The sequence below is a fragment of the Miscanthus floridulus genome, chromosome 16, assembly GCF_019320115.1.
Source record: "Miscanthus floridulus cultivar M001 chromosome 16, ASM1932011v1, whole genome shotgun sequence".
NCBI lineage: Eukaryota > Viridiplantae > Streptophyta > Magnoliopsida > Poales > Poaceae > Miscanthus > Miscanthus floridulus.
The window spans coordinates 76036659-76108747 of record NC_089595.1 but is presented as its reverse complement, the minus strand read 5'-3'; positions in this window follow the sequence as shown (position 1 = coordinate 76108747).

Below are 72089 nucleotides of genomic sequence, written 5' to 3'. Positions count from 1 at the left end.
CAAAAGTATGTTAGCCTATAGATGGGTCCAAGTGTATCCACAACATACACCATGGTATATATCAGTTGTTGGTGTTTTGAGTGCCACCGACTAGTAAATTTCTAATATTACGTGTCTAACTCTGATGATGTGCTAAGAGGACACAAGGTTTATACTGGTTCACACAGAATGTCCCTACGTCCAGTTGCTGCTGCTCGTGTTACTAGCACTAAAAGTTCATAGTAGGGGTTACAAACGACCGAGAGAGGAACAGGTCCTAAGTCTCTGGTGAGAGGAGTGAATGGGTGCCAAGAGCTCGGTCGCTTCCTGACTATGTGCTTGTGTGTTCTGATCGGTTCAGGGTTCGATGGGTTCAAGTCCTAATTGATGCGATGTGTTGCGATGCCCCTTATGGGACGCCTTGCTTTTTCTTTTATAGGCCTTAGGAAAGCACGCGTTACAGTGGAGGGAAAAGAGGAGAATGAAAAGGAGAAGTCCTACAAGATTGTCTAGTCCTTCTTTTCCTTCATGCGGGTCCTGTCGACCCTGTAGACATCAACAAGGATAGCTCCACATCACAGCCCTATCCGTCACTAGCGCAATGTGCAGGCATAGTCTCCCGGTCATGGCGCTCCACTCTATTCTAGCGGACATCATGGTGGACTGACGCGCCTGTTAGTGCTCGTATAAGCGTTAGGCAGAACAACATAGGTACACCCGACACTGTTCCTGATGTGAATCCCCAGGTATGGCCCGTCATAGCCACATGTTATATTAGGGCATCTCGGTCACCTCCCTAGTGTCAGAGCTTTGACCTAGGCCCATTTGCTTGGACCTGGAGTGGTTGGTGACGGTATGGGTCTCTGTCGGGCTAGACAGATCCCACGGCCTTGGGGTCGGTCATGGTAGAGTCCCCCCTAGAGGTTAGATGAGGCAGAGCATAAACCCAAGAGTTGGGCGAGGCAAAGCCTGCCCTTAGAGGCCCAAAGAGGTGGAGCTAGCTCTTAGAGGTTGGGTGAGATGGAACCAGCCCTCAGAGGTCAGATGAGGTGGAGCCCGTGGCCTCGGTTTCGAGCAAGGCGGAGCCCACCCTTAGAGGTTAGGCGAGGTGGAGCACATCCCCAATGGTGGGGCGAGGCAGAGCCTATGGCCTCGGTGTCCGGCGAGGCAGAGCCACCCTCAAAGGTCGGGCAAGGCGGAGCTTGCGCACCTGTGGGTTAGTTGGAGCTGTAGTCATGCTCTTGACTGCTCGGGTGAATCAATGTTGATGGTTATTAGCTCCTCCTCTTCGGGTACCCTAGTATTGGTCCCCGACAGTAGTCCCTAAGCCTGTAGAAGAGTAGAATATTCCTTAGGAGGCTTTTTTGAATGGGAGGACTCTGAAGGCCTTGGCTTTCTTTTGTTTCCCATAGCGTGACCTGGGGATGGTGATTCCCTTTCCTCGAGGCCCCTCCCGTAGCAGGGGCCGATCGAGGATCGATTTGTCTTTGCGATTGTCTTTCCCCAAGCATTTTTTTTGATTAGAATGGAGGGGCCGAGCCATGCCATGATTTTCCTCTAAGGATGAATCATGGCACCCGGTGAGTTGTTAATGGGCTAGTCTAAGTGGGGCCCCGGCATCCTATTTGTGGGGATCCGGCTTGGTTCAGCTTGGTGACTGACTCTAGATTCTCAAAGGTCAATCCATATAGTTCTCAGTTCCATTTGACCGGTCCTAAGGGCTAAGTACCTTTCTTCAAAAAAGAAACCATGGATCATAACCACCTAAGACTCAAGCATGGGCAGGGATGCCCGCGACGCTCGTGCGCTCGGGTACTAGCCACTAGCGAGGCCATCCTATTCCACCTCTCACCCTAAAGTTGCCTAGAGCAGTTGTTGAACCCATCAATGGGCCGACCTATGAACTCCTAGGCCTAGTCAGGCCATAGGGGCGCTTTTAGATCTGTATTCCTCTTACTTGTGACGAGTCGTGGCCTATCTGGAGAGGCAAAATGTCTAGTGAGTTTTCTGTGGGAATGGACAGAGATTGTGTGTGCATGTCTCGTGGTGGGATGGTGTGGCAGATCATGGTAGGCGTGGAGATATAGGCGGGCGATTGGTTTTCTCACATCCGTCGCCCCTATAAAACCAAAGGGTTCACCCCTTAGATTCCATACCTTGTATCCTTGCCTCCGCAGCCATGACTATCGCCGCCAATCACTCAGGTTTCCTGTCTCCGCATCCCTGCCGCCATCGAGCTCGCATCCACCTGCCCCCCACTTCCAATGGATCCGTGGTGCCACTCTGACATCACCTTCCAGCGCATGGAGGGCCTCGTCCATTGTGGTCTTCTCCGCACATGAACCACGACCGAGGTGCGGCTATTGCCCGATAAGGAGGATGTGCCATCGCGGCCTGACGGCTATGTAGTGTCATTCACCCACTTCCACGAGTGTGGGTTTGTGACCCCCACCCATAGATTTCTTCAGGGGCTGCTGCACTATTACAAGATCGAAGTGCAACATTTCAATCCCAACAGGATCCAGCACATGATGGCGCTCATTACCCTATGCAAGGGGTTCCTAGGGATCAGCCCCTACTTCGATTTGTGGAGGTACTTCTTTGCCATCATCCTCCAGAAGAAGAGGGAGAAGAGCAGCAGGCAGGAGCTACACATGCTGATGGGGTGCGTCGGCATCCAGCTCCAGAAGAATTGGATCGGCGAGTACCTATCGATGCGACTATCAACATCTAACAAGGGGTTGCACTTGCAATGGTTCTATCTCCAAAATGACACCACCACCCCTCTACTGGAGTTCACCAGGCGCCTAATCAAAGAGGCCCTAGAGTCATGGAGGAAGTGGGGCGTCCTGAAGATGGATAAGAATAAGATCTAGGACCACATTGCCGCCATCCACATCCTTAAGGAGAATGGCTTGAAGGGTCAGGCATCATCGGGGCCTACCATGCAAGGAGGGTGGCACAATTGATGATGCGTGCGCTCCCATTATGGGCGATGGTGCCCAAGGCCTCGTTTGATGGAACGGTGCTCAACGAGGGGGCGCTTCCCAACTCCAAGATCGCGCAACACATCAAGGAGGCAATGGTGCTCTCATGGGTCGATGTGGGTGCCCCCTCGATTTTGTCTACCAGGTGCCAGGACATCCTTCGATGTAGCCAGAACTAGGCCATGTTGTCTTCATAAGTTTTACCCTTCTCATACCTTCTCTTCAATAGATTTCTTAACCTCTTGATACTAACTTTGAGAGGGGTAGGACTAGCCGAGGGACCTTATCTTCATGGGTCCCTAGCGCCATTGCCAAGGGATTCGTCCGTGAGGGCAGTGAATCACGTCAAGGGTGAGCGGCTAAGGAAGGTGAAGGAGGACAAGAATAGGAAGACGTAGCAGAAGCTATAGGCGTAGGAACAGGGGGAGGACACTGACAATGATGACGATGATGAGGTAGTCAACAATGTCGAGTGGGACATCCTAGAGAATGAGGATGTGCTGACAGGTATTGGTTCATCCTAATAGGAGTTGGGTCCCTTTCCGTTCCACGGATGGGAGGGTACGTCCGGGAAGCCGGTGGAGATGGGACATACCGTCGGCCTCCCTCAAGAGTCAATAGGAGTGGGTGGCTCTAGTGCCACACCTGAGGTGCCAACGGAGATGGGTGGCTTCGTTGTCATGCCCCAAGAGACAAGGGGAGCGAGCCCCTCTGCCTAGGAGCAGGGGGCGGGCTCGAAACGGCCTTGTTCTGAAGAGACGGAGCAAAGGTCAGGGGGTTCACCCCCCAAACGCATCTACCACCTGACAACACTAAGGTGAGTTGTTAGTTCCTCTGTTTTTTCCTATTTTAGTTAGATTTCATCGTGACTTATGCTTTTCATCCCTTGCAGCATCAGCAGGCAACGCAATCCTTTGGTGTTGGCGTCAAAGAAGAGCATCACCCTCTAATTAAGGTGACAACCATCGGCTGGTGTCACGCCCATTTCAGGCAGGAGGGGCACTAGTGTGACCGCGTCGTCATCTGGTCGAATGCCGCCCATGGTGGCGCCCGTGCCCTCGATGGGATGGGTAGATGCAGGGACTGAAAGGGTGTCTTCGGAGGTCATGGAGCAGCTAGCGATGGCCGTAATACCGCTATCGACGACGGGGCGGATGAGGTTCCCAACCATGCTCATGGCACCAACCATGGTAGGCATGACATAGCTGGTCATGACCCTACCAATATAGGTGGAGGTGGCAGTGGCTATGACTGATGGGTCACAACCGGGTGCAACCACAGCGGTGCCTGAGGCACCGACGTGACCCACGCCATCGGTGGCCAAAGCGATGGCACCTGGCATGGGCCGAACAGAGGTGGACATGGCTAAGGGGTCTCTAGGAGTCATGGTGGTGGTAGGGAGGTCGGTAGTGCTTGAGACTAGTGGGGAGTCATGCCTAGCGCTAACGTCGGTATGCAGCAACTCGCCCGTGCGGGGCAAGCCCCTACTCCGGTGGACGAATCTATAGGATTCGACGTCGATGCTCTTAACCCTCGATAATGCCACTAAGAGCACGGAGCGGAAGAGCCTCGACATGGGGATTGCGTCGGTGCTGGAAGCCCTAGACCATGCTAGGGGTGCCTTGCGCGATGTTGTCATTCCCTTCGGCCAGGTATTTACTTGATCTTGCCTCTTGCCCTTTTCTTTCTCTATATATTTTTTGTATCCTGACCATCGTCTCCCTTTAGTCCCTTATCGCTCATAGCCGGGGGAAGTCTCAGTTTCTTCATGAATAGAAGGAAACCTAGGACCACCTCGTCGAGGAGGCGGGGCTACGCGAGGAGGTGACTGCTCAGCTTGTTGCCGCCTAGCAAAGGGTGGTCGTCTGGACTCTCCTCGCTAAGGAAGCAGATAGTCTTCGGTCGTGGGTGGCCGAGGCCCATTGGGACACTAACAAGGCCGAGAAGGCATTCGAGGCCCTGCCGGTGAGGTCGTGGAGGGACAACGAGGAGGCCACCAGGGTCAGGAAGGAGCGGGACAAGCTGCTCTAGAAGGATGCTGAGACCCATTAGTGGATCCTTGACCTTCTGGCCATGGTTGAGAAGGAAAGGGAGCTAAAGCAAGGGGCTAAGGACAAGCTCGCGGCCCTGAAAAAGAGGGTGAACCTAGATGTCGCGGTGGTTGCCCGCCAATGCAAGGAGCGGGATGAGCTGCTCCAAACTGTGGAGAGGCTCAACTCGGAGTGTGGCGTGGCTCATGAGGAGCGCGACCAGGCTTTCCAAGAGCATGACCAGGCTTGCCAAGAGCGCGATGATGTGCAGCGAAAGGCTGGCTCCCTCTAGGCTGAGGTTGGAAACACGACGACCCAGAAGCTAGAGGCCAAAAGTGTTTCTACCAGGCTGGCTGTGGACCTCACCGAGGCGAGGAGGAATCTTTAGGCAAAGAGCGATGAGCTTGATATCCAGAGCGTCACCCTCGAAGTGGTCTACGATGACCTTGAGGTGGTGTGATCAGAGGGAACCAGTTCGCTCACGGCCCATGCCGTCGAGATCACGGCACAGGTGCACCAGCTCGAGAGGAATGCCCTTAGCGCCAGGGTCAATCAATCCTTCACGATTTCTCATTCTCACTATGGGGACAACATCGACTTGGAGACGATGAGTCATGGCTTCACACCTGGCTATGAAGTCCATGAGCTGGAGGAGATGGAAGTGGTACTGGCTCCCCTTTCATAGGACCTGGCGGACAGGATTGAAGGCATAGTTCTCCCTTGGAGGGGTTAGTTAGTTCAATAGGTCAATCGATCATTCTTGTAATCAATGGACAAGTGCTGACCCTTGTGTATCATTTAAACAAACTTGTTGTTTTGTTTCGTTTGACCAAGTTTGTTCTTTTGTTTTGGTGCGAATGGATTTGTTTTTCCTCCCTTTTTATGTGTGGAAAGGGGTTCATGTGCTCTGACCCTTCCATTTGTTAAGACCATAGAGCTTGAGGTGTAGGAGGGAAACTCTGATCACGCTGGTAAACAAGAGTGCCATAGCCACTGGGGCATAGGTTTCTCGTAGTCCGACTAGCCTTGCTTAGTCATTTATTTCCATAGACCATGCTACTAGGTTTAACATGAGGAAGGGTGTCGAGCACGGTGACTATTTCAAAAAGGGTGTATGTATACCCTTATTAGCCCCCAAGTGAGACCCGACTCCTTACCGTTGCTGGGGTCGAGTGTCACTAAAGATCGAGGAGAGGATAGCAAAAATAGTAGGAGGAAGCGTGTCTTATTTTTGTGCGTACCCTTTCATAGGATCTAAGCCATCGTTCTATGATCGTGTGTTCAGTCTCCTTGCGAGTACAACTTTCCTCAAGCCCCCATGCATAGCAGGGCTTGGTCGAGGGTTGGCTCATCTTTGTGATTGTCACCCCATCTGCGGTTTCTGCAATTGGAGGGGTTGATCTAACATCACTTGCCTCGATGGCTCGAGTGACACGCTTAGTGAGCTCACTATCGGGCATGTTCGAGTAGAATCTAGGACCGTTGTTCATGATGGGGTTAGCATAGCCCTCATGTGGCGTTCCACTGCTCCTTAACTCACCTCCTGGCAGATGCCCATGTTGCTCCGAAGAGCGACTCCGTTGGCCCACGGACCTCTCCTCGATGGAGATTCTGCGGGCTCGGCTCAAGGTTATGATCGAACGAGAAGGTTGAGATGACCTTATCCACTTCTAAACAGGTCAGGCCAAGGCCGCTAGGGCTCATCTACATTTTCTCCCTTAGCTCTGTTCGACGTGAGGTGGGCTCGAGCTCTTCGTAGGCCGACCTTCGAACCTTGGTCAGGTGGATTCCCGAGTTCGGGTCGGGCGGCTCGAGCCCTCGAGCCCCATGGGGCTCGGTGGGGGTCAGCCATGTTGAAGGGTCGAGATGACGACTAGAGGGGGGGGTGAATAGTCTTTTCTAAAACTTAATTGCGTCGGCTAACCGATACAAATGCGGAATTAAAACTATCGGTCTAGCCAAGACTATACCCCACTATATATGTTCACTAGCACCTTGCAAAGATAACAATTATGCAACTAAGGTGCCGGGCTAGCTAGAGCTCTCCTAAACAATTCTAGGAGCAAGGTTACACAAACCTAGGCCACTAGTACTTTAAGCGACAAGGGAGCTCCTACACATGCTAGTAAGCAAAAGCACAAAGCTAACTAAGCTCACTAGCAATGCTCAATAACAAGGCAACCAATGCCTAATTAGAGAGCGCAAATACTTAGTTACACAAACTAAGCAATGTGACTAACAAGGTTACTAAAACCAAATTAGCCACGCAAGGGAGCTACTTCTATGCTACACAAGCAAGAAGATACTTAGCAAGCTACACAAGCTATCTAATTACAAGAGCAACTACACAAGCTTAATATGTATAAAAGTAATTGCAAGCTTGTGTAATGGGGATGCAAACCAACGGGAAGAACAAGGTTGACACGATGATTTTTCTCCCGAGGTTCACGTGTTTGCCAACACGCTAGTCCCCGTTGTGTCGACCGCTCACTTGGTGGTTCGGCGGCTAATTAGCATCACCCGCTAAGCCCGCACGTCGGGCGCCGCAAGAACCTACCCCTTGAGTGAGGGTAGCTCAATGACACGCTTTACTAGAGTTGCTCTTCGCGACTCCCGCGGGGCGAGCACAATGCCCCTCACAAGCACTTCTCCGGAGCGCCGCACAAGCTTCTTGCGCGCTTCGACGGAGACCACCACCAAGCCGTCTAGGAGGTGGCAACCTCCAAGAGTAACAAGCACCACCGGCTTGCAACTCGATCACCTAGTGCCACTCGATGCAACCTCACGATGCAATCGCACTAGAATCGCTCACTCACACAATCGAATGATCACTATCAAGTATATGTGTGATGGAGGGCTCCCAAGCACTCTCAAGCATGGACACAAAGTCCCCTAAGGTGCTCTGCACCAGCCATGGCCGAGGGCCACTTCTATTTATAGCCCCAAGGGCTAAACTAGCCGTTACCCCTTCACTGGGCAACGGTCGGGACGACCGGACGCTCCGGTCGTGTTGACCGGACGCTGGACCTCAGCGTCCGGTCGCCCACAGACGACCACGTGTCCCGGTTCCAACGGTCACTTGACCTGACCGGACGCTCCAGCTTCAACTGACCGGACGCTGAACCCCAGCGTCCGGTCGTTTCCAGTAAGCTCCCGAGCATGACCGGACGCGTCCGGTCGAACGCGATCGGACGCAGCCAGCGTCCGGTCACACTCCAGCGACTGCTACACTCTACGTCAGCGCGACCGGACGCAGCCTGCCAGCGTCCGGTGCATTTAGATCCAGCGTCCGGTCAGTTGACCGACGCCAGCATCTTCTCCATTTTCTTCACCCTTGCTCAAGTGTGCTAACCACAAGAATTTGCATTCGGCGCAATAGAAAATAGACATTCCATTTTCCCGAAAGCGCCGAATCCCGCCTCACAAGCTCGGCGGGAGGGAGAGAGGGACCCAAACCCATCTCACCCCTACAAACACCACCGCCTTTGTAAATGTGCCAACACCATCAAGTGTACACCACCATGTGTAAGTGTGTTAGCATTTTCACAATCATTTCCCAAAGGATGTTAGCCACTCAACTTGCCACGCCACTCGATCCTAGCGACAATGCAAAGTTAGATCACTCGAGTGGCACTAGATGACCAATATGCAAACAAGTTTGCCCCTCTTGATAGTACGGCCATCTATCCTAAACCCGGTCATAAACTTCTCTACACACCTATGACCGGTGAAATGAAATGCCCTAGGTTATACCTTTGCCTTGCGCATTCCATTCCATCTCCTCCAATGTCGATGCAACACATGCACCAACACGATCAACAATGATATGATCCACTCCATATCATCACATGATCATATTGGTTCATCGATCTTGACTCTACTCGCTCTTCACCGTTGCCATCGTCCATCGGCGCCAAGTCTTGCTCAAGCTTCACCGCCACGCGGTCCATCACTCCAAAGCCTTCGACTTGCCCTTCACGCTTGCAACCGGTCCATCAAGCCAAGTCTTGTCTTGATCTTCTCCACCTTGATCACATGACTCAATGTCATGTCTCATGTGTATTTAAGCTCCTTCATCATCACATGTGTGAGCTTGCAACATCTCCAAGCCATTTTCACCTTCATGGCATATGTTGCTCACACACATGTACCTGTGGACTAATCACCTGTGTATCTCACATAAACACAATTAGTCCACCTAGGTTGTCACTCAATTACCAAAACCAAACAAGGACCTTTCAATCTCCCCCTTTTTGGTAATTGATGACAACTCTACAAAGATATAAAAATTAAGCTCTTTTGGATTCATGTTGCTTGCCCAAGCAATTTTACCATGTCAAAATGATTTTGGACAAGTACCACAAACCCGAAATGATAGTATTAGCTCCCCCTACATATGTGCTAGAGTATTTAATTTGAAGCTTGCACATATGCATAGATGGAATTTGTGGGAGAGTAAATACTACAAAATGATGCTAAGGTGTATAGAATAAACCTTTGAAGCGTGTACCAATCGGAGTTGCACCTTTAAGTTCATCCTTAGCACCATGGTTAGCTAGATATCACTTGGAAATAAAAGCACTAGATACCTCATGAGATCAACATTAAAATCATGGTACTAGCATTACTTGAAAAGCATACCAAGTGTCTAGCTATCATCCTATGCATGCTAGTTATCAAATCATCATCCAAGTTCTATAACTAGCATACACCACACAAGCATGCATATTGAATTTGAAAACTTATGCATTGCATGCAAGCACATGAATATGCACATATCAAATGCAATCAATCAAAGTTCATGAGCTTGCTCCCCCTACTTGTGTGCTTCTCTTGTCCAAGACTTGTGATCCATTCTTTTCTCCAATGTTGCTCCCTCTTTGTCCATGTCCACCCTCTATTTTTTTTGTATCTCATCTCTTCCATTGTACATTCTCTCCCCCATTCAATCAAGCTTCATATCTTTGTACAATCTCTCCCCCTTTGTCATCAATTTCCATAAAAGGTGTGCTTCTCATTGATGCAAAGGTATGCTCTTTGGGGTAGATGGTTGAGACTTGCATTTTTGATGGACATTACTTGAATATTGGAATGACACCACAAGTAGATACCATTTAGGATTTGCAACTTGTACTACTTGTATCTTATCATTCTTATGCATGGGTCATCCATTTTACTTCACTTAAGCTCTTGTAGGTGAGGGATGCATTCTTCATTTGATGATCACTTAAAGTTGAGGATCACTTGTGGAACCATCATTTGTATGATAGATATCACTAGTAGGAAGTGAATACCATTTGAAAGAATCTTCTAGTATGGAACCACTTGTTTGATTTATCAATAAAGACCATTTCTTGAACATTTGCTATCTTCATGAGTACCACTTATAGGATATCACTTGTGAGTTAAAACATACAAACTAGATATCCATTTGCATTATTGTCTTGTGCTTGTACTCTTATCACTATCATGAGCTTCTATGATTGACTTGAACTAAATTGTTTTGCCTAAGCTTTCAAGTCCGGTTTGAACCAATGACAAGCTTCTTCACACCTCTTGTAAGGGTTATCTTGCCAATGTTGTACTTGTCACTTGTTGGCAATCCAAATTAAGTCAAGTACTTGGGTTCACTAGCTCATGAACAAATTCATGTACTAACCACTAGATCAAGTAATCATTCAAGCAATAGTGGTAGGATATGAATTTCAAAACATTTCATTTGTAATGCATGATCCTATGAAGCATGTACTATATGCGCTAACCGCATACTAGTAAGGGATGAAATGATCATGCATATTATAATGATACCTTTGCTATGTTGGAGTAGAGGATAGTCACATAGATTCCAATTCATTACTCCAATAGCAATGTGAAGTCCAATTATAAGCTTGGTGAAAACCAATAGATACCAATTTGAATCTCATTCTTCACCCATATGAAATGAATACCACTTATGATCAAGTGCACTTTCTTGTTGTGGTTGACTTGCTTCATCTTTTGATCTTAGCTTGCATGAGAGCATCAATATGAGAATACCACTTGAAAATATCATGACTAGCTCTCTTTTGGGTGTTGCTTGCTTTTCTTTGATCAATCCTTTTGATTGCTTCAACTAAGCATCTTAAATGTCCCTCGGATCACCACTTCCATGTTAGCCTTCCAAGTACCACACTTGGTTTACCTACACATAGGCGGCAAGCCCCTACACTAGGGAGAAGTGACCTCTCTCCAAGAACCATTCTTGATACTCATTTGAAATGATTTGATTTATTGATCCAAGTGATGGACTTATCTTGATGAGTAAACTTGATTCCTTCTTTAAGTCCTTTTCTTTCTACTTGTTTAAGTCCTTTTCTTTCTACCAGATGATCTCCAATCACAACTAGAACTTAAACTTTATTTTCATCTTGAGTTTGATCTTGATCTTTTAATTTGAGTACCAAAAGTGTGCAAAGTACACTTCTCAATCAAATGGCCTTGTACTCTTTGTTTAACATGTTTCTAGATCATCTCAAAACCAAACTTAGGTACCTCAATCACTTGTAAACATGTTTCCAACTTGAGGACCTTTCAATCAAAGTGACTCTAGATCAATCCAATACTTGTCACTTTTATGGCAGATTCTGTACTCTCCAAAGAACTAAGCATATTTCTCAAAGTACAAATCCAAATACCACGAAATTTGGTGGAGATGTTCTTTACTAAGTTATCTATCAGCCATAAAAATTTTAGCTTCATTTGATCTCATATGGACTGCCAAATTTTAATTCTTCCACCACTGCTACATGCTGAAAACTGCTGCACTATAGCTGACAAGAACCACTCCAAAACCGAAGCATTTCTTATCTAATTTCCATGAAATTTATACAGCATCTCATACCATAAATCTAGAGCATGTACACCAATTTTCATGCCAATCCAATAAGTTTTCAATACTCAAACATGGCTATGATCACAGCTAGCTCAGATTTTGAATATAGGACAGATTTCAAGCAATTGAGCTATTCTTGACCAAATATGAATCAAACTTGATACTAACTTGTTTGAATACTTCCATAAGACATATATCCATTCAAACCACTTACTAAATGTCATCTCATGAATTTATCCAACACAAATCAATTCAAACTTGATTACTAAGCAATTATCCATTCAAACATCTCATAGCAAGCAACATTGCATATTTATCCAATTCAATCAACTCATATGCACCCAAATGAAATGATCAACTAGAGATATACCTTGGTTAGCTCATGATCATCCAACTAGCAAGCTTTATCTCAATTATTTGCAAGCCATCAAATATATCCAAGGAATTACCAACAACTTGAAATTTACACTTGTATGTTATAGCACATTTGGACTTCATTCAATTTGTCATGGCATTGGGATAATGATCATCACTTAGAAATACTTGGCTCAACTACATGATCAACAAGATGAATATCATTTGAACCAAGCCTCCAATGCCGATGGTACCTACAATCAATCATCCACTTTTTGATGGTACCCAAACAAGTTTGGGTCCTCTCAAGTTAGGAGCAACATACTTAGGCATGGCCTTAGTATGAGTAGCGGGATGTTTTGCAATTGCAACCATAGAGGTACCATTACCATCCTTTCTAAGCATATCATGATCATTAATTGAAATAGGCTTAGAAATTTTACCTAGGGGACATGAATGTGCCATGTGTCCCCTTTCCCGGCATGAGTAGCACTTTCTCTTTGATTGAGTCTTCTCTTCCTTGCTCATGTGGTGCTTCTCATTGCCTTGCCTCTCATGGATTGCTTGATCCTTCTTCTCAAGCTTGTTGGGACACTTAGAGGCAAAGTGTCCCGTACTTCCACACTTGAAGCACTTGATGTGAGCATAGACTTTCTTCTCATTGTCATTCTTGCTCATCATCTTGGCATCTTGAATTTGCATTGGATGCCTTGCCTTTCCACCCCTTCTTGTTTTCTTCTTCTTGATTATCAAATCATCACCATCATGTTGGTTGATCTTGATTTGCTCTTGGGGTGTCTTCTTTTGCTCAACTTGTGGCTTTGGTTGAGGCTTTACTTGTTGCTTCACCAATTCCTTGGTTGGGCACATTGAGGTGAGATGACCCCAAGTGCCGCACTTGAAGCACTTGACATGCTTTAGCCTCTCTTCTTCTTTCTTCAACTTGAGCTTCTCGATGTTAGGGCAACTATTTGCAAAGTGTCCCGCTTCATGACACCGGAAGCACATGGTATGAGAGAGCTTTCTTTGTTGTAGCTTCTTCATCTTTCTTTCTCTCTTCATTTCGCCCTTTGTCATCTTCTTCTTGAAGCCAAGGCCACACTTGTCACCATAGTTTCTTTGAGTTTTCAACATATGCTCAAAGGTGACTTTTGAGTTGTAGCACCTCTCTAACTTGTTGCTCAATTTCTTCACTTCATTTTTGAGCTCATTGTTCTCCTTCAAAAGGTTAGTCTCACAAGACATAGAAGTAGAACAAGCATCTATATGTGAAGAGCATGGCATATCTAATAAATCATCGCAAGAGGTGGATACATGCTTCTTGCCTACATCACAAGGGTTAGCAATAGTATGTGATTGATCAATTGACCCATGTGATGAGCTCTCATTATTTTTAAGTTTCTTTGTAAATATTTTAATGAGAGAAGCTTGTTTTTCTAATAATTCATCATGAGATGCAAGTAGTGTCTCATGATTCAATTTAAGCTCATCAAGTGAAGATTTATAAGCATTATTTAATTTCTTATGTTCTTCACAAGAGTTCTTTAGAAATGAGTTTTCATTTTCTAATTTCAATGTTTTAGCTTTCTCATTTTCTAAAGACATGGTCATGCTAGCAAGTCTACTAACAAGCTCATCATATGAATCAACATGATCAACCACATTATCATTTGATACCTTAGTGTCACCTTGTGATGTGAAGCAATGTGGTGTAGTGGATGGGCTTGTAGTAGCATCATCATGGTTTGAGCATGAACCATCATCACCATCAAGTGTGCATGGGGTAGCATCATCACTTGCAACACTTGTGGCATCATCATCAACCTTGTCAAGTGAACTTGTAGCGGATTGATCATCATTATCCTCACTTGACAATGAGGTGGAGCAATCTTCCACAATCACCAAATTGTGGTTATGCTCAACACACTCATGTGTCTCCTTCTTGGGCTCATCCTCCTTCTTGAATTTTCCATCATCCCATGTGGAGGAATCACCGAAGGTGTCCTTGATGGAGTCCCATATCTCACGAGCGGTCCCCTTGTAGTTTACTTGCTTCATCAAATCAAAATGTAAAGCATCCAATAGAAAACAACAAGCATTTGCATCAAGTTCATAGAGGACTCTTTGAGCTTTGGTTAGAGTTCTATGATCCAAGACATGGGAGAGACCACTAGTGACAACCCACCAAAATTTAGGTCCCTTTGCACGAAAATGATCAAGCATATGATTTTTCCAAAGTGCAAAGTTGGTGCCTTTAAAAATGTGATTCTCACAATCATCTAGCCCATTAGACGCCATCCTCTCGGGTCGGTAAAGACCACAAATGAGAGACCGGGCTCTGATACCACTTGAAGGGTCGAGATGACGACTAGAGGGGGGGGTGAATAGTCTTTTCTAAAACTTAATTGCGTCGGCTAACCGATACAAATGCGGAATTAAAACTATCGGTCTAGCCAAGACTATACCCCACTATATATGTTCACTAGCACCTTGCAAAGATAACAATTATGCAACTAAGGTGCCGGGCTAGCTAGAGCTCTCCTAAACAATTCTAGGAGCAAGGTTACACAAACCTAGGCCACTAGTACTTTAAGCGACAAGGGAGCTCCTACACATGCTAGTAAGCAAAAGCACAAAGCTAACTAAGCTCACTAGCAATGCTCAATAACAAGGCAACCAATGCCTAATTAGAGAGCGCAAATACTTAGTTACACAAACTAAGCAATGTGACTAACAAGGTTACTAAAACCAAATTAGCCACGCAAGGGAGCTACTTCTATGCTACACAAGCAAGAAGATACTTAGCAAGCTACACAAGCTATCTAATTACAAGAGCAACTACACAAGCTTAATATGTATAAAAGTAATTGCAAGCTTGTGTAATGGGGATGCAAACCAACGGGAAGAACAAGGTTGACACGATGATTTTTCTCCCGAGGTTCACGTGTTTGCCAACACGCTAGTCCCCGTTGTGTCGACCGCTCACTTGGTGGTTCGGCGGCTAATTAGCATCACCCGCTAAGCCCGCACGTCGGGCGCCGCAAGAACCTACCCCTTGAGTGAGGGTAGCTCAATGACACGCTTTACTAGAGTTGCTCTTCGCGACTCCCGCGGGGCGAGCACAATGCCCCTCACAAGCACTTCTCCGGAGCGCCGCACAAGCTTCTTGCGCGCTTCGACGGAGACCACCACCAAGCCGTCTAGGAGGTGGCAACCTCCAAGAGTAACAAGCACCACCGGCTTGCAACTCGATCACCTAGTGCCACTCGATGCAACCTCACGATGCAATCGCACTAGAATCGCTCACTCACACAATCGAATGATCACTATCAAGTATATGTGTGATGGAGGGCTCCCAAGCACTCTCAAGCATGGACACAAAGTCCCCTAAGGTGCTCTGCACCAGCCATGGCCGAGGGCCACTTCTATTTATAGCCCCAAGGGCTAAACTAGCCGTTACCCCTTCACTGGGCAACGGTCGGGACGACCGGACGCTCCGGTCGTGTTGACCGGACGCTGGACCTCAGCGTCCGGTCGCCCACAGACGACCACGTGTCCCGGTTCCAACGGTCACTTGACCTGACCGGACGCTCCAGCTTCAACTGACCGGACGCTGAACCCCAGCGTCCGGTCGTTTCCAGTAAGCTCCCGAGCATGACCGGACGCGTCCGGTCGAACGCGATCGGACGCAGCCAGCGTCCGGTCACACTCCAGCGACTGCTACACTCTACGTCAGCGCGACCGGACGCAGCCTGCCAGCGTCCGGTGCATTTAGATCCAGCGTCCGGTCAGTTGACCGACGCCAGCATCTTCTCCATTTTCTTCACCCTTGCTCAAGTGTGCTAACCACAAGAATTTGCATTCGGCGCAATAGAAAATAGACATTCCATTTTCCCGAAAGCGCCGAATCCCGCCTCACAAGCTCGGCGGGAGGGAGAGAGGGACCCAAACCCATCTCACCCCTACAAACACCACCGCCTTTGTAAATGTGCCAACACCATCAAGTGTACACCACCATGTGTAAGTGTGTTAGCATTTTCACAATCATTTCCCAAAGGATGTTAGCCACTCAACTTGCCACGCCACTCGATCCTAGCGACAATGCAAAGTTAGATCACTCGAGTGGCACTAGATGACCAATATGCAAACAAGTTTGCCCCTCTTGATAGTACGGCCATCTATCCTAAACCCGGTCATAAACTTCTCTACACACCTATGACCGGTGAAATGAAATGCCCTAGGTTATACCTTTGCCTTGCGCATTCCATTCCATCTCCTCCAATGTCGATGCAACACATGCACCAACACGATCAACAATGATATGATCCACTCCATATCATCACATGATCATATTGGTTCATCGATCTTGACTCTACTCGCTCTTCACCGTTGCCATCGTCCATCGGCGCCAAGTCTTGCTCAAGCTTCACCGCCACGCGGTCCATCACTCCAAAGCCTTCGACTTGCCCTTCACGCTTGCAACCGGTCCATCAAGCCAAGTCTTGTCTTGATCTTCTCCACCTTGATCACATGACTCAATGTCATGTCTCATGTGTATTTAAGCTCCTTCATCATCACATGTGTGAGCTTGCAACATCTCCAAGCCATTTTCACCTTCATGGCATATGTTGCTCACACACATGTACCTGTGGACTAATCACCTGTGTATCTCACATAAACACAATTAGTCCACCTAGGTTGTCACTCAATTACCAAAACCAAACAAGGACCTTTCACATGTCTCATACATCACCTCGTCCATGGTTTTCGCAACTAGAGGGCTAAGCTAACGATACTTGCCTCGATGCCTCGAGTGTCGTGCTCATCGAGCTCGCTAACGGGCATGTCCGAGTGGAATCAGGGTTCGTCATTCGCTAACAGGGTCATCATAGCCCTTATGTAGCATTCCACTACTCCTTAACCTACCTCCTAGCAGATGCCCATGTCACTCGAGAGAGCGACTCAGGTGGCCCACGAGTCTCTCCTCAATGGAGATTCTGTCGGCTTGGCTTGAGTTTAGGATCGAACGAAAAAGGTCTAGATGTCCCTGTCCACTTCTGAGCGGGGTTGAGCAAGGTTGCTGGGGCTCATCTATGTTTTTCTCCCCTAGCTCTGGTTGACAAGAGGCAGCCTCGAGCCCTTCATGGGCCGGCCTTTGAACCTTAGTCGGTCGCCGCTCATGTCGAATGAGACGACTACCACTTCGTGACGCAACGCAAAGTGTTGTGATGCAGCAATTGCATATGAAATGCTCAGATGAATGGGATGAATGTATGGACGAATGCATGAATGCATGCATTAGCATGGATGAATGAATGATCCTGCACTGGAAAAGAAAGGTGGGGGTTGGTAAAGTTACCTCAATGGCTCGAGCGATGGGTTCGAGGAGCTCTTACAGGATATGTTCATGTGGGGTTTGGATCCATCATTCATGATAGAGTTGGTGTAACCTACATGGGATACCCCACTGCTCCTTACCCATCTCTTGGTTGTGACCCGAGCCGTCCGATCGACTTTGGGCTATCTGCTAGCCTCTCCACGATGGAGATTCTATGGATGGGCCTCTCCAAATCCTTCCTGGGAAGGCAGAGGCTAAATCTTGGAGTGCGAGCAACAAACTCTGATCATGCTGGTGAGCAAAAAATGCCACAACTGCCAGGGCATAGGTTTCTTGTAGTCCGACCAATTTGACCCAGCGTTTGTTTCCACATACCTTGCCTTTAGGTTTTAGCGCGAGAAAAGGGTCGAGCATCGAGGATGTCTATCGAATAGACATTCTTCCCAACCCCCGAGCAAGACCCGACCCCTTGCCGTTGCTAGGGTCAGAGGCTCGATAGCGAAATTAATGCATGTAAAGTAAGGGTGACCCATCTCTTGGTAGTGGCCCAAATCATTCGATCGACTTGGGTGACCCGCTGGCACACGACTTACCTCGATGGCATGAGTGACAGGTTCAGAGAGCTCTTACTAGATATGTTCGAGCGGAATCTGGGTCCGTCGTTCGTAACGAGATCAGCATAACTCACGTGGGGCATCCTGCTGCTCCCTACCCATCCCTCAGTAGTGTCTATGCCATCCGATCGACTTGTATTGCCCCGCTGGGACAAGACTTGTCTGTGGAGATAGAGAATGAGAACAACCCGCACAAGAATTTAGTTAGGTAGATAAGCTAGGCGACGAACTTGTAATAAATGAACAAGCTCTTAAATTTCATTATAGCCAAACAACTTTTTAGCCCTTCTCCCCTTTATGAATAAAAAGGTTAGTGCATTCTAACCCTTTTCATCATTAAGGTCGTAAATCTCGGGGTGTGGGTGAGCAAATTCTGATCACACTAGTGAGCAAAGGTGCCGTAGCCGCTGGAGCATAGATTTCTTATAGTCTAACCAGTTATACTTAGAGCTTGTTCCCAAAACCCTAGCTCCTAGGTCTTAACGTGATAGGGGGTCAAGCACAGAGAAAGTGGGCCAGGTGGACAAACTCTTAGACACGCACCGACACTTTTCGTGACTAAGGCAAAAAAGCCCGAGGTGGGAAAAAACTCTAATCTCGCTGGTGAGCAAAGGCGCCATAGCGACCAAGGCGTAGGTCTCTCGTAGTCCAACTAGTTTTACTCAGTGTTTGTTTCCGCAAACCTCGCTTCTAGGCCTTAATCATGAGAGCGGGTCAGGCATAGAGAATGTCTACCGATAGGTGGGCTCTTATTAGCCCCCGAGTGAGGCCCGACCCCCCGCCGTTGTTGGGGTTGGGTGTCACTAAAGGTTGGGGAGTTTGATAGTGAAACTGGTAAGAGAAAGTGTGCATTTATTAAGGGTAAAAGCGACGTAGCTGCTTGATATTCTAGGCATTGATGAAGACTCCAACGTCGATGGTCTTGAGCTTGTAGGCACCTGATCAGAGCACCTCCGTGATGACGTACGGTCCCTCCCACAATGGAGAGAGCTTGTGACGGTCCTTGCTGCTCTGGACGACGCAAAGGACTAGGTCTTCGATGTTGAAGGCTCAACCCCGCACTCGATGGCTGTGGTATCAGCGCAACACTTGCTAGTACTTAGCCAAGTGGAGAAGGGCAATGTCGTGCGCTTCATCTAGCTAGTCCATGGCGTCCTCGAGGGACGCCTCGACTCCATGTTCATCGTATGCCCTGATACTTGGCGCTCCATAGTCGAGGTTAGTCAAGAGGATAGCCTTGGAACCATAGACCATGAAGAATGGTGTCTAGCCAGTGGCCCAGCTAGGGGTCATCCTCATGCTCTAGAGCACCGTGGGAAGTTCTGCGACCCATCGTCCACCAAATTTATTCAACCGGTTGAAGATCCTAGGCTTGAGGCCAGTAGGACCATGCTGTTTGCGCGCTCGACCTTCTCGTTAGTGCGAGGGTGCACTACAATAGCCCAATTGATGCAGATGTGATATTCATCGTAGAATTGGAGGAACTTCTTTTTGATGAACTGCATGCCGTTGTCCATGATAATGGAGTTCAGTACTTCAAAGCGATGGACAATATCAAGGAAGAACAGCACGGCTTGCTTAGACTTGATCATGGAGATCAGTCAGGCCTCTATCCACTTTGTAAACTCATCTACGGTGACAAGCAAGTGGGTATAGCCCCTAGGCACTCTTTGGAGAGGTCCAACCAGATTGAGCCCCTAGACCATGAATGGTCATGTGATGGGGATTGTCTAGAGTGCTTGGACCGGCAGGTGGGTCTACCAAGTGTAGTACTGACACCCTTTGTAGGTGCGTAGAATCTATTTAGCATCGACTACTATGGTTGGCTAGTAGAAGCCTTGATGAAATATGTTTCTAACTAGGGTTCTAGACATGTCATGGTGACCGTAGATCCCACCGTGGATATCACTCAGCAACCACTTCCCTTGTTTGATTAGGATGCAGCGCTACAGGATCCTAGTGTGGCTTTGCTTGTAGAGTTCGCTCTCAATAAGGACAAAAGACTTGGTGGGATGCATGAGCTATCGAGCCTCCATCTTGTCCATCGGTAGCGCCTTGCAGAAAAGGTTGTCAAGGTAAGACGTCCTCCAGTCGGCCAGAGGGTCGGGCTCTGTCGCTGGATCCTCGTCAAGCTCCATGACCTTAGGGTCAGATGAAGCCAATGGCTGGTTAGCCCCTAAGCCCAAGGCAGGTGGCCCATCACCGGCTTGTTCTAGCTCCACATAGCAGACCGAGTGTTTGTGCTAATCACTGGCGAAGATGCATATCGGCACTGGCTCTTGGCCGGACACCGCCTACGACAGCGTGTCAGCCACCTCGTCGAGATGCCTTGGGATGTGATTGAGCTCGAGGCTATTGAACTTGTCCTCTAGCTGGTGAACTTCTCGGTAGTATGCAGCCATCTTGGCATCATGGCAGCTTGACTCCTTCATGACTTGGTCGATGACCAACTGAGAGTCACCCCAGACATTGAGGCATCGGATACCCAACTCGATGGTGATGCGTAGGCCGTTGATGAGCGCCTCATATTCGGTCACATTGTTGGAGGAGGGGAAATGGATGCGAACCATATACCTCATGCATACCCCAAGCAGCAAAACAAAGACTAGCCCTGCACCGGCGCCTTTTGTGATAGAACCGCCCAATTTATACAAGATCAAGTATGGCTATCCCCGCTAACACGTTGACACGCACATACTTTCACTTATATAAACTTGGTAGTCCACCGAGTGTCATGAAGGACCTTGGTAAATCAACATCACAACCAAGATCGTATAATTAAGAAAATACACATCACATACATAGAGTTGCAGCGGAAATAATATTTACAATGAGTTCACAAATAATAATACAAGTTTGGGTTTCAAAACCGATTAAGGGAAGACAACATAGCTTTCAAATGATTACATTAATATAAGTTTCAAATACATTGCTAGCATAAGTGACATCCTCTGATAAAAGCATATAGATAAGAAATAAATATAGAGTCACTGAGCCCACCGGCGGTTTTCAACCATCTTCAGCAGCCCAAGAACTTCACTGCAACATGGTAGGATAAACCCTGAGTACTCGAATGTACTCAGCTAGACTTACCCATCATAAAACAAAAATAAAGTGACAATAAGGAGTATGCAAGGCTTTATTGGTGGAGCTAGCTTGACAAAATTTTGCATAAAAGCCACTAGTTGAGCTATACATTTTACAATTTGGTAACCAAGTTAATTATAACTATTCGTCTTTAGATAAGCAACTAACCTATGCCAAACATGTGGAATATCATTTAGTAACAGGCAATAGTAACCATAGCCAGTGTAGTAATGTGAGTATCATCATCATAACCATCAAGTTTCCATTAAGTTACTCCACGTTGCCGCTGCTTAGTCAAGTTCTCACTATTCGGGAGAGACGGCGATTTGAATCGATTCCTACCCAGCTGGGGAATTATTCCTAACACAAACCCAGACATACCTACGCCAAGATAGTCTTAGGTCACCTTTGGTACAACTCAGGAACTAAATTCATGGTTCTAAGCAGCGCTGCACTCTTAGGGAGTCCACTTTGCTAGGACGTCAATCTACCCTTGAACTTATGCCAATGGCTCCCCGCACATCCTTACTACCACTAGAGTGCGCACTTTCACTTCCCGGCTTCCGGCCTAAGTTGAGTTACTTGGCTTCGTGGTCGGAATAAGTTATCCGGCCAACTAAGTGATAGGCATGCGTTCATCATGGCATGAGGACATACAGCGAATCGGTCCTTAATCGACACAGACAGGGATAGATCCACACCCATGATCTCTATGCCTTGTTGCTTCTCTATCGACATCTCAGCTAGTCTCCTTTTTATTCATCAACACATGGTTATTTCCACGATAGCAAATATAGCCAACCGTGCTTTAGTATCCACCAATATCTCGTAGGTGACAGGAAATCACCCGACTTCTATCTGTCTAAGCATTGCTAAGCATCCGTTCGATCCTGGACCTACATAGGGTTTAAAGTATATTTCTGGACAAGGTAGTTCTATGCATCAAGTGGGTTCAATTAACTCTTATAACCTAATACATCAAACATAAAGAACTCAAGTGATATTTATAAAAACGTAGGAGGCTTAGAATGCTCAGGGGCTTGCCTGGGATCCAACACTAGGTCAGTGTTTGTTAGATAACACTTGCTTGTCGAGTATCTAACATCTCAGCACTTGCTTAGTCCTTCCATCTTCAGGATAGGTCCACCATACACTGTCTTTGGGTTCGGCTCCAACATCATGTCCGTCACGTAGTTCATCTAGCATACGTAGATGAGATGCAAGATGCAGGTGCATGAATATGAAGAATGGTAATATGAGATGCATCACATAATAGCATTCAAGGCTAACATAAGATCATGCAAGACATAGGCACCTAGAGTTATTTAACTAAACATCACACAACCTATTATAGAGGGATAGCAAGCATATTAGGCATGGCACACAAGTGAACTTAAATTCAGATATTTCAATATTTCACCCATGCATTGATCAAGAACTAACCAACATGTTTAGCAAAAACAAGAGCAAGCTAAAGCAATCACCTAGCACATGTATAGAAATCTAGACAACAACACAGTAGTCACTTGTTTTAACCATAACAAGAGATATAGGCATCTAACAAGGGTGACCCTAGACTTTATGGACAGCTAATGAAATTGCCTACAACATTGTTATTATCACCAAAAGCTTATTCCAAGGCTAACCAGGTTAAACATGCCAATATTTCAGATCTACACAGAACTAGGATAGAAAAGTAGTAGCAATTTCAAAAATGCATAACTATAGTTACAGACATCAAACAAGCTTGAACCTAAACTTTCTAGAAAGCTTATTAAATTATTTAAAACATGTTTATTATCATCACAAGGTAATTTCACAATTAACAAGGTCAATCAAGCACACCTGAGCACCTTTGTCTGGACTTGGACAGATTCTACCATGCAACTTCACAAGCTTATAACTAGAGCTCTACAACCACAGAGCACACTCTTATATTATCACCAAGACATGATTTCATACTTAACTAGGTAAAACAATGAAATCCTTCAAATCTACATAGAGCATAGACCAAACATGACAGATCATTAGTCAAATTCATAACTCCTAAACTATCAGGCCTATGGTCATGAAATTTGAACACAAGCAAGATTATGAAATTAGCTACAACTTTTCTTTTCACTACAACCACAACAAACATCATTTATACCATGAAAATAATTGCACAAGCAAAACTATACATACAGCCCAAACAACAGTGGTATAATTATAAACAAAAACTGATAGGAACTTTAGAGAAGCATAATTGGAGTTCTCGTGATCCAACAAACATGAATCATAACTTTTTGAAAATCTAATGAAGTTAACTACAACTTTCTTATTCTCATCTTAAGATGATTCTATAGTTAACAAGGTCAATTAATCCAATAAATGCATCTCTGTCCAAAACATTGACATAATCTGATATGCAACTTTAAAAAGCTATAACTAGAGTTCCACATATCCAATAAATGTGGTTCTAGACTTTTTAGAAGTCTTAGAAAATTGTAAACATCTTTGTTATAAACACCTAGAGCTAATTCTACTATTAACAAGGCCTCACATTACCAACAAGGCAACCCTGTCTGGGTTTGGGCAGAAACAGCCACAGAAATTTAAACAACTATAACTAAAAATCTACTTAGCGCCTGTAGCAAAGTTGCTCTCCTCTGGATGCTCTTTGACTTGTATTGAGAGAGCAGGACCATTAGAGCTATGGATTAGTAGGTAATTAAGCTCCAAAGTGATAGTGTCAATGTATTGACAGCGACAAACAAAAATCTAAATTGATGGTCAAAACGAAGTCAAACGAGGGCCATCTTTATACATGCTCTTCTCCATCATGTATACTCCAACTTTTATTTTGGTATCAAATCAAGTTGCTTAACAAAATTTGGAGAACGCGGAATGCCGACATGTCAATGTCAGTTAAGTGACAAAGTAAACTTTTGCTGTTTTGGAAACTATTTTTGAAGATCCAAATGAACTCCAAATTTGATGAGACTTGATCTATTGTTTTCACCATGAAAGGTACTTCAACTCATTTTAAGGAATCCAACTAATCTACCACATGAATTTGGACGATGAAATGTCACAAGGAAGTTAACTTGCTGCTGTCATTTTAGGGACTTAGAAAAATTTCTGGGAGCCTAAGATAGCAACTGATTCAATCTTCAAGCCTCTGTTTGACTTAGTTCCAAGCTGATCTGGCTCTTGGTCCAAAAACAACGTTTGTTCTACTTCACTCAAACTTCAACTTTTATTTAAGGTGCAATTCCATGCAAGCACTATAAGCGATTGGTCAACAAAGGTCAAAATAGCATCACAGTAAAGCTTAAATTAGAGTTTTACACTGATTGAGTCATTTTCTTGCCACTTGCTCAACATGAACCCTTCATAACTTTTGTTCATGAGTGTAAGTAGAGTTGTTTGAGCTAGGTTGAAAGGTTTGGTTGACATCCTATGTTATAGTTCACTTAATACAGCGATTCAAGCAAGGATGTAACTCATCATTTCATGTGGCTTCTTGATTCCAAACTTCAAGAAACCTTTACACTGGTTAAGATGGATGCATGTGGATGTAATATACATGAAATAAGCATGTTTAACATTACTCTTGCATAATCTTAACAAGGGTATGCATGTAAGCAAAGGTGTGTTGTCCAAGTTTAAGTTGGAGCTCACTCTTGTAGATTTGATCTTGACAGCTTCATCACCACTTAACATGTCATGTTTGAGCTCAAACCCATTGCTTAACTGGTGACAAACACCTAGGGTATTACACCATTCTTCATCAGTGATCCATCAAAGTACATCATCCCATACTCCTGGTCGATGACTGCTGGCGGCATTTGGACCTCGGTACAATCTACAACGAAATTAGCCAGCACTTAGGACTTGATGGCCGTCCGAGAGTCATACGAGAAGCCTTGTCCCATCAGCTCGAGTGCCCACTTCATGATTCTTCCTGTGGCATCCTAGTTTTGGATGACCTCACCGAGGGGGAAGGATGTCACGACCATCACCGGATGCCACCCGAAGTAGTGGCGTAGCTTCCTCTTGGCGATGAGGACGGTGTACAAGAGCTGTTGGATTTGAGGGTAGCAGGTCCTAGAATTAGATAGGACCTCGCTAATGAAGTACATGGGGTGCTATACTTTGAGGGCGTGTCCCTCTTCTTCTCGCTCCACCACCAGGGTGGCTCTAACCACTTGCATGGTGGCCGCAATGTAGAGTAGAAGCAGTTCTCCATCGATCAGAGGAACTAGGATCGTGGTCTTTGTTAGGAGCTATTTGACCGTGTCAAGCGCCTCTTAGGCCTCGGGCATCCATTTGAAATGGTTGGCCTTCTTTAGAAGTCGATAGAGGGGGAGACCTCATCCGCTGAGGCATGAGATGAAGAGGATGAGCGTGGCAAGGCACCCTATAACTCGCTATACCCCCTTCATGTTCTAAATTGAGCCCATCCTTATGATGGCTAAGATCTTCTCTAGGTTGGCTTCGATGCCACGCTCGGAGACAATGAAACCAAGCAACATACCCCTCGGGACCCTGAAAATGCACTTCTTGGGGTTGAGCTTAATGACGTTTGCTTAGAGTTTTGCGAACGTCTGCTCAGGTCAGCTATGACCTGGTCAGCTCGTTTGGACTTGACCATGATGTTGTTCATGTAGGCCTCAATGGTTCACCCGATGAGGTCTCTAAAACACTTGAGCATACAATGCTGGTACATAGCCCCTACGTTCTTCAGACCGAACGGCATTGTGACATAGTAGAACAATCCGAACAGGGTGATGAAAGATGTTACGAGCTGGTCGGACTCTTTCATTATGATTTGATGGTACCCGTAGTATGCATTAAGGAAGCAACGGGTTTCGCACACTAAGGTAGAGTCGACTACTTGCTCTATGCATGGCAAAGGAAATGGATATTTTGGACATGCTTTGTTGAGACCCATTAGTCAACACACATTCTCCATTTCCCGCTCTTCTTCCATATAAGGACAGGATTGGCTAACCACTCTGGGTGGTATACTTCCCTGATGAACCCTACCACCAATAGTTTCATGATCTTCTCACTGATGGCCCTATGTTTCCCCTCATCGAAGTGACACAGGCGCTGCTTCACTGGCTTGGAGCCTGACCTAATCTTCAGGCATGCTTGGTGACTTCTCTCAAAATGCCCAGCATGTCTGAGGGTTTTCACACAAAGATGTCTCTGTTGGCACAAAGGAAGCCGACGAGATGCTGGGGTCTATGAGGACTTCCTTGGCACCCTCCACTGGCTCAAAAGACCCAACCAACAGCTTGGGGTTGGGTGCTTCTTAGGTGACCTCCTTCTAGATGGCCACAAGCTCCTTAGAGGCGATAATTGCTGCAGCGTGATCACAGTACTCGACCTCGCATTCGTAGCCACACAAGAAGGAGGTGCTGATGATGATGACCCTATATGGGCTCGACATCTTTAGCTTTAGATGGGTGTAGTTAGGGATGGCCATAAACTTCACGTAGTATGGACGTCCTAGGATGGCGTGGTTGGTTCCATGGAACACGACCACCTCAAAGGTTAGGGTCTCCGTCCAAGTGGCACAGCTTGCTTTCTAGGCACGATGCCGTAGAAAGGCGCTTCGGTCGGTCGGACGTGTGTTCAGGCGATGCCCATGGCATCAAGCATTTCGGCGCACATGGTGTTGAGGCCGCTACCTCCATCCATCAGTACCTTGGTGAGCCACTTCGTGTCAATGATTGGGTTGATTATGAGCTGATATCTCCCTAGTTATGGGATGCTCTCCAGGTGGTTGGTCCGATCAAAGGTTATGGTAGACTCCGACCACTGGAGGAAGACAAGCATGGCTGGTTCGGTCGTATAGACCTCACGACGCATGAGCTTCTGGCAGCGCTTGGAGTCATAGGCCATCGACCCTTTGAAGATCATGAGGCAGTCATCTAGTGTTGGATAGCCATCATCCCTCCCCTCGGCGTCATCCACGGTTGGCTCGAGGTCCTTCCCATGCCCTCCATTGTTGAAGCCTCCAGACAAAACCACTTGTCGGTGCAGAAAGTGACCAACACATAAATATTTATAGTTTTGCTGTATGTTGTGATCGGATGTGGCCTAGCACTCAATGACACTAGGTTTATACTGGTTCAGGCAATGTGCCCTACGTCCAGTTTGAGTCAGTCGGTGACTTTATTCCTAAGTCCATGTGCTTGAAGTTTGTTGTGGGGTTACAAATGGAATGGAGTAAGATGGGGGTGCAAGAGGTCTGGTCGGACTCTGGTCTAAAGGGCTAAGAGTGATGAGAGCTCTGCTATGTGCTAAGTGTTCGAACGTCTATTGTTCATTGGAATCCTTGGTTGTTCGGATCGTTGGAGCATGTTTTAGTTGTCGTCCGATTGATGTCTTTATTTGGGAGAGAGCGCATCCCCTTTTATAGATGAAGGGGACAACCTTTACTAGTGAGAGAGAGTGTGTGAGTGTTTGTATGCTACTATGTCTTGTTGCCCATGCCATCGGGTACAAGATGATGGTAGGCGCCTATAACACTGTTTGTGTCAGACGCATGTGGATGGTTTTACCATATTCACCATGTATGGCAAATGACGGCACCCACAACACTATCGATGCCTAGAGACATGTGGGGGGGGGGGGGGTTAACCATGTTTTCTTGGTATGGGAATTGATGGTGCCCACAACACTGTAGGGCAATTGTCGGCGCCCGCAACACTACTTGGGTTCTGACATGCTTGGAAGGTTGTAGGGCACCCTTCTAACATGTCCTGTTGGTACTTACCTATAGGTGTATAGGGTATGGTCCTTGGTTTTGTAGTTTGACTTGAGCGTCCTGCTTTACTTGCTCTGCCCATTTCCTAGTCCTCACTGAGCCGACGTCCCTAGTCGGTTGGTCCTAATCTGCTTCGACCGCATTAGTCAGAGAAGAGCTGTAAGCAGAGGTTTGGTGTATCCCCGGTCAGAGACGTGGGTCAAAGTCAAAACCATTGTTTGGCCAAGCCTTCTAGTTGGAGAGGTGGGCTAGAGATGGAAGTGAGGCCTTCCTATTGGAGAGGTGGGTCAGAGTTGGAAGCGGCGCCGTTCCTCTTTGGCCAGGCCTTCTGGCCGGAGATTGGATCACCCTTCTGTCCTATTGTTAGGTTCTTGGGCCAGCCTAGGAGTTGCGCGTCATTCGCAATGTCGTCTGCTAAGCTGAGCTTTTGCTGGGAAGCAGGTCCATGAGGGACCCTAGGTTTATGAACCTGATAGGAGCCCCGAGCCCTCGGGCGATTTTGTGTAGAATCGCCTAGGGGATTTTTGTCTTGACAGTGGGTGCGTGCGAGTGCACCTACAGGTGTAGCCTCCGAGCCCCCGTGCGATTTGGGTAGAATCATTTGGGGGTTTTCCATGTTGCCAGTAGGGGAATTTTTTGTTTTGATAGTGGGTGCGCGCGAGCGCACCCGCGGGTGTAGCCCCCGAGCGATTTGGGTAGAATCGCCTGGGGTTTTGTCAGTGGGCGTGAGTGTGTGCACCTTGGTGGGCATAACCACCTCTTTCTAGTTTCTAACCTAGGCCTTGAACATGCTGAGGCATTTTGGATGTGTTGAGGGATCGAGCGGGTCAGAGTCATGGATCCAGGCACTAGGCGCAACGAGGTATCGGGCGAGTTAGAGTCGTAGATCTAAGCGTTGGATGTGCTGAGGCATTTTGGATGTGTTGTGGGATCAAGTGGGTCAGAGTTGTAGATCTAGGCGCTGGGCACAACGAGGGATCGAGTGAGTCGAAGTCATGGATCCAAGCGTCGGACATGCCAAGGCATTTTGGACGTGTTGAGGTATCGAGTAGGTCAGAGTCATGGATCCAGGCATTGGCTGCAACAAGGGATCAGGCGAGTCAGAGTCGTGGATCCAGGCATCGGATGTGCTGAGGCATTTTGGACGTGTTGGGGGATCGAGCGGGTTAGAGTCATAGATCCAGGCGCTGGGAGCAATGAGGGTTCAAGTGAGTCAAAGTCGTGGATCTAGGCATCAGACATGCTGAGGGATCGAGCGAGTGTGAGTCATAGATCTAGTCGCTGAGCGCTACGAGGGATCGGGCAAGTCAAAGTCACAGATCTAGGCGTCGGACGTGCCGAGGCGTTTTGGAGGTGTTTGGGCGTCCTGAGCCCCCAAGCCCCGTTGGGCTTGGTAGGGGTTGTTTTGAGTTTTCGTGCATTACCTCGTCCATGGTTTTCGCAACTAGAGGGGCTGAGCTAACGTTGCTTGCCTCGATGGCTCAAGTGATGTGCTCGGTGAGCTCGCTAACGGGCACGTTCGAGTGAAATTTGGGTCTGTTGTTCGTGATGGGGTCGGCATTGCCCTCATGTGGTATTCCACTGCTCCTTAACCCGCATCCTAGCAAATGCCTAGGTCATTCTAGAGACCAACCTAGGTGGCCCGCTGGCCTCTCCTTGATGGAGATTCTGTAGGCATGGCTCTAGGTTAGGATCGAACAAGAAGGTTGAGATGACCCTATCTACTTTAGTGTAGACTAGGCGAGGGCCGCTCGGGGCTCATCTGCATTTTCTCCCCGAGCTCTATTTGACACGAGGCAGTCTCGAGCCCTTTGTGGGCTAGCCTTCGAACCCCGGTCGGTCGTTGCTCATATTGAATGAGGCAACTGCCGCTTCATGAAGCAACACAGAGCGTTGTGATGCATTTAACTACATATGCGATGCTTCAGATGTATGGGATGAATGAATATGAATGCGTGTATGAATGTATGAATGACAATAGATGAATGAATGGTCATATAAAGAAATAGTGGGGGTTTGGTAATGTTACCTTGATTACTAGAGTTACATTGTTTGAAGAGCTCCTATCGAATATGTTCGACTGGGATCCACCCTCACCGTTCATGATGGAGTCAACATGGCCCACATAGGGTGTCGTTGTGCTCCTTTCCTATCTCTCGGTGTTTGCCTGAGCCATCCGATCGACTCAGGATGCCTGTTGGACTCTCCTGGGCGGAGATCCCATAGTTGGGCCTTTCCAAGTCCCACCTGGGAAGGCAGAGGGCTGCCTGTGCATAGTGGTGCCTTGTTTCTCGCGCCCGGTGTGCGGTAGTGGTGGGCTATTTCCACGCCACGTCCTGTCTAACTAGGTGCCGTCTTATCAGGCAGGGTGCGTCCCGCCATATCCCATCCGCATTGAATGGGGGAAGGGAGAGGGTTTTTCACCCCAATGGCTCACCTTTCCCCAACTGTTGTGCCTTCTCTTTAAATAGGGGTAGGGAGAGGGCTTTTGTTCTGTTCTTCACCTATTACTTATCTACCGCCTCTTCTCCTTCTTCCTTCTCGCTAAGAGCGTTTGAGTGCCATGGTGGTTCATAGGAGAGAAAAGGGGAGAGCGAGGGAGAGTAGAAAACTCAAAGATCCATTCACAAATCCAAAGCGCGATGTAGAGCTAGAGGTCATTCGTTGTGAGGGAGTCAGTGCTAGCTGCCTTCGCCGAGAAGGGGGTGCTGCCGCCAAAGGAGGTGGTGCACTAGAGGGCTCCTACAGGGGAGGATTTTCCATGACCTCAGGACGATGATGTTGGCTCCTTCCTTGCCTTCCATGAGCATGGGGTATCCACTAGTTGATGCGTGGCCTCCTCAATGAGTGGGGCCTAGAGCTGCAACACCTTAATGTGACTGGGGTGCTGCATATCACTGACTTCGTCACTATGTGCGAGGCCTTCCTCAGGATGGAGCCACACATGGATTTCTTCCAGCGGATGTTCTCTAGGCTAGCATTGTTAGAGGGGAAGCCGCTTAGGATCATGCCAGTGGGGGGCTTCATGTTGTAGAAGAAACCGAGCGCGTTGGGCTCGTACCCCGCATACACCCCCTACGATTCTAATTGGGGGTGGCATGGGGAATGGTTCTACATCAGGAACCTAGCAGAGGCGCCATTCACATGTTTTTCTGGTAGGAGGCCGGAGAGGTAGGAGAGCTGGTCATGGGGCCTCGCTAGCCGGTAGAACAAGAAGCTAGACATTATCGGGGCAGAGCTTCAGAAGCTGGGAAAAAAATGTGGCAGGGACTCGATGGGGTGTAGGTGTTCCATGCCTTCTTCCGCTGTTGGGTCACCCCGCTAGCGGAGAGGGAATGACCAATGTGGATGTACACCATCCCAACGGACCCCCACTGCGCATCATCGGAGGAGTTGTCGAACGACGAGGTTTGGAGTTGTCTCGATCGGGTGCTACAGCTGAGGGCGAAAGAGACCCTTGATGGAATGCCCAGACCTCTTCACGCCGCGAAGCTATTCAAACTGGTATGCTTCCCTCTCCTCTAAGTTCTTTTCCCCTTTTTCTCTCTAGTATCTTGGCTTTGAGTCGCCCATTTTGTAGGGACTCAGAGTTTACAAGTCCCGATCGCATCTTCCAAAGGGGCCAGAGGGCGTGGCCTAGCAGGCTGCCCTGAAGGAGGTGGCAGTTGAGAGGAAGAAGAAGAGAGCCGAGAAGGCTCGACAGAAGCATGAGAAGGAGATGGAGATCGCCCAGCGTGTGTGGGCTAGGGAAAACGGGAGCGATGTCGAGTTAGAGCTCGAGTCGGAGGATCCCACAGAGATGGGTGATGACATGATATCCTCTAAGGATGAGAGGGGCTCGGAGGTTGTCGTGGCCTTAGTGGAGCGTCACGAGCCTATGGCCACGTCTGCCGGTGGTCAGCGAGAGGTGGAGAGGCATGACGACATTCTTGTGCTTAGGAATCACGCCACGAGCTCAAACACTGTTGGTGAGCGGGAGGCGAAGCGGACGTGGTCACCGTGCCCTTCGAAGGTGTCGCCGGTCTCATCCCCACCTACCTCGGGCGTGGCGAGGCAAGCCAGTTGATTGAAGGAGTGGGCTCGCACCCGCATATCATTAGGGTCAGCGCCGATGCGTGACCCACAACAGGGGGATGCCCTGCCAGCTGCTCTAGTCAGTGCGCCTCGAGTCGTTGGTCATGGCGACGCGTGGGCCAAGCGGGTGCTAACCGGGTCGACTCCCCCTGGTCAAAGTGAGGGGGCATGGGTCATAGCCTGTGAGCGGTCCTCGCTCGGTAGGCCCATTGCCAGCGGGTCGGGGCTTCAGAGTCCTGCCACTTACATCCTAGTATGCACTGTTTGATTTCAAAGTTTGAGTTTTTTGGAGTGTGACTGACCTATATTTTTTTGAACAGTGGCTAGATGCTGCTGGGGTTGACCATTGCCCCATCTCTTGTGTGGGAGGAGTGGAGGCCCACCTTGCATCGCGTCGCAACGAGCGGTGGGGAGAGTAGGGTGGCGGTAGTGTGACCTTTCCTTCTGGGGGTGGCACCCCCAGGTTGGTTGCCAATATGGCGACAGCGGCGGTGACGGTGTTGGCGGTGATCCCAGTGGTGATAGCAGAGGCCATGTTGGAGGTGACCCTTGCGACCCCTCCTACACCAGCTGCGATGAAAGAGGGGGAGACTGATCTCCTTGCCTCACCTGGTGGAGAGCCGCAAGGCTCACCCTCCCAGTCGGAGCCGGAGGTGTTGATGGGAGATGTGGCCAGGCGGGAGGCGGAAGGTCCACCGGTGGACCATGAGATTGAGATAGTGTAGGTCTCCTCCGATGATAAAGCAGGTGATAGGGTGGAACCGCTGGCACCGTCGTAGGAGCTGGCAGTGGTTTGATCGTTAGCTGGGCCTTCTAGCAGGCTGGGGGAGACCAACCTGGTGTGGCCCTACCCCGAGGACTTGCAATAGAGTCCAATCTCACCCAAACTAGGGTGAAGCTGGAGGAGGCCCTGGAGTGGGTCAAGTCCATCCAGTAGGCGGTCACGGTTGACCTGCCCCATGTCACAGAGGTGAGTTTTTTGCTTTTGTTCTTGACTCCTTGGTCTTTCGTCCGGTGCCTCAGCATGTTTGCTTCTTGTTTTTGTAGGGTCAGGAGGAGATGCCGAGCCGCAAGTCTCATTTCCTCTGGATGGAGCATGCCTAGGTGGCCGAGATGTCGCGATGGGTCATTGAGCTTGAGCGCGAGCTGGAGTCCACCCACCGCAAGTCCTAAGACCGGGTGGTAGAGGTGACCGAGGCGAGGGTAGTGGACCTGCTCATGGTGGAGCGAGCGACCGCTGCTGAGCGGGGGCTTGAGGCGGCAAAGGCCCGCCAGGCAGAGACTGAGGTGGTGCTGTAGAAGTCCCTGGCGAAGACTGAGGTGACGCTCCAAAGTACCCTGGAGACCCTAGAGATAAAGTGGAATGCCCTAGAGATAGAGTGGAAGGCCCGGTCGGAGGTCAACTAGGAAGTGCTCGCACTCTAGGGCCAGGTGCTTGGGACTGAGCAGTTGAACACCTGGTTGTGTAAGCAGGTGACTCAGCAAGATGATGGACTCTCCATCCTTGAGAACACCCACCTTGGTATCTATCCATTGTGCTTTTGATGTCTTGGTTTTTTCCTTTACCCCGCTTCTGAGCTTGTCATCCTTCTTCCAGAGCTAGGCAGAAAGGTTGGGTTGCTGGAGCGAGGCCTGGAGATAGCCAGGATGACAATTGGCTAGAATGTGGAGGCACTCGCCAAGTCCCTTAAAGAGCGATGTGCTCTCGAGGGGGAGCTTGACCAGCTTCACAACGTCGCCTAGGTCATCGCCTCGGAGGTGTTTGGGTCAGCGCCGAGCACTAGCACGCCCGCCATTCGACTAGCGGAGGTCTCAGATGAAGTGCGAGCGCTCATCATCGACAGGATGTTCTACAGAACATTGGGGGTGCAGACATCGGTGGCGACACACCACCTAGAGCTAGACTTCACTGCCATCTATAGTGGGTACGCCAACGGCTGGAGCCTAGAGGCCATCCATGCGCTCCGGGAAAGCTTGCTGCCACACGCACAGTTGGTGGCCAAGCAAGTCTCCATACAGTGGGTGATGGATGCTCATCGTGCGAACGTGGCCAAAGGCACGCACTAGGAGGACGTCACTAAGTCTACAGATGGCGTGGAGCCCGACTCGGAACCGAACGTAGTCCCACCGGAGGACGAGCAGCCCCTACTTTCGCCGGTCGCGCCGATAGATGATGCCACCGGGCAGCCATAATTAGCATGTAAAAGTTGAAACAAGTAATTTGTGTAAGGGATAAGTTCATGGGGGAGCCCCCGTGTGAACAGTTCATATTCATGATACATCCATTTCATTTTGTGATGAATCACTTTGTTTAGGGAAGCTTGTCCCATCCGTTTCTTATTTTTACCTTAGCATATTTTTGTTTTTTATTCTTTCTTTTCCGCACCTACCCATTTGTCCCGTAGGCTACAACCTTAAGAGCCCAGGCATGGCCCGCGAGGCTCAGCTACTCATAACCATAGATAGAGGCAGGGTGTAATTGGTCAGAATATTTTAAAGCAAAGTTACGTATGGTAATTAAAGGAATGGATTGCCTTTTCGTTCGAGTAGAAAGGTATTTGTCATATGATAGTAAACAAAAAGATAGGTGGTACCGCACCTCCGTGGAGCCCCTGAGCAACCCGGGCTGAAAGTGTTCAGGCCAAGGTGCTCTGTAGGAGCGAACGTTGAATGAAAAAATGGTAAGACCAAATTTTTAAGGGAAGAAATGACATTACTGTTCGATGTTCCAAGTGTTGGAGAGAACATCACCGTTGTCATCCTTTAGTCGATAGGCTCTCGGTCAGATCACTTCGGTCACCATATAGGGTCGATCCCCACCGCCTTAGTTTCATTGAGTGGATGGAAGGCACTCGAAGAGGTTGGCTTATTGCAGTCTAGGACTGCTGGGGTCGACAACTCCCTGAGCCACAAGAGCTTGGAAGAGTTGATGACAGCAGTGGCGAGCTCGTAATGCTCGCAGTCACACATGGAGTCATGCGAGAAGGTGCTACCAAGAGTGATGACACCATTTGGTCCAGGCATCTTCAACTTTAGGTAGGTGTAGTTGGGGACCGCCATGAACTTGGCGTAGCATGGTCACCCTAGGATGGCATGGTAAGACCCCAGGAAGTCCACCACCTCAAAGGTAAGCACCTCCGAGCAGAAGTTGGCTCGATCGCCAAACATGATGGGTAGGTTGATTTGCCTATGTGGGTACGCCTGTGCTCCCAGGATGACGTCGTGGAAGGGAGAGCTCGCCATTTGGAGCTCCGACCGAGGGATGCATATGGCATCGAGGGTGTCGACATAGAGGATGTTGATGCCGCTGCCTCTGTCCATCAGCACCTTGGTGAGACGCTTCTTGTGGATGATGGGGTCGACGACGAGCGGGTAGCATCCTAGTCTAGCGACGTGGGATGGATGGTCCCTATGATCAAAAGTGATCGGAGATTCTGACCAGCGAAGGAAGGAGGGGACAACCGTTTCGGTGATGCACGCCTCTCGGTAGTGCACTTTGTGCTGGTGCTTGGAGTAGACAGCATCAGATCTCCCAAAGATCATGATGCATTCCTTGAGGTTGGGGAAGCCGTCCCCATCCTTGCCCGTCATGTCTCCAATCTTGGCTACTACCTGCTAAGTTCCAGTCGAACTCTGGTCTAAAGGGCCGAGAGTGATGGGAGCTCTACTATGTGCTAAGTGTTCAAATGTCTATTGTTCATCGGAATCCTTGGTCATTCGGATCATTGGAGCGTGTTTCAATTGTCGTCTGATTGATCTCTTTGTTTGGGAGAGAGCGCATCTCTTTTTATAGATGAAGGGGATGGTCTTTACAAGTGAGAGAGAGAGTGAGAGTTCATATGCTACTAAGTCTTGTTGCCTATGCCATCGGGTACAAGATGATGGTAGGTGCCCATAATAGTGTTTGTGTCAGACACATGTGGGAGGTTTTACCGTATTCACCATGTATGGCAAATGACAGTGCCCACAACACTGTCGATGCCTAGAGGCATGTGGGGGGTTTTAACCATGTTTTCCTGGTATGGGAATTGTTGGCGCCCACAATACTGTAGGGCAAATCATCGGTGCCTGCAACACTGCTTGGGTTCTAACATGCTTGGAAGGTTGCAAGCTAGCCTCTGACATGTCCTATCGGTACTATCTTGCAGGTGTATAGGCTATGATCCTTGGTTTTGTGGTTTGACTTGAGCGTCCTACTTTACTTCCTTTGCCCATTTCCTGGTCCTCACCGAGCGAGCATCCCCGGTTGGTTGGTCCTAGTTGGCTCTGACTGCGCCAGTCAGAGAAGAGCTATAAGTAGAGGTTCTGTGTATCCCCGGTCAGAGACGCGGGTCAGAGTCAGAAGCGTTGTTTGGCTAGGCCTTCTGGTTGGAGAGGCGGGCTGGAGTCAGAAGCGAGGCCTTCTAGTCAGAGAGAAGGGCTAGAGTCAGAAGCGGGCGCCATTCCTCTTTGGCTAGGCCTTCCGATAGAGATTGGATTGCTCTTCTGGCCTATCGTTAGGTTTTTGGGCTAGCCCAGGAGTTGCACATCGTTCACAATGTCGTCTGCTGGGCCAAGCTTTTGTCAGGAAGCTGGTCCATGAGGGACCCCGAGTTTAAGAACTAGACACCGCTTCATGAGGCTGTAGTCCTTGTATAGATGCTTGATGGGGAAGGAATGGTTCAAGCATGGCCCTTCGAGCAGCTTCACGAAGTTGTCCAAGGTACCCTCCATGAGCTTTCGGCCTCCCTTGTGGTCGGCGGTGGCCACAATCGAGCCCTCATGCCGCTACTTGTTCTTCTTCTTAATGGGATGGTTGGAGGCGCCTTCGCCGGTGTCCACGTCCTGCTTCACCTTACCTTTGAGGCGGTCAAAGATCTCTTCGACCGCCTCCTTGCTTGAGGCATGGCTAATGGTGATGTCAAGGAGTTCCTTAGTGGTTCACAGGCCCTTACGTCCTAGCTTGTGAACTAGGGACTCGCAGGTGGTCCTAGACATGAAAACTCCTATAATGTTAGTGTCGGCGACGTTAGGCAGCTCATTGCCCTACCAGGAGAAGCGTCGGATGTACCCACGGAGGGTTTCTTTGGCCTTCTGTCGGTAGTTTTTGAGATCCCATGGGTTCCCATGATACTTGTACATGCACTGAAAGTTCCCCATGAAGATCTTACTCAGGTCCACCTAACTTTGGATTCTGTTGGGCGGAAGGTGTTTCAACTATGTTCGTTTTGAATCGGCCAGGAATAATGGAAGGTTGTGGATAATAAAGTCATCATTATCCGCTCCACCGACTTGGCAAGCAAGCCGATAATCCTCGAGCCATAGTCCGGGGTTCATTTTCCTAGAGTATTTCAAGATGTTGGTTGGTGGTCGGTACCATGGCGGGAAGACGATATTGAGGATGTGTCGGCCGAAGGCCTAAGGTCTCAGTAGGACAGGGCTCGAGCTTTGATCCTCGCCACTGTCGTAGTGTCCACCACAATAAGGGTGGTATCCACGGCTAGCCCCCTCCCCTGTATCGACATGGGAACACCTACGAGCGTCGAGGGTGTCGCGTGTGTCATGGTTGTGGCTGAGACGCTCATGCACCGGGACCACGATGCGTAGCTTGCCTCCTTGCGATGCCTAGTGGACTAATAAGTCCTTGTTGGGTCGCTTCGAGAGCCTATGCTGGCTGGCGTCGAGCTTGCGTCGTCAAGACAACGAGCTTTTGGCTTGCTGCGCCACCACACGCTCGAGTAGCATGTGAATCTAGCGATGGGCCCAACGATCCTCGAGCGTTGTGGGCCTTGGAAGCCCACAGAGCAAGGCCGACACAACAGTGATGTTCTGGCTTACTTGAGCAAAATGTGGAAGGGCTTCATCGTCCTCGATGATCCTACGGTTCACATCATGGGCTAGGGCGCACGCGCCCACCATGTCCATGGCGCTCGATATCTCAATCGAGCTCTGCGCATTCTTGCTCTACCTAGAGTCATGCTTCCTCAAGCTCTTGGTGCCAGGCCTTCAGCTGCTTCATCCATAAGTAGGGTGGAGCCCCTGTATCCCCCTTGACCTCGTTGTCGAGGTCATTCATCGGGGAAGCCTCCTCCTCGTGGATGCTTTGTACGTGTCCCTCAGGGGTACCTGCCATAAAACATTCATGAGAGGGGTGATGGCTTCCCCTGCTTGACCTGCTTGAGTCAGAGGCGAAGGGTGACTCTATTTCTTCCACGAGGAAGTCATGGAAAGACTCTACGACATATTCAGTCATCCCTATGAACTTGTCGTTCATAGGGAAAGGAGGCACGCATTGTGCTACAAGGTGGCCATCGGTCTCTACGACGTTGCGGAGACTAAATGGGAGCACTGTCGGGGCACTCTAGATGAGGTATTCTAGAGAGAGCGGTGCCCCTCTGGCAAGCTACGCCATGACGTTGGCGAACGAGATGGTGAGGCAGCACAGGTCCTCCTAAGACGGTCGGGGTCCCAGGAAGGCACCGAGCTGGCGCTCTAACCTCTCGTAGTCAAAGTCGAGGAGCTGGTCGCTTCCAAGGGAGCAGGCCTCCGGTGCGTACAACTGCAGCACCTCAAGCGCTTCGGCAATCTTGAGGTCAGCGGAGTGGAGAGGTCGAATGGTGACGGGAGCTATCACCAACTCTCTCTCCATCATGACGATGAAGCCTAGGTCGCCGAAGCCCACATGCACACCCGAGACCCAGCTGAGGTTGTGATTAGTCATCCAAGGCTTGGTGTGGATGTCGAGATGTGCAAAAGGCCCCTACCTGACGCACCAACTGTCGGTGTTTCGAGTTGCTGCCGACTAGTAAATTTTTAATATTGCGCGTCTGGCTCGGATGGTGTGCTAAGAGGACACGAGGTTTATACTGGTTCGGGCAAAATGTCCCTACGTCCAGTTTGTTGCTGCTGCTCATGTTACTAGCACTAAAAGTTCATAGTAGGGGTTACAAACAATCGAGAGAAGGACATGTCCCAAGTCTCCAGTGAGAGGAGCGAACGAGTGCTGAGAGCTCAGTCGCTTCCCGACTGTGTGCTTGTGTGTTCTGATCAGTTCGGGGTTCGATGGGTTCGAGTCTTAATTGATGCGATGTGTTGCGATATCCCTTATGGGACACCCTGCTTTCCCTTTTATAGGCCAAGGGAAAGCACGGGTTATAGTAGAGGAAAAAGAGGAAAATGAGAAGGAGAAGAAGACCTACAGGATCGCTGGGTCCTTCTTTTCCTTCACGCGGGTCACATCGATCCTGTAGACGTCAACAAGGATAGCTCCACGTCGTGGCCCTGTCCGTCACTGGCGCCATGCGCAGGAGTCGTCTCCCGGTCGCGGCGCTACAATCTGTCCTGGTAGACGTCGTGGTGGACTGACGCGCCTGTCAGTGCTCGTACGAGGGTTAGGCAGAACAGCACCGGTACGCCCGACCCTGTTCCTGATGTGAATCCCTAGGTATGGCCCATCACGGCCATGGGTTATATCAGGGCGTCCCGGTCACCTCTTTGGTGTTAGAGCTTTGACCCAGGCCCATTTGCTTGGACCCGGAGTGGTTGACGGCGGTATGGGTCTCTGTCGGGCGAGACGGATCCCCCGGCCTCGGGGTCGGTCGAGGCAGAGTCTCTCCAGAGGCTGGACGAGGCGGAGCGCAAACCCAAAGGTTGGGCGAGGTGAAGCCCGCCCTCAGAGGCCGGACGAGGCGGAGCCAGCCCTAAGAGGTCGGGCGAGACGGAGCCAGCCCTCAGAGGTCGGACGAGGTGGAGCCCGCCCTCAGAGGTCGGGCGAGGCAGAGCCTGTCCCCAAGGGTCGGGTGAGTCGGAGCCCGCGGCCTCGGTGTCGGACGAAGCGGAGCCGCCCTCAAAGGTCGGGTGAGGCGGAGCCCGCCCCCAGAGGTCGGGCGAGGCGGAGCTTGCACACCTAGGGTCGGTTAGAGCCGTAGTCACGCTATTGACTGCTCGGATGAATCAATGTTGATGATTATTAGCTCCTCCTCTTCGGGTACCCTAGTATTGGTTCCCGACATCAGGTACGTAGCAAATTGTAATGACAAATCTCAAAATATAGGTGAATAGTAATACTAATATCACTATATTTTGCCCACGGATCCTCATTTTTTCTAAGTTGATTATGTCTGAAGAAAAAAAAACTATTGGCAAATGATGACTATATTGATCAATGTTTCACAATTTCCTCCAAGGATCATCTAAAATTTTCCTTGCATGGGTATATATACAGATAATTCGATGTCCTTTTATTCTCTCGTGTTATCTCCACTGCAAAGGTGCTCACAAATCGCATTTGCGCATGCAGTGGCGCAAAAGCACGCATCTGACATTTTCGTAAAGTACAAAAGGGCTGATCACTATCATTTGTGCCTGAAGACGCTCGTAGTATGATAATATATAGATAATAGCCAAAATGATTGGGGGATGGGTGGGACCCCTGCGCCATTTTTCATCTGAAAGCATCTATCTCAGCCCATCACAGTGGTAGTATATTTCAATTTTTTTATTTCTCCTAGACCAGCACAGCACACTAGCTGTAGCACGGACCGCAGAATTTCCGCTCTAACCAAAGCCGTCGTCGTGTACTCGTTTTAGCCCGCCGACCCGCCACGTCCAGTATTCTTCTTTCTTCCTGGCCGATGCCGCCGGCCGGCAGCTTCTCGACGGGCCTGTTTGGCACCTACTAAAGTACCGTGGCCCTAAATTTAAATGACTCCTCTAAAACGTAGGGACCTTTGTTTAGTTTCACCTACTAAATCAGTTGTCTTATATATATTTTAGTCGCTTTTAGCTACCTCTTATGACTAAAAGCCACTAAACTTTAGTGACCCATAAACTTCAGTAGGATGTTTGACGTTTTAGTGACTAAAAATAACTAAAGTTTAATTAATCACTAAATTTTAGGAGGGGTGGTCCTAAACTAAATGGCGTACCTAATGCTGAACTTTACCTAATGATGAAAATGTTTTTTTTTTTGTTTTTGCTCCAATATGGGATCAGTACTGGCTGGTGTTAATCTAACTCCCAAGTCCCAACAGGTCCACACCAATGCGTTTTTTTCAAGTACCCCACAGCAATGCATTGTTCATGGTTGGAGGGGACAAGTATATTGTCTACTTGTGTCCTGAATAGAACTCCAGGAAGGTATATAAATGTATAGGTGTATAAAACTTGCTTATTGAAATCACTATGCCTGCCTGATTGGCCAGTACTCAAGGCCACAAAACCATTGCTTGCAATTATTGCGGTACATGCACATGCCCCGGATGACACTCACCTGTCACCTGTATACAATTCACCTTCAAAAAGACTATGGTCCTTGCATGCATCTGCCATTTTCTTTTCTTTCTTTTCTTTTCCTTTTCGGCGACAACTATAGTTGGACCCAAAATAAGGCTCGGACCAGAAACAGTTCATCGTTTTAAAGACACAGGTAGCTTCCAATGTGATTGCTTATCATTTGGATTTGGACATTTGCATGACACTTCTTGATTGGTTCATCAATAGTACAGTAGCACTTTTAGTTTTTAGACTATCTCCACCAACAATACCTAAAATACAAGACTTATTCGTTCTTTAGGTAGCGTTATAGGCAAATGGTTCAATATCTATTCAACATCTTCTCCAAAAACAGGACCCAAAAAAGAATTATATCTGCAAATGGGTTTCTAGGAGAGAGGATGACCATATTTGGATTATGTCTGTCAGGCAATCCAAAATAGGTCTCCCGTATAGGTCCTCTGTTGAAGGCTAATTTTAGGTATCTCATTACCTATTTTGGGTTTAGGTTCCCATATGTGTCTCTTGTTGAAGACAGTCTTAGGCTGCAAACATGATATAAATCAGCATCGGGCCGGGCTATCACACCTACACCAACCAAGGCGTTGTTCGCTTGAGCTTATCAGCTAGAATTAGCCCTACGTTTTAGCCATGCAAATATTTTTTTTCTCATAATAAATTAATCATACAAATCAGCCACAGCAGCAATAAGTCTTGTCGAACAGGGCCTACCTATTGTACTCGGGACAAAAGATTTGAAGCCCAAGCAGGCCCTAATCCAGGTCAGGTCAGGTCGTGCTAGCTGTTCACTGCTGCAGGCTCATGATGAAAGCTGCTGACACGGATGGGTCCTATTGTGATGAGCGAGACAGCGGCCTGTTGGTTTATTAGTTTTGCTAAGTCTTATCAGTCTTGGCTAAGTCTTATCAGTCAGTTAATAATGTTTTTTTCTCACAACAAATCAGTATTAATCAGGCTTATTAATCTATAAACCAACCAGTGAACATACCGTTACGGACTTGAAAGGGTGCTACACTAGTAATATACAACAAGCTACCGTAACCATAAATCGACGTAAAACGGACTTGAAAGGGTGCTACACTATGGTCAAGTACAATCAATTCTGAATTGTACAGTAATATGGAAGAACATCAACAACTGGCATCTCTTCGCAGGGTAAAGAAACATCATGCATGATTGATCTTTTTCTAAGGAATACAATAATTATTTGACTATTTGGACAGGGAAATCTCCAGTGTGATATGCACATCATAGATCGTACCTGGCCCTAACTTCACCGTGATATTAGTATTAACATCCCCTGGCAGCTGTTATACTGTCGTTTCATCGCCAGAGCCTGGTGGCCCAAAAAATAGCCCATGCTGAACCCGTAGAAATTAGACTAAAGCCCCCCGTTGGGGAGAGCTTCTGACGGCCCCCTTTCTGGGCTTCTCATGCTCTGTGAGGAATTGTTTTTGCTTTTTCTAAAAATAAACTAAGAGCAGATGAAACCATTATTTTTGGCATCACCGATTCCGGCGCCTTCGGGCACCGAAGCAAGGAGCTAAAGCTGTTTGAAGCTATGCCAAACAAGACCAAAGCAAGGCTGCTATGTGCAGGCGTAGGTTGAACAAATCATTAGTTGGAAACTTGAACTTCTCTTATAAAAAAAGTATAAACGTATAGACTTGCACCCATGCATACTAACACTGAATGACTTGGGAGATCCTCTTGGCATGTCTTAATAAAAGAGTAAAGTTCAATTTATCCCCTAGACTTGTCGCTACATTTAAAAGCATCCTACTTGAATACCAAATAACTTATCTCCTTTAATTTTTAATACCAGATAAATTAGCCCCCCGAAAAATAGTTTGTAGTGGTTACAGTGGTGGTTTTGGTTGATGTGGCATGTGAGCCCTACATTTCTTCAATTCTTCTAGTCATACCATATTTATTTCATTATTTGGGCTCTTAAATGATCTCAAATGAAAAAAAAACAACCGTAGAGTTTTAGATCTCTAAAAGCACTACAATTTGGTGCAAATGCGTTTCTCCATCCGAGATCGTTTTAAACATTCAAAAATTAAAATCTAATAAGCAACTTAAATCGAATATCTGAGCCTCCAAACAATCTCATATATAAATCGGATAACTTAAAATGAATATTTGAGCTACTAAATGATCTTAAAGAATTTTTTTCTCAACTATGAAGTTATACATCGTACCGATCTTTATAATTTTGATATAAAGATTTTATTCATCCTACTTAATATGAAAAAAAATTATGACTTTTTTATGCAAGAAACAATGAGACCACCTGGCATATGGATCAGTGGATCCATCCAGAAAGCTACTTTGAAATAGTCAAAGAGGTATTCTGTCAGATTTTAAAAGTTGAGACGGCTAGTTGTTTGGATTTGAATTCATGAGTATTTTTTATATTCAGCAACAAGTATTTAGAAGAGTAAATCGAACATTACTGTATCTTAGATTAGAAGCGATAACCGATAAAGGTTCCGCGATCACAATATATATGCTAATTACATTGACAAAAATAGTTATATTAATAAGAATATGAGGTACACATGGCGTAGAAGCGGAGTGTTGAATCTCAACGTGGAAGATTTCTGCCAGCAAATTTATCAATACAATTTTCATATAACAAATCTATATGTAGTTCCATAAGTACATGTGTAACACCCTCGGTGTTCCACCCTAAACAAATTACTAAACCATGTCATGAGCATCATATTTATGTGATAATACATGTGATGGAATGAATAGACGAAGTATTGCAACTTAAAATGATCAATAAAAATGCTAAACGAGAAGCTATTCTATAACTCAGGCAATTATCAAGTAGGGTTTTAAACCAATTTTTGTGGAACAAAATACTATAGAACATGTGTGTGATGCTTAAATAAAGTTTGAAGTACAAACTTTATAGATGACAATAAAATACTTGTTGTGCAAAAATAACATTGCTAGCAAACATTTCTAATAGCCTAAAAATAGAACTTGAAATCAAATTCAGTTCAAGACAGAAATATTCTTAAGTCCAATAATAGTATGACAATGCTATGTTGGTGAATTAATTATAGAAAATTTAGCTAAAGGTCAGTGCTATGTTTTTGCTCCTTATTGTAGCCTGATGTACATCCTTCAGCATGGTCAAGGTAATTTAGCCGCAACCAAGTTAGATTAGTGTTGAGAGACGCTTTAAAATATGTGCACGAACACAGTCTCGGGCTGCCTGGCCTGTGCGCGCGGTCACCACGCGCGGCCGCTCTTGTCGTCGTGCCATGCTCGCCCGCGCTGGCCAGCTGGGGCCGACCTAGCTCGGGCGCGGCTTGGCTACGGTCTAGCTGCGGCTAGCCGCCGCACCTGGCGCTAGCCACCTGCACGGCCAGCTGCTGGCCACTGCGCCCCGACGGTCTCCGCTGCCGCTCTACCGATCTGCTGCCCCACCCGTTGCCGCACTACTGCTGTGCTGCTGCCCTCCCTGCCTCACGTTGTGGCGTAGCCACTGCCGCTACTGCTCGCCTCGCCGCGCACGTGGCCTTGTCCCTGCTGCCGGCGCCGTCGCCTCGCCATTTATGGCATTGCGGCCGCACATCTCATGCCCATTCATGGGCACACGCACATTCCCTCTGGCCGTGATGGCCCATAGCGCTTGCACATGTGCCGACTCGCTAGTGGCCAGTCGCTTCCCGCCAAGGAGAGGATGAGTTGAGCTCTGACCTACCCCTCCCCTCTCTCTTCTCTGCTGTCATGGTGGACTGTGTCGCGCCATTAAAACAAGCTAGGAGAAGTCACCATCGCCCGATTCATCGCGTCTCTGGCTCTGTCATCAAGCCGCCTAGCTGACTGTTCCCATCCCGCCTTGAATGGTGCCCGGCCACACTTCAATTTTAGAGCTTTTCCCCACCACCGTGGCAATAAGGCCGAGTCTGCCTATCACCGAGGGCAACTCTCATCTGACTGCCTCGAGCCAAATTGGCTGCAACGCTAGACTCGCGTCGAACCCCTCTTCGTCCTTCGCGCCTTAGCCAAACCTCCACCGCCTCACCATCGTTGTTGACGCGACCGTGCCGCTGCGGTGCACCGACGCACGGCTCAGCCGCATGTGGCCAGCCCTCCATCGTCGTCCTCAGCTCCAACCGTCGCTTTGGCCTGGTCCATGGTAGCCTCTTGATGCTTACGCGCTAACCAATTAGGTCTGTAGCAGCCCTAGCTCACCATAACAGTGGCACCGCCATCATGGATGGCCGCGCACTGTGTAACACCCTCGGTGCTACACCCTAAATCATTTACTAAAACATGTTATGGGCATCATGTTTATGTGTTAATACATGTGATAGAATATATAGATAAATTTTTTGTAACTTAAAATGATCAATAAAAATGTTAAACGAAAGTTGATTCGATAGTTCATGTATATCAAGTAGGGTTTAAAACTAATTTTTATTGAACAAAAATACTATAGAACATATATGTGGTGCTTAAATAAAGTTTGAAATTTGAACTTTGTAGGTGATAGTGAAATACTTGCTATTGAAAAATGATATTACTAACTAATATTTCTACATGCCTAGAAATTACAAATTGAAATCAAGTTCAGCTCAAAAACTTAGAAAATTTTTCAAGTTTGTCAACAGCTAGACATTGTTATGTTTAGCAAATTATTTTGAAAAATTGAGTTAAGAGGTGGTGTCGTGTCTTAGCTTGGATTGGTATCCTAATAGGCCCTCTTTAGCATAGTGAAGGCGGTTTAGTGTCAACCTCAACCGTTTAGTTGCTATCGACGCTTTAAAATTCGTGCATGTCACAGTCTTGGGATGGTTGGTGCCGTGCACGCGGTGAGCGTGCGGCCACCCCACGCCGTGCACATGGCCGCATCCCGTGTGGTCACCCCGTGCCTCCATGCTAGGTCGGTCAAGCCCGCCTAGGCTTGGCCAAGGCTAGCCGCAGCGAGCCACTGGCCCCACACCCTGCTACCCTGCCTCACGCTGCCGCCATTGGTGCCACCACTGCCGCGTTGTGCTACCGTCGCATCCGCACCCCCTATGGCTCTGCACCGCTGTTTGCCCTACCGGTGGCCCTACTGCTGCTGCGCGTGCTTAGAGTATCCGCGGCATCAGCACATGGTTGTACCTGTTATTGCCTCGCCCATAAAGGTGCAGTAGTTGCTCGTGACGTGTCGGTCGTGGATGTGCGCACGCCTTGTCCATAGCGCCTATGCATGTGTGTCCTAATCGCGCTGCTCGCGTCCCGCCAAGGTAAGAATGAGCTAAGCTCTGACCTACCCTCTCCCCTCTCTCTTCGCCACTGCCATGGTGGGATGAGCCGTACCATTGAAACAAGCAAGGAGAAGTCACCATCGCCCGATTCATCATGTCGCTAGCTCCATCACCCAGCTACCTAGCTAACCTTCCCCACCCTACCTTGAATGGCGCCCGGTCGAGCTTCAATTTTGGAGCTTTTCCCCACCATCGTGCCGATAAGGCTGAGTCCGCCCATCACCAAGGGCAGCTTTCATCTGACTGCCTCGGGCTAAATTGGCTGCACTGCTAGATTCGTCTCAAACCCCTCCTCATCATGTGCACCTAAGTCGTACCCCTACCACTGTTCCAATGTTGCTGACATGGTCGTGTCCGCTGCAGCTCGTCATCGAGCTCGCCACGCGTACGCGGCCAGCCCTTCTTAGGGCATCTCTGGCCGAACCATCGCCTCGACCGGGTCCTTGGTGAGTCGCTGATGCTTACCCACTACCTCTACTGCTCCCTTAGCACCGTGGCTCACCAGAACGTTGTCGTCGCCACCGCAGGTTGCCACCGATGTGGAGGAGTCACCCTACTTCGTCTTCGGCCTTTGAATCGCTGCCCATTATTGCGCGTTGGCTCATAGGTGAGAATCGGTCCTCTAGATGGGTCAAGGGAGTCCCTAGTTGGCTGGCGTAGCGGTCCAGTGCCAGTCAATGCCGCGTCGGCGAGCGTGGAGGCGTTGGGGACCTCCTTGATGTGAAGACGGGTTAATACGAGGGCTTTCTTGCATAAACGTTGTCTATAGAAATAATGCGCATAGTCATTGTGTTAATAGAGGGTAGCGCGGGGGTGTTTCTATAAAAGCGCCAGCGCGCGTGGGTTTATCCATCGTGGGCGGCCTCGCGTGGGCCGCATCACGGGCCGTTGCGCGCTCGCGCGCGCGTGCTACTTCACGTGGGCCGCACGTGTTTGCCGCGTGGGAGAATTTGTTTTTTCTTTTTCATAAGGAATTAGAAATAGTTTTCTAATTTAATTTTTGAGTTGATCTTTGGTAAATCATATAAAATTATGTAGTTGTCCAAAAATTATGAAATAAATTTTGTTAGGTTCCTAAAATTATGCTTTATCTATTAGTGTATTTAGTTCATATATGTACATGTTGATACTAGGAGATATTAAATTATTTGAGAGTGCTGAATATTATTAGGTTAAATATTATAGGAATCTTTGTGGTAAATTGGTGATAGCTTTAATTCTGAAATTTTTATAGTAGCTTCATTATATTATTATGTGCTCATTGTAATTTTTGTAGCTTTAGAATAGACTAAGCATTTGGGTAGTAAAATGCTCTTTGTTTCAATTTACATTAAATTATTAGTAGGAATAAAGATAAATCATTCATTTGTAAAGCTAGGTGTTTGTTAGTTGAATCCAACACCTTGCTGGATGAAAAGGATAGTTAGCTTAGTATCTTAGTCATTAGAGCTAGCTTAGTAGCTTAGTATGCGTATTCTTATTTTAAGAGTTGCTGTTGTATAAATACTAAGTGTTGCATCATCATCGCATGCATATAGAGAACGAGTTGGCGGAGATCATGACCACTAGCGATCACGAGTTCGAGGAGATCGTCGAGGAGTACGAGGAGGAGATTCTTGTGTAGGAGGAGGTCCAAGAGCCACCATTGACTGACTCAGCTGACACCATGCCTGCCCAAGGCAAGCCCCAGTGCATAGCCCTTATTTTTTATAACCACTGAATATATATATATATATATATATATATATATATATATATATATATATATATATATATATATATATATGTGTGTGTGATGTGCATTTACATTACAAGAATTTTATGAAAACCATATGCATAGATATAACTACCCTATGAGTCTTACTAGTGCAGGTTCGAGTACCTGCTATGCTTAGGTTTTCGGTAGCGTGAGTAACCTACCGTTACTCATAATAGGTGATTATTATTACTCTCATGATAAAATGATGAAAGAAAAATTGACACAGGGCAGGGATATGGTATGTGTATTGGTGGGTGTAACAGGTTGTGTCCTGCGACTAACGGTGCTTAGCTTGGTTATATTGTTTTCCTTGTTCGTGTCGATTAAGGACTAACTATTGCTATGGATGGTAGTTAGGTCACAGACTTATTATCCTGAGCACATACTTGCTTAGGGGAGCAGGAAGGCTCATTATGCTCTTGTCGTGGGTTCCGGCTCTTTCCGGACCGACTGATTGGAGGTAGAGAAAGGTGGAGGTCTAAGCACCATACTGAGACCGGGTCTCAAGTGTGGGGACTTAGAGTCTGAGTTTGGACGGAGACCTGGACCCCGTGATAGGAGTGGAACGGGTTGGTTTTGTTTGTACTTAGGGTACAAATAGGGCGTGTGTTTTAGGATACCTAGTTGGGATACATTGGTTCACGATTCACCATTTCCATGAGACGGTATGACTTGGCTATGGTCTAGCACCATAGTAAGAACTGAAAGATAAAAGATGGTAAAATATTTCTGCTTGCTCAACCCTTGCTTGAAAGTAGAATAGGTGCTTAACTAGAATGGTTAGCTAATGAAGTAATCATGACTGTTAATAAAACTTGACTCTAAGGATAAACTATTAGTAATGCTTTTCGCAAACAAAAGAAAACAACAAATCCATATTGCCTATCATACTCCTTGGAGTCAGAAAACTATTTTCACTAGTCGGGTAAGTCTTGCGTGTACATTATGTACTCATGGTTCATTTTACCCTTGTTGCAGGTGCAGCTTGAGAAGTAGCTCTTGTGTGGAGGATTCTTCTAGTGGGCATAGACGGATCCTTGTATCATTTCTGCTAGATGTTTATATTCATTCCGCTATTTAATTATCGCACTCTAAACTCTGGTATTGTAATAAATAATTTCCAAGAACTCTTGTTGTATGAAATGGACTAAGTATTGTAAGCTCATACTCATTATTGGATTCTAGATGTAAAACATGGATTGTTTCGAGTTCTCCCTTGGGGTGTGCTCGACGGAACTGTTCGATATAGCTCCCTTTTGAGGTTCTTAGTGTCTAGTGGAAGACGAGCGCCTCTGGAAGCATGTTATTTCAGACGGTTCTACCACACACCGCATCAGCTTTCCCTCGGCAAGTCATGTGACTCGCACCGACGCTTAATGTAGCCGCTCGGGTCAGAGATGGTGACTGGCCCGTTGAAAGGTCCTTGTATGGGTTTAGTAATTGAGTGACAACCTAGGTGGACTAATTGTGTTTATGTGAGATACACATGTGATTAGTCCACAGGTATATGTGTATGAGCAACATATGCCATGAAGGTGAAAATAACTTGGAGATGTTGCAAAGCTCACACATATAATGATGAAGGAGCTCATTGCACATGAGACATGACATTGAGTCATGTGATAAAGGTGGAGAAGATTAAGACAAGACTTGACTTGATGGACCAGTTGTAAGCGTGAAGGGTAAGTCGGAGGCTTTGGAGTGATGGACCACGTGGCGGTGAAGCTTGAGCAAGACTTAGCACCGATGGACGAAGGCAACGGTGAAAAGCAAGTGAAGTCAAGATCGATGAACCAATATGATCACATGATGATATGAAGTGGATCATATCATTGTTGATCATATTGGTGCATGTGTTGCATCGACATTGGAGGAGATAGAATGGAATGCGCAAGGCAAAGGTATAACCTAGGGCATTTCATTTCACCGGTCATAGGTGTGTAGAGAAGTTTATGATCGGGTTTAGGATAGATGGCCATACTATCAAAAGGGGCAAACTTATTTGCATATTGGTCATTTAGTACCACTCGAGTGATCTAACTTTGCATCATCGCTAGGATCGAGTGGCGTGGCAAGTTGAGTGGCTAACACCCTTGAAAATATTTGTGAAAAGCTAACACACATACACATGGTGTACACTTGGTGGTGTTGGCACATTTACAAAGGAGATGAAGTTGGAGTTGATGTGGATCAACTCGGTGGAGAAACAGAGATGAGAAAGGTCCCATAGAGTGGACCAGACTCTCTAGTGACACTGCTTCGTCCGACAATAGGACCGGACACTGCCTCCAGTGTCCGGTCACTCTACCGGACACTGGTGCTGTGTCCGATCATGTCCGACCGGACGCGTCCGGTCGGGGTCGTTACCTTACTGTAAATGGCCGGACGCTGAGGGTCCAGCGTCCGGTCAGTTGAAGCTGCTGCGTCTAGTCAGAAGATGACCGTTGAGATCGGAAGAATGCCGTTGAATGCAGGTGACATGTGGCTGTCATCGGGCGATCAGACGCTAAGGTCCAGCGTCCGGTCAACCCGACTGGAGCGTCCGATCGACCCGATTGTTGCCCAGTGAAGGGGTAACGGCTAGTTTAGCCCTTGGGGCTATAAATAGAAGTGGCCTTCGGCCATGGCTAGTGTTGAGCACCTCAGGGGACTTTGTGTCCATGCTTGAGAGTGCTTAGGAGCCCTCCATCTCACATATACTTGATAGTGATCATTCGATTGTGTGAGAGAGCGATTCTAGTGCAATTGCATCGTGAGGTTGCATCGAGTGGCACTAGGTGATCGAGTTGTAAGCTGGTGGTGCTTGTTACTCTTGGAGGTTGCCACCTCCTAGATGGCTTGGTGGTGGTCTCCGTCGAAGCCCGCAAGAAGCTTGTGCGGCGCTCTAGAGAAGTGCTTTGTGAGGGGCATTATGCTCGCCCCGCGGGAGCCGCGAAGAGCAACTTTTAGTAAAGCGTGTCATTGAGCTACCCTCACTTCCGGGGTAGGTTCTTGCGGCGCTCGACGTGCGGGCTTGGTGGGTGATGCCAATTAGCCGTCGAACCACCAAGTGAGCGGTCGACACAACGGGGACTAGCGTGTTGGCAAACACGTGAACCTCGGAAGAAAAATCATCGTGTCAACATTGTTCTTCCCGTTGGTTTGCATCCCCGTTACACAAGCTTGCGATTACTTTTATATACATTGAGCTTGTGTTGTTGCTTTTGTAATTAGTTAGCTTGTATAGCTTGCTAGTTACCTTCTTTCTTATGTAGCATAGAAGTAGTTCCCTTGCGTGGCTAATTTGGTTTGTGTAACCTTGTTAGTCACATTACTTAGTTTGTGTAGCTAAGTAATTGCGCTCTCTAATTTGGCATTGGTTGCCTTGTTATTGAGCATTGCTAGTGAGCTTAGTTGGCTTTGTGCTTTTGCTTACTAGCATGTGTAGGAGCTCCCTTGTTGCTTAAAGTACTAGTGGCATATGTTTATGTGATCTTACTTCTAGAATTGGTTAGGAGAGCTCTAGCTAGCCCGACACCTTTGTTGCTTGATTAGTATCTTTGCAAGGTGCTAGTGAACATAGATAGAGGGGTGTAGTCTTGGCTAGACCGATAGTTTTAATTCCGCACTTGTTTTAGTTAGCCAACGTGATTAAGTTTTAAAAAGGACTATTCACCCCCCTCTAGTCGCTATCTCGACCCTTTCACCCGTTAGGTGGGTCGGTGCAGGTCCTAGGTGGCCGGCATGACCGCGCTGTGTCACCGCCGCCGCGCCGCCGTGCGCTGAGTCGCCGAGGGTGCATGTGGGAGAATTCTAGGAAAGTCAGAGGGTTAAGTGAGAAGATTGGAGAGAGGGAGAAATAGTATTGGGGCTTAGGTGTGATTCGGAAGAAAATCGGGGACTCTTTTACAAAAACACCAGCACGCGGGCTTCCCCACCATGGGCCGGCTTCACGTGGGCCGCGCGAAAGATTGGTTTTTCTTTTTTCTAGGAATTTGTGAATGGTTTTCTAATTTAATTTCTGATCTGATCTTTGGTAATTAATATAAAATCACATAGGTGTTTAAAAATTACAAAACAAATTTTGTTAGGTTCCTAAAATTGTGATCTATTTGTTGGTGTATTTAATTTATGTTTATATGTGTTGACACTAGGAGCTATTAAATCATTTAAAAGTGCTTCATAATATTAAGTTAATTATTGTAAGAATTTTTGTGGTGAATTGATGATAGTTTTGATCCTAAAATTTTTACAGCAGTTTCATTGTATTATTATGTGCTCACCGTAATTTTTGTAGCTTTAGAATAGAATAAACATTAGGATAGTTAAATACTCTTTGTTCCAATATACATTAAATCACTAGTAGAAATAAAGATATATCCTTAAATTGCCAAGCTAAGGGTTTGTTAGTTGAACCCAATACTTTGCTTGATGAAAATGATAGTTAGATTAGTATCTTAGTCATTAGAGCTATCTTAGTAGCTTAGTATGCGTATTCTTATTTTAAGAGTTGTTGTTGCCTAAATGTTAAGTATTGCATCATCATCACATGCATGTAGAGAACATGTTGGCGGAGAGCGTGACCACCGGCGATTACGAGTTCGAGGAGATCATCGAGGAGTATGAGGAGATTCTCGTGTAGGAGGAGGCCCCTGAGCCACCATTGACTGACTCAGCGGACACCGCGCCTGTCCAAGGCAAGCCCTGGTGCATAACCTCTATTTTATAATTCACCATATATACATGCTTTGTGCATTTACGTTACAGGAATTTTATGGTAACCACATGCATAGATATACCTGTCATAAGGTTCGAGTAGATGATATGCTTAGATCATCGATAGCGTGAGTAACCTATCGTTGCTCACAATAGGAGATTATTATTACTCTCTTAATAAAAGGATAAAAGGAAAAATAGAGACACGGCAGGGATATGGTATGGGTATTGGTGGGTGTAATAGGTTGTGTCCCGCGGCCAATGGGGTTTAGCTTGGTTATACTGTTTTTCCTGTTCGTGTCGATTAAGGACCGTTCGTTGCTATGGATGGTAGTTAGGTCACAAACTTATTATGTTGAGTACTTACTTACTTATGAGAGCAGAAAGGCTCGTTACGCTCTTGTCGTGGGTTCCGGCTCTTTCCGGACTGACTAATTGGAGGCGGGGAAAGGTGGATGTCTAAGCACCATGTTGAGACTGAGTTTCTAGTTTGGGGGCTTGGAGTCTAAGTTTGAACGGGGACCTGGACCCCGTGACAAGAGTGGAATGAGTTGGTCTTGTTTGTACCTGGGGTACAAACGGGGCATGTGTTTCGGGGTACCCAGCTGGGATACGCTAGTTCGCGAGTCGTCGTTTCTGTGAGACGGTACGACTTGGCTATGATCTAGCACCGTAGTAAGAACTGGAAGATGAAAGATGATGAAATGATCGGATTGCTCAACCCTTGCTTGAAAGTTGAACAGGTGCTTACCTAGAATGGTTAGCTAATGAAGTAATCATGACTGCTAATAAAACTTGATTATAAGGATAAACTATTAGTAATGCTTTCCGTAAACAAAAAGAAAATATCAAATCCATATTTCCTATCATATCTTTGAGAGTCGATAAACTATTCCCACTAGCCAGGTAAGTCTTGCGAGTATATTATATACTCAGGGTTTATTTTATCCTTATTGCAGATGCAGCTTGAGGAGTAGCTCTTATGTGGAGGATTCTTCTGGTGGGCACAGACGGATTCTTGTATCGTTTCCGCTAGATTTTTATTTTCATTCTGCTATTTAATTATCACACTCTAAACTCTGGTATTGTAATAAATAATTTTCAAGAACTCTTGTTGTATGAAATGAAATAAGTATTGTAAGCTCGTACTCATTATTGAATTCTTGATGTAAAATGTGGATGGTTTCGAGTTTCTTCTTGGGGTGTGCTCGACGGAAGTGACTGATGTAGCTTATTTTCAAGGTGCTTAACGTCTGTGGAAGACGAACGTCTCAGAAAACGTGTTATTTTGGACCGTTGTGCCATAATACGGTGGCATACGAAATACGTATACGGTCTCAACGTATTGGCAGCGCACGCTGTTTCTCCTCCGCTGAATCAGCCGAGTGATTATTTACCTCAAGAGACACTGAGACAGGGCCTAATGATCTCTGATGCAAGGCAGTGCCATGTCAAATCAATCCCAATCTGCGTTTCTCGCGCGTGGGGCACGCACTGGCATAGCATTCGGTAATTCGGGAATCGACAGGCGCGCTCTGACAAGGACATGTAGGCCGGGTTCACTTTGTAAATTTTTTTTTGAACCCGATAAATAGTATTATTTTCGTTTTATTTTATAAATATTGTCCAATCGTGGATCAACTAGGCTCAAAAGATTCATCTCGTGATTTTCAACTAAACTGTGTAATTAGTTATTTTTTTTACCTACATTTAATACTCCATACAAGCGGCTAAAAATTGATGTGATAAAGAGAGAGTGGAAAAACTTAAATTTGGATGGCATCTAAACAAGGCCGTACTACGCCATCTCTGAGGGCCGCACATTCCCGGGCTGAGAAAAAGCAGCAGCGAATGACCGTCGGAATCGCCAGCTTGGGGTGGTATTGGTCGGGACGAGAAGACCTAAATGGAAATCGCAGCGTGCGGTGGAAATGGAAATCCTTGATTCCCTTTTATAACCCCCACTTGGCTCTAGTAATTCCACGCAATAAAACACTTCTAAAAGGCCGTTCGTGATCCACGAGTATCTAGAGAAAAAGGGCCATGCCCATCAGTTCTAGCTTAGTGCTCAATCCCTGATGAGATTTGGTCACCGCCCGTTGATCACACGGCAACGTGTTAAGCAACCCCGTTGGGCTGAAAGAATGGATCGTGCTAATCGTGCAGTAGATCAGTTTTAGTTCAGAAACCTAGTTTTAATTCAAATATGTTTAGTATTTTTTATATTTAAATATGCCGCTACATGTATTTTTAATTTATATAATAACGCTACATGTATTTTTTAATTTAAACATACATACTAAGCAATATAATTTAGCACACACTTGTGTATATTTAAATTAAAAATGTGATGCTATCATATTGCTTATGCATATTTAAATTATATATGTGTGCTAAATTAAGTGTTGTCTAATTTGTCTAGTGTTTAAAATACATGTAGCGGTACTAAGTGCTGCTGGCATGAAAGAAATACCTTTATATTTTCTGGGTTATTGCCTCTATTGATGATACGTGTATAATTGTCATTTCGTCCATCCTTAAACATCCATCTAACCGATTTCAGGCGTCAATGACATTTCCAATGGCATATATATATATATATATATATATATATATATATATATATATATATATATATATATATATATATATATATATATATATATATATATATATATATATATATATATATATAGAACAACTACTCTATAGCTGGCTACAAAATAACTTATTCTGTAGCCACCTTGAGTTACTATAATTACTATGTTAATTTATGAGATTATAGTAACTCCTTACTAAGTGGTTTACTATAACGTTATGGTAAATATCCCTATGTGTTATAGTAACCCAACTATAGTAAATATATATTGACATTATCGTAAATTAGTATATAAAATTATGGTAAATGGAGGTGGCTACAGAATAACTTATTCTGTAGCTGGCTACTGAATAGCCTCTCCCTATATATATATATATATATATATATATATATATATATATATATAGGGAGAGGCTATTCAATAGCCGGCTACAAAATAAGTTATTCTGTAGCCACCTCAATTTACTATAATTTTATATACTAATTTACCATAATGTCAATACATATTTACGATAGTTGGGTTACTATAACACATGGGGATATTTACCATAACATTATATTAAACCACTTAGTAAGGAGTTACTATAATCTCATAAATTAACATAGTAATTATCATAACTCAAAGTGGCTACAGAATAAGTTATTCTGTAGCCGGCTACAGGACAGTAGTTTTATATATATATATATATATATATATATATATATATATATATATATATATATATATATATATATATATATATATATATATATATATAAAAGTTTCAATGGCATTCAACAAATTTTCTCCTAAATCAAGTGTGCACGCATCCCCTGCCCTCTACTCTTACTCTATTAGCGTCGTTATCTAAAGAAATGTCCTTTGGTAGCATGACATGATACAAGGTTGTGTGGAGGTGATCTACAAACAATTAATTGTTCCTCTCCATTAGTTAAACTATATAACATCGACGTGTTTTTATTTTTCATTTCGAACTGTTGATGAGACGAGGCTCGCATATATATACTGCTCCACTCCACTTCTGCTGGATCTAACCGAATGTCCCGCTAAAATATCCCGTCCCGGACCGGGTTTTGCAGCCAAGGACACGGGGGCGGACCGTGCGAGAATTTTTTTGCTAAAAGAAAAGGAGAGAGGACGGATCGGACAAGGTGGCCGCCGCAACGTAGTACGAAGCGGACCGGGACGACGACGAGACGAAGCGGTAGGGCTCTGCTGCGTTGCTTTGCGCCGAGAGAGACGCGCGCACCAGCTGGAGCTCGAAACGTGTCCGCGTCTACCCTCACACGCAGTACCGGCGCGACGCCCATCCTCTCCCCCTGCCTCCGCCACCGCGCGCACGCAGGCCTGCTGAGCCACCCTAGTCCCTAGCTAGTCCTACTACCTACTGCGCCCGCTGCTGGTCACTACTCTACCCCCGCTCGGGGGATGGACAGAGAGAGAGAAAAGTCAAGGCTGGCCCTCGTGCTAGTCTCCTCCTCGCGTATCCACCTGCCAAGACACTGTCCCCTCTTCCTTTTTCTCTCGACTCCTGCGCTATGGATAAAGAGAGAGGGAGGGAGAGAGAGAGAGAGAGGGAAGGAGAGTACAGTACAGTACTGAACCGGGCGTGGTCCTCCTGTGCCGGTGTAGGCAGGCCCACCAGAGTCCACGACCGAGCCGAGAGAAAGAGCTCAGCTCAACCCACAGGTCTCAGCATATATAGGACTACTTAGAGTGTATATGTAGCTTGAAAACTAAAATTTAGGTAATCTCATCTTATACTCTTATAAAGCTAAATTTCACTAGCTATTTCTCTTGACATGCAAAATATCCACCTCATCAGTCCACTATCAGATATATTTATGGCCAACTAGTTATTCACCTCATCCGTCCACTATCGGATGCATTTATAGCCAACTAGCATTTGCAATTATGATCTACACGTCAGCAAGACACATCATCCAATAACATGCATTTAGTTGTCCATATCAGCGTGCCACGTCATTCACTGACATTCACTTATAATTGTTTATCCCTTTGCATAGATAATTTATTTCAAATCATCAGCAATTTCCGCGACAACGCACGGGGTATGCTTCTAGTTATATAATGTTTGATACTCCCTCCATTTCAAATATAAGTCATTTTGACTTTTTTGATACATTCATTTTTACTATTCATCTAGATAAATAATATATCTAGATACATGTAAAAAATACACGAAGATGACTAAAATTTAGATGACTCTTATGACAACCATGAAAGTCGATAGATTTATCGACAATAATTGTAATTGACTTGTCGACATTGATGGTGATGTCGGCCTGGAACATTGCAAAGAGTAGCCTGACAAACTTAATTAGAGCTACAACAATTTAGAAGACATGCTGAAATGTCACGGCGGAGAACATGGTCGGGGAAGAAAGTGGCATGGGGTCAGGAGTTCTTAGATGATGTTTTATGTGCATGCGTGTAACCCTCTCATATAAATATCACTTGTGATTTCCTTGCCTTTTTATTACCATGCAAAAATATAGTACAGTGCAAATCGAAAATTCTACACCGTTACTCTTTTCATACTTTTCTATCTTTATTTGATTATTTATTTTTTCCTTATACCTTTGAAGTTACAATCTAGATCCATAAGATCAATTTGGTTGTTTTTAGACATTGACAACGAAAGAGATGACTTTTAAAACTCTACTTATAGTAATACACTAAAATTTATTTTATGTGTTTTTCCTAACATTTGAAAATCAAACTAATATTTTTTTGTAATTTTCAAAGCAACTATTTACTGATTAAATTTTATGTTGACTATTTATTGAGGTATTTTATGTCCATGAAAGCCAATATGCACGAGTAAAAAAGGGTATACATGGGTCGCACCCTAAAAAATTGCCGTTTGAACTCCACTCAGTCAAAATGCATACTCCATCGAAGAGCTCTGATGCGCCTTTGAGTTTTGCACCAGAGAGTTCTCATGTCCTTTACTCATAGCCTGGAACTAGTCGTTACTATAAAGGACATTCTGATGAGCCACTAGAGAGCTCAGGTGGGCTACCAACACCTCTCTCTGCAGTCAAAGTCTGGTGGGGAGCTCCGATGCCCTTTACTGAGTCACAAGTTTGCAGTACACTGTTCCAAAAGCTCCGGTGTGAGCACTCCGGTGCACATAGGAAGATAAGGACTTGTAGGTGGATTCAGCCTATTTTTAGTTTAATAGTTACACACTGAGTAAGATTCAGTGCCTTCCTGTAAATCCAAACTCATTCATTTCAAACACCTTTAAGTTTTGTTTTGATTTCATTGATCATTAAGCTTTATTTGAGCTACCTAGTGCTAGTTTCACAAGTGTACATCACATTCACTCACTAATCTCACATATGTCAAGCTATCCATTCATAGCCCCTTAATAGTATGGCCAAAGGATAAGACAAAGAACCTATCACTATTCTAAGTGTCTCCTAACTCCAATCAACACTTAGGACTAGCTAGTTCCTGGCCTTCGCGCAAATCCTTTGAAAACCGAAACGAATTCCATCATTAAAGGCATGAAAATCATAATTGCCAATCAATCCCATCAATGTGACCTCACTAAGTAATACCATTGTAAAACATACATTAGTCACAATGATTGTGTTATTGTTAATCATCAAAACTAAATTAGGGGACTAGATGCTTTCAAAGACAACTTGTCAGCAAGTTAAGTTGGACTCTCACCAGACAATCCGCTGGGTGCCACTAAGGCACACCGAATCATACGGTGCACATCAGTGGGATGGTCACTTGATGACAACAAAGGACCGAGCCTCATCGGACGATCTGCCGGGTGCCATGAAGGCAAACCGGATCACATAATGACCACTCTGTTACTTGGCTAACTAAGGCCCTACTTGGTTGGGCTTTTAAACCTGCTTTTGCTTGTGCAAAAGCCAAAAGTCAACCAAAGGACTCAAAAGCCACAACTACTGTAGGCCAAAAGCAGCTTTTGCCTTAGTACAAAACTGAAAGCACCTCTCCCCCTACTTTCAGCTGCTATTGGGTGAAAAATTACCCACCTGCCACTGATTACACACATACCGGTTTTTTTCTATTCATCTCCCGTCCACAACATCTCACGAGGGATTCGACGGGTTTGCACGCCGCCACTGCCCTCCACCCGAGTGGCAGCTTCCTCCGGCGAGCACTTCTCTAGGCGGTGCTTCCTCCGACGAGTGTGAGGCACCCCCTCCACCCTAGGCGCGCCCTCCACCTGAAAGGACCTTGATGTCGCCTAGAGGGGGTGAATAGTCCTGTTTAAAACAAACTCACAGCGGAAGTTAGTATAGGTGAGGCACTGCTGCTCCCAAGGTGCAGCACTGCCGCACTACATCACTGGCTCACTAAAAATGCAACACTGCTACGCCTGCATACAAGCTTGAACTATAATTCAAAAACTGCCCAAGTAAAAGTAGATCAAGCAAATTACTGATGTTCCTGGGGTAGTGTAGAGCCTATTCCACCACCTGGATGTTGGAGGAAGTGCACGAGCAAGTAGATTTTGGACCAAACCCTAGAATCACCATAAACACAAATATAACAATGCAAATCAAAAGAACACAAGTGAGACACTGATTTATCCTATGGTTTAGCTCATCACCAAGGCTTGCCTATGTCCACATTATTGAGGAAGCCACTAAGGCTTTGGTCTCTTTCAACCTTATCCTTATTCTCAAGTTAAGAGAATGAACTCTTGAGATGAGGGGTGATTTCACTAGCTGATTGAGGTGATTACAAACCTCTCGGTGCTGCCACACAAGTTGGCAAGCTCCATGGGCGATGCTCTAGCCGGCTAGAAGCAAGCTTCAAGAGTAACAAACACAATTCACCGGCTTGAACATGAACCAAGTGCTCTAGGAGATGAAGATTAGTTGGGGCTGCTCTCTAATGCAGTTTAGAGGCTCAAACTCTCTTAGATTTGGAAGGGAATCAAAGGGAGAAGCTTGAGGTGCTTCAATGGTGAGTGAGGGAGAGAGAGCTGCTCTGGTCGCACCTAGGAAGGGAATGGTCAAGCTAAAAAATAGGTGACTATTGTGAGAAGAGAAGGTATAAATACCCCCTGTTCCTAACGGTCACTTAAGTCATGGTAGTGCCATGTCCTCACTGCAATAGTGCCTCGCCTGAACTGCGGTAGTACCTCAATATAGTAGTGCCTCACCTCAGCGCGGCAGTGCGTCACCTGCCAGGCAGCACAAAAGATAGGATTGCAAAGATTGCTATCTTAACTAAGGCTTTAAGGGTATTTGGTGGGTAAATGAGCACTTGGTTGCACATTAAAGCTTATGCATTGTATCCCCTTTTATAGTATGACTTTTCCTAAACTCAAATTCAAAATATCAAAGAATTTAAACACCTTTGAATTGGTCATCGCATCCTTTTATAATTGGGGGCTCCACCATCGAATGTATTGTCCTCATTCCCAGTATACCTTGGGCATGTGACTTGAACCATTTCAACACATGTGAGCTCAATCCATGGCTTCAAGTCGCTTCCACTAATGATTTGATCCTCAACACAATATGACTCCTCATAGCTCGATTAGTTCCTTGACTCAATGCAAGTACTCTCTTCTTCACCTTAGCCATGGTACTTTGGTCCTTGTGGGGGTATGACCCCTAGTACCCACAAGGCTCCACGTGGGCCGAGCCGCTAAGGGAGGCCTAGCCCACAAGACTATGCACAGGTTGTGCCACTGGTGGAGGCCTAGCTCATAAGACGATGCCACGCAAAGTATGTCGTAGGATGACGTGCTTCACAAGGCAACGTGAAGATCCTTGGTGATCTATGAAATCTGCTCGGATATGATAGATATTGTACGATCTGTAACTTCCTATCTTGTAAACCAATCAAAATAGATATAACTGATCTATAACCCTGCCCCCAAGCTATATAAGGCGGGTAAGGACCCCCTTGTTTTCATCTGAACACACGTAATACAATCCACAAAGACACAAGACATAGGGTATTACGTCAAGCCGATGGCCCGAACCTATCTAATTGTTGTCTCTTGCGTTCTGTGTCACCATCCGATTTTCTCACACGCACCTCCACTGATTCATCTACTACCATGGGCATACCCCTCGGTAGACTACCGACCATATTTCGTCGATAATGGCATGCCAGGTTGGGGGTGTGTGTGCTGAAGCCATGGCAAACCAGATGGTCACCTTCCCAAGCTCCATGGCCCCCCTCGACCCAGGCTAGATCTTCACGGTTGGATCCATGACCTGGGTCATCGGCCCCGATGGCAACGGGGAGATCATGGAGGCGATGTAGGACCACCCTACGCCGATCGCACTGATACTAGCAATGACATCTCTGGTCCTGGCGCCACATCATTAGATTAGGAGATCCATCAGCAATGACGACCTAATCGCATCCATCGATCGAGTCACAGATAGCCTAATAGAATGCCAGCTCCTCATAGATTTAGTCCTAGATCGATCTAGAGCGAACAACGATTTTCCTACGCTCGAAGATCACTAAGCCACAGCGACCGAGCGACATGCTCAGCCACAATGCGCAAGGTGGATAGATTCCGATCTGGTGATCACAGCTACTCCAAAAGGGCACACGGTGCGGCGCCAACCACTTCCCGCTACCGACCTTCGCTCGGATGACTATGAAGCCCCAATGGAGAACCCACCGAGGCCCTACACCTTTGGGCTGGAGGGTGCAGGATCTATGTATCAGAACATCATCCACCATCTCTTCACTGACCACATCGAACACAATCGTGTCATCAACCTCTATGTGATCGACCCAACTGACTTTGGTCAGCCCATGCCAGTGGTCAACATGGTGGCCATTCATCAGCTCTTGGAGGATTCCCCTCTTCCGACCAAATCTCTTCACCACCTCTTGGATGAAAGCCCCGATGATTCTTCCAAGGGCTCGACCAGGACCTTGTTGAGCTACCCTACTTTCCCTCTGAGGTTCAGGGGCATGATTTTCCACATTAGCCATGATAGTGTTACCAAGGAGGGTGAAACCGCTAAAGAGCGCGATGCTCATCTAGCGAAGAATGTAGATCGCCAACGTCACCAAGACGTAGAAGCAGCCTCTAAGGCCAGCGAAGATGGTCGCGGCCTACCCCGCCATCAACATAATCTAGAAGAGGCATTTGACATGGTTGGTGACCATCCAGTCTATCAGACTCCAAGCACCAATCTTGCTATCGCTTTCAACGAGCTTGACAAACTCCCTCACACTCTAGAGGTCGAGAATGTCCATGCGCACATCATAGATGCACAAGTCTAGGTCAACGAGTTCTGGAATGATGAGCCATCTTACTCCACCGAGTTGGCTCATAGCCACCACTCCCACCATGATGGAGGAGGCCAACATCATGGCATCAATGCCCCCTGACCTTAGGATGGAGTCCCCTACCTCTATAGAGGATCCAGGGGCAACTATGAAGCCTATTCATGCTAAGACGACCACCCACCACATCCCTAGGGAGGTTAGGGCGGCAACCGCAACCAGGAGGTCAATCAACTCGCTCCTTGCAACCTTCGCAATCACCTTAATGCTAGTGTGGATGACCGTGGTCGCATCGAAAATAGTAGGTCCACATGCTACGAAGCATAGATGGAGCGTTGCCGACGATTCGACGTTGAACATGAAGGATTTGCTGCTAGCCAAGCACCACTCCCCACTGGCGCATCAGGACTTCGCCCCTTTACGGAGAGGCTCTGAGCCATCCAATGGCCGGTGGGCTTCAAGGTCATTGGTGTCAATACCTATGATGGAAAGGCCAACCCTGCTCAGTGGCTAACTCTATACGAGATCATCGTAAAAGCCATGGGCGGAGATGAGGAGGTCATGGCAAACAACCTTCCTATCATGCTTAACCAGTCTGCAAATAATTGGCTCCTTAGCTTGCAGGAGAACTCCATCCGATCTCAGGATGACCTCAAGAAAGTCTTCACCGACCACTACATGGCTACATGTGAGCAGCTTGACACCAAGTATGACTTGGAAAAGCTTCATCAGTCCTCTAGGGAATCTCTACGTGACATCATTAGGTGCTTCTTGGAGACAAGAAATTCTGTCCCCAACATCACCGATGCTGAGGCCATCGCTGCCTTCACCAAAGGGCTCCAACATGAGGAGCTTCGTGGCAAGCTATACTGCAGAGGCCCACCACCATTAGCGAGCTGATACAAATAGCAAACAGATACACCGATGCCGAAGAAGCCAAACAGGTTGCCCACTTCGCTCATCGTAAAGACAGACGTTACGACAATCACGATCGACCCCGTAATGGTCATGACCATCGTGATGACCATGATCATTGTAACAATGACCGTGACCCCTAGCATGATGATCATCTAGAGAGCTCAAGAGGCAGACAAAGCCACCATCACCGACCTAATACCTCCATCGACACCGTCGACACCCATGTTAAGCACGCCTACGATGTGAATTATGGCAAGCTACTGGATGGCCCATGCCCTATCCACATGGATGGCAAGCACACCATGTGGGAGTGTAGGGGCCTGAAGATTGCGCTCAGGGGAGAACCATCAAAGAAGCAGTGGCACAATGATGATGAGATCGAAGATTGTGAGAGCGAGGCAAGAACAAGGGCCCTACATACTAGGATCCCACCAAGAGCGTTGCTACCATCTTTGGTGTGAGGGCTATCTCCGAAGACAAGTGAGAGCAAAAGTTCATTGCCTGACACGTCATGTTGGTCGCTACATATGATGGCCTCGTCTTTGATCCAAAGTATCTCGACTGGTTAGAGCACCCAATCACCTTCTCTAGGGCTAATAAGTGGTCGTACATCCCGTACCCAGGGCATTTCCTACTCATCCTAGATCTCATAATCAAGGATGTGCGCTTCCAGAAGGTCCTCATCGATGGAGGGAGCACCCAAAACATTCTTTTTGCTGGATCTCTAGAGGAGATAGGCCTCAAGAAGGAAGACCTCAACCCCTTGGACTCTCCATTCTGGGGAATTGTTCTTGGGAAGGCATCCCTCCCATTAGGATAGATTATACTACCGGTCTAGTTCAGCACCGCGAAGCACTTCCGTGTCAACTACATCAACTTCCTCATCGCCAACTTTAACACGGTGTACCACGCTATCCTTAGCTGACCAGCTCTTGCCAAGTTCATGGCTATGCCACACTATACATACATAGTGCTAAAGATGTCAACAGAGCAGGAGGTCCTCTCCCTATGCGCCAACCTCGACGTCACCTACAACTACGAGAAGGAAAGCTTCATGCTCGCCGAGGCAACTGACATCTCCATCCGTATGTAGGACTGCATCATGATTTAGCCAGTGATCCCTTTGGAGGACCTGGAGATCCCTACCCTAGAGGCCACTCGAGCTACAACCAAGTCCAGGGAGTTTAAGGAAGTGGTCCTCGTCCCTAGTGACCAGTCCAAGACTGCTCAGATCGGGGCCGACCTTAATCCTAAATAGGAAGACACACTCATCAGCTTCCTATGGGAGCATGTCGATGTGTTCACATGGAAACCTGTGGACATGCCCGGTGTGATAAGTGAGCTGATTGAGCACTCCTTAAATGTCTCGGTGACCGCCAAGCCCATTGAGCAGAAGCTTTGATGATTCATGCTGGACAAAAAGGAGGCTATTAGGGTACAGATAACCCATCTCTTAGCCGCCGGTTTCATAAAATAGGTGTACCATCTGAACTGGCTTGCCAACCCAATTCTTGTAAGAAAAAAGAATAAAGAATGGAGAATGTGCATTGATTACACCGATCTCAACAAACACTGCCCTAAAGACCCCTTTGGCTTACCTCTCATCGATGAGGTCATAGATTCTATAGCTGGTTGTGAGCTCCTATGCTTTCTAGATTGCTACTCTGTTATCACCACATTGCACTAAAGGAAGAAGACCAGATCAAGACGTCGTTCATCACACCCTTCGGCGCCTACTGCTACATGACCATGTCCTTTGAACTAAAAAACATGGGCGCGACTTATCAAAGAGCCATCCAACGCTGTCTCAAGGACCAAATCAAGAAGAATGTCGAGGCCTACATCGATGATGTGGTAGTGAAGTCCAAGATTACCGACACCCTCATCGCCGACCTCACCAAAGTTTTTAAAGCATTGAACGCATACCGATGAAGCTAAATCCCACCAAGTTTATTTTTGGTGTTTCATCTGGTATACTACTACGCAACATCATCAGTCGCCGTAGCATCGAAGCCAACCTAGAGAAGATAGCGGCGTTGACCAACATGAAGCCACCAACCTACGTCAAAGACATCCAGAAGCTAACTGGGTGCATGGCGGCTTTAAGTCATTTCATATCCCGCCTAGGCACAAAGGGACTCCCCTTCTTCAAGCTACTTAAAGCTCAAGAGAAATTCATCTGGTTGGAGGACGCTGACAAGGCATTCATCAAGCTCAAGCGGTTCCTCACCACACCTTCGATCATGATCGACCCCAAAAGGATGAGACCCTACTAATCTACACCGCAACAACCAATCAGGTAGTCAGCACCGCCATCATCGTTGAGCAAGAAGAGGCCAGCCACGGATACAAAATCCAGACAAGCTCTTCGATTTCTTGCTTGAGAAGGGATAGATCAAGTTGCCTGATAATCATGTTATGTTGCCCCCTGATCAGTTGAAGAATATAAAGTTCTACAAGTTCCATAACGCTACTTCTCGTTACACTAATGAATGCAGAATTTCCCGGCAGCATATACAGACGGCTATTCAGCAAGGAAGACTCAAATTTGATACGCCTTAGAAAATAAAAGTTGATGATAATCCTTTCCCAGGAGATCAAAACATGGTCAATGCTAGGCTGCTCAAAGGAAAGACTAGGGTCCTGACATCAACCAAATCAAGAGAAACCGAAACAGTCGATCCCGAGATGCAAATATCGGCTGACGAATACAAAGAAATCAGAAGACATCACGACAAGCAAAAGAGCCGATATGAGCAGGGAGAAACATCAAAAGGTGGGGCGACAAAGCCACGGGTTACATCTCGAATTCTATTGAATAAATGGCAGCGGCAGAAGGAAAATGATTATTAGCGTTGGTTAGAAGAGCAAGAATTCCAGCGTCAACAAGAAAAAGAAAGGTATGAAAGAAAGCAAGTTGAATCACATTGGAATTGTTCTTTCTTCAGACATTGCTAGAACAAAGGTATGAAGTTGTCTACCAGGAATAACTATCCAGAGTGCAGCAATCAGTATTGGGAGTTTCGACAATCTCAAGCCAACCGCCAGTCTATCCATGCTCAAGATGCATAGCATCATAATAACATGGATCGGCGCTTAAAAAATGAAAGTATTCATAATCGGCTTGGAAAAAGAGTTATTGATCAGAACTGGGCTGATTATGAAGAAAGTAATGAAGAAAAATATGTTTGGTCGGAAGGCCAATGGTGTCCAGGAGGTTCAACAAGAAGCCAGAAGAGAAGGGTGCAATGCCTAAGGAATAGAGAGTTGGAATAGGCTCAAGCATCTAGTAAACCTCAAGTTTGGCGTACTAAGCAAACAGCCGATAGAAGGCAACCATCGGCTGATATTCAAATGACTTTTCTGTTGCCATTAGAGTTCAGAGCTCTGGCAGATCAAGAAGTTTATTTGGATTTTGATGAATCAGAGTATGAAGAGATAGTCGCCAAGCTGACGGTTATACAGCAGGCTATATTTGATAAACCAGTCAAGCATCGGCACTTAAAGGCTTTATATATAAAAGATTTGGTTGATGGGAAACCGATGAACAAGATGTTGGTGGACGGAGGTGCTTCTGTCAATCTCATGCCTTACACCTCTTTTCATAAACTTGGCAAGGGACCAGGAGATTTGATTGAGACTGACATGATGCTTAAGGACTTTGGGGGTAATGCGTCCAAGACTCGGGGGGCAATGAATGTTGAACTGATAATCGGGAGTAAGACTCTACTCACCACATTCTTCATCATCGATGGAAAAGGGTCATACAGTTTGCTCCTTGGTCATGATTGGATTCATGCAAACTATTATGTACCATCAACCATGCATCAGTGTTTGATTCAATGGCATGGAGATGATGTCGAACTGGTTCACGCTGATGAGTCTATGAGTATCGCAACAGCCGATCCAGTCTTTTGGGAACTAGGAGAATTCAAATGTTTTTCTAGCAAAATATGGGAAGGAGGCTTCCTTAGAATCAATAATGAAAGCCAATAGCTGATCCAAGTAGTCAGCTTTGAAATTTTGTCTTAATGGATAACCCAATAGATGGTATAGATGGCAAACTAGGACATGGCTTCATGTCGGCCGATGAATTGGAAGAGGTAGATATTGGTTCTGGAGATCAACCTAGGCCGACGTATGTAAGTGTCAAGTTGGATCCTGAGTATAAGCGAGAGTTAGTTGATTTCTTGAAGGAATTCAAAGATTATTTTGCTTGGGAATACTATGAGATGCCTGGTCTAGACCGATCAATTATCGAACATCGGTTGCCAATCAAACCTGGATATCGGCCATTTAAATAAGCTCTGAGGAGATTCAACCCGAACGTACTTGATGATATCAAGAAGGAGACTAAAAGGTTACTAGAAGCAAAGTTTATCTGACCGTGCCGATATGCAGAGTGGATATCGAATGTTGTCCCTGTATATTAAAAGAATGGGAAGTTAAGAGTTTGTATCGATTTTAGAGATTTGAACAAGGCCACACCCATAGATGGTTATTCGATGCCAATAGCCGATATGTGGTGGACGCAGTAGCCGAGCACAAGGTTATTGGCTTCATGGATGGCAATGCAGGATATAACCAAATTTTCATGGTCAAAGAAGACATAGCAAAGACCACTTTCAGGTGCCCTAGCGCAATTGGCTTATTTGAGTGGGTTGTGATGACCTTTAGTCTAAAGAATGCCAGTGCAACTTATCAAAGGGCAATGAATTATATTTTTCATGAGTTGATCGACAGAATTGTTGAAATCTACATTGATGATGTGATGATCAAATCCAGAGGGTACAAAGAGCATCTAGCTAATTTGTGGGAAACTCTAGAATGCACAAGAAAGCATGGTTTAAAAATGAATCCTAATAAATGTGCCTTTGGAGTGTTAGCTGGACAATTCTTGGGTTTTATGGACCACGAGAGAGGAATTGAAGTCGGTCATAAAAGCATGAAAGCAATCGACGAAGCAGTACCCCTGACTAGTAAAACAGAGTTACAGTCCTTGCTTGATAAAATTAATTTTATCAAGAGATTCATTTTGAATTTATCGAAGAGGGTTCTGCCTTTTTTCCCTTGTTGAGGTTGAAAATGATCAAGAATTTAAATGGGGTGACGTACAACAAAAGGCGTTTGAGGAGATAAAAGAATATATGAAATATCTGCCTGTATTGGTCCCTCCTCAGCAAGGTAAGCCTTTTAAATTGTACATATCGGCTAATGACAAAACAATTGCATCGGCCTTGATGCAAGAGTTCGAGGGAAGAGAGCAGGTTGTTTTCTATCTAAGTAGAAGACTCCTAGATCCAGAGACAAGATATTCTCCCACCAAAAAATTATGCTTATGCTTGTATTTCTCTTGCACTAAGTTACGACACTACTTATTATCGGCCGAGTGTATGGTTGTTTCCAAGGCTGATGTGATCAAACACATGTTATCAATGCCAATACTGAATGGGAGAGTGGGAAAGTGGATTCTCGCGCTATCGGAGTTTGACTTGAGGTACGAATCGACTAAAGCAGTCAAAGGGCAAGTGATGGCTGATTTCGTCACCTAGCATCATAGACCAAGCATTGATTATGTAGAGCCGGTACCTTGGACGTTATTCTTTGATGGATCATCATGCAAGCAAGGTGGTGGCATTGGTATTGTTATTATTTCACCTCGGGGGCAAGTTTTGAGTTTGCTTTTTCAACTTAACCAATGATTACCAACAACCAAGCAAAATATGAAGCTATTCTTACAGGACTTTAACTTCTTCATGAAGTAAAGGCCGAAGCAATTAAAGTATTTAGAGATTCATAGTTAATTATTAATCAGTTGATCGGCCTATATGAGTGCAAAGAAGATACTCTGAGGGGATATTATGATGAATGTCAAAGGTTGCTAAAAGAGTTTCCTCATGTCTCTTTTCAACATATTCCGAGGGCACAGAATCAAGAGGCTAATCGTCTAGCTCAAAGCGCTTCAGGTTATCGAGTGTTTCAAGAAGTCTTGAGTAATGAAACCTCGAGTAATGATTGGAGATTTGAAATAGTCGACTACCTTAGGAATCCAACACAGAAAGTTACCAGAAAGCTAATGTATAAATCAACTAAGTATGTTTTACTAGATGATCAACTATATTATAAAACAATCGATGGGGTGTTGCTCAAATGCTTAAATCAAGAAGAAGCTAAGGTGTTGATGGGTGAGGTGCATGAAGGGATATGTGGAGCTCATCAATTGGCTTATAAGATGAAATGGGTTATTCATAGAACTGGATATTTCTGGCCAACAATATTGGAAGACTATTTTGAATATTACAAGGGGTGCTAGGACTGTCAACGTTTTGGTAATGTCCAGAAATTGCCTGTATTGGCCATGAATCCAATAATCAAGCCATGGTCGTTTCAAGATTGGGGAATTGATTTAATTGGCCAGATTTTTCCGCCCTCAAGCAAAGGACATAAGTTCATATTGGTAGCAACAGATTACTTCACTAAATGGGTGGAGGCAATTCCTTTGAAGATGGTAACCTCAAAGAACATGGTTGATTTTGTCAAGGAGCATATTGTGTATCATTTTGGGATTCCTCAAACTATAACTACCGATCAAGGGATAATGTTCACATCAGAAGAGTTTAGAGATTTTGCTGCTAGTATGGGAATCAATCTATCAATTCTTCTCCTTACTATGCTCGAGATAATGGCTAGGCAGAGGCATCCAATCAGATTATGATTAAGTGGATCAAGAAAAAGATTGAGGAACGGCCAAGGAAGTGGCATTCAACGCTTAATGAGGCACTATGGGCATATAGGATGGCCTTCATGGATCGATTAAAATGTTGCCTTATGAACTTGTGTATAGCCATAATATAGTTCTTCCTTGGGAAGTTTAGACCGGACCAAGGCGTGTTACATTGCAAAATGGTTTGTCAGCCAAAATCTACAAGAATCTTATGATAGATGACTTAGAGGACTTGAGTTGCTTTCGGCTGCGTGCTCTTGAAAACATCGAAGCCAATAAACTAAGGGTTGCAAAATATTACAATAAAAAGGTCAAGATTAAGCAATTTTCTAAAGGAGACTTGGTCTGGAAAGTGAAATTGCCGATCGGGTCAAAGGACAGTAAGTTCGGCAAATGGTCACCTAATTGGGAAGGACCTTATCGGATCAAACGTTGTGCGCCTGGTAATGCTTATATTTTGGAAACACTAAGAGGAGAGGAAGAATTTGGCAGAGCAATCAATGGGAAATATCTAAAGAAATATTACCCTAGCATTTGGATTAATACTTGACAACCGATTTGTTCGGTTGTCAGCTCTAATAGCCGATACCAGAAAGGTATCACCTCTACTGCAAAAATAAACCCAAAGGGGTAGAAGCCGGTATGATGTATATCGCCTATAGGAGCAAAGCAAACACGGACAGAGTGATGCATATAATATGAAGTACGAAACAAAGGAAATCACTTAAGATGGAGAAATTATTTGCTAAATATCATCTATTACAAACTACGGGCCAGAAACACTTTGGTTACTATATCATCGGCCAAGGAAATAAAGGCTATGGAGTTGGTGGCGCTGGAGAATTCCTCAACCAGGCGTTCATGGTCCTCGGGGTGCGCCATGGCTGGAAAACCATGTGGAAGAAACCAAAGTTCGTGGCCAGAACGGGCTTGCGCAGCAGCCAACGCCATGGTGGCACCTTGACGAACGCCATGCAAAGTGACCTCCCTGACACGGTTTGAGATGTCGTGCAGGCGAACCACTAGGACGGTGCCTTTGGTGTTGATGAATCCCGTCGCGTACTCTGCAGCCAATCGGAGGCTTTCTAGTTGAGCGGACAAATCTAAAAAGATTCAAAGGGGAGATGATCAGAATCTTAAAGATGAAATTGAGAGGAAGCAAATGTTATGATAGATATGTCACCCGCAATTCTGGCCTTGGCCTTGGCCAACCTATCCTCCACCGAATTGGCCTGGAGAGGCGATCGACATCGGACCATGGACAGAGCCTATTCTATGAGGGAGAGATAGTCGGCGAGATTCTATCCATGCCTGTTGATAGAGGCGAGCAGGTCATCATTTTCGATCTGCCTCCTTAGATAGCAGGGGAGCTGGTGGTGAGCTATTGACGAAGAGAACCTCGAAGGCTGAATGGAGTCGGCCCTATGCCCTGAAGCAGTGAGAGCATCACGAGTTGC